Raw genomic sequence first — 72089 nt, 5'->3', positions numbered from 1 at the left:
TGTGGCCCAGTAAGCAATAGTTGGTAGTAGTTTTAATAGATTTTGTTAATGTTTGTTTTAAAAGTACATATTAATTGAAGCGTTTTATAAGATTATATATTTTGAATGAAAGTATAATAAAAATATATATAATTTATCTCTTTTAACATATGCTTTAAAGATACATATTAACAATGTTTATTTTTATTAAACTAATAAAAATTAACTCTAAGTTTGAATTTTATAATTTTATTTTTAAAATATGACTATTTGGAGGGTATATATTTAAGTTTTTTAGTCAATAATTTTTTATTTCGGTCATTGTAAAAAGCTTGTTGACCAGTTGAATTTGTTTTTACAGTGCAATGAAATAGTTAAATTATTTTAACCAATCTAATGGGATTTGCCCAATATCTTAATAAATTTACAAAATATTAATTTAAATATATACAAAATTATAAAATAAGTAATGAATTTTAAATGTTTTAAACAATTTTATTTGAATAATTCAAAAATTTATTGTTTTTGAGTTGTTTGGGATGATCTAAATAAATGTACTTTTTGTCTTTTTACAAAAAGATGTGCAGAAAAGTAAAGAGGTGATGTAATGAAAAAAAGATAAAAAGATAAATTATTTTTGAGTTGCCAAACTTAGCCTAAATTTTTCATATACCATTCTTGTCCATTCCCCGGCCTCCACCTTTTCATCCATGTTAAATGAACAAGGTATGTACCCCTAAAATCATAAGCCAATTGGACTAAAAAATCTAGTGATTGCTTGCTCACAAAGGCAAACATTGTTCCACCCCCACCCCCCTATAAATCCCCACTCTAAATTTCTCCAATCGCACACCATACACACACATTTGAGATTTAAGCCTCCAATTTTTTTTCTTCAAGCTTTTCATCAGTCATGTGGTCCATTGGAGCTAGTTTTGCCGATACCTACGTGCAGAGAAACCAGTATATGGAGAAAGTAAAGAGGTTGGAAGAGGAAAGAGCACGAAGCGTGGGAGAGCGTGGCGGTGTAATTATCGGCAGCTGTAAACATGGAAAGAGTAAGAAAATTCACCCGGCCGGTGGATTTCAGCCGTCGGATCCTGTGGGAAACAAAGGGGAGAAGATGGATTGCAAAGGGTAGTTTTCTGGTGACAATGGCAATGCATAACAGTTGCATGGCTCATGGCATGCCTGGATAAAGTTGTGTATTTTGAGGTTGTGTGCCATGTTTATGAGTGCTGTCAACGAGTGTTTGGATTTTGGTTGGAATGGAATATGATTTAGAAACAGTATTTTTATATGTAAAATTTATAAAGAAATGTTATGATGCACACCTCTCAAAATGTATCCTTTTGGGAAGTGGATTGACTTTTTAATTTTTTGACTTTTTTGATTATTTTAGCCTGGGTTAAAAAGTTTGGTTTGGAAAGGACTTTTTGACTTTTTTGACTTTTTTTATGAGAGAAGAGTGTAATGATTATGGGTTGGATGTGATGTTTTGTTTGTTGTAGCTAAAATAGCCTATTTTGTTTTTTGTGACTAAAATAGCCAAAAAAAAAAGCCTAGAAACCTTCTTCCCAAACGGTACTATAAGTTTGTTTTTTTTTTTTTTGGTAAACAAAAAAAGCGGTGGCTTAAGCTTAGCCAAACCCCAGTCCCGGCATGGCTCCCACAGCGTTAGGACCAATGAGCAAGAACAGGGAAATGCAAGGGCACCACACTAAGAGGCAATGGAGACTTGAACACGGGTTGAAAGCATTTTAGTGCCAAACCCTATTCACTGAACCCACCCCAGGGGCTTATGTATTTTTATTATCTTTATTATTGTTAGTAAAAATTATGCCCACTCCCTATCGACGGGATTTGAACAATAATTTAAACAAATAATTGAACAAACCAATCAAGTGACTGTGTATTTGATTCAAATTATCTTAAAAGTACAAGAGTTTCTTTACAACAAATTACAATCAACAAGAGAAATGAAATAAACAAAGTAAACAAAGATATCAAAATAAAACTATCAAAGTTCACTAAGTTACCAATATACAAGTTACTGACTAAACTACTCCTAAACTGAGAGGAAAATAGTCCTAAAGTCCTAAATACAAGCTAGGTGTTATTGTTTTGGTGATGATCCTCTGTTTGATCTCCCTTGGCCTATAAATAGGCAGTCCCACGGCTTATAAAACTGCCCAGGGCAGTTTTCTTCCACTCATGTACATTGCCACAAAAGGAGATGGAAGTTGAAGTTGATGTCACATGAGCAAGGATCTTCTAGAGTGATTTTTTTTTAAAATTTCCTAGAGTGCTACATTGTATAGTTGAGATTTACTGGCTAGTCACATTAATTTTTCTGATGTGACTTGCCAGTAAATCTCAACCACACAATATAGCACTCTAGGAAAGAGGATCCTTAGTGGATGACACATACCCTATAAAATGCTACAAGCTGTCACATGTTCACAACTTCCTTTAACCACTTGGTGCTTTCCATGTCTGCTGCGCATAATAATAATAATAATAATAATAATGATGATGATGATGTGGCCATAATAGTTCTTTAAAAATGATTTATAATTTAAATTTATAGACCACAATTAATGAGATCCACAATTAATGAGATCAAATTTAGCTATGATCTATAGGACACAATTGATACGTCACAATCAATAAAATTATATTTAGCCACAATCAATAGGTCATAATCAATAGAAAAATATTTATGGTGCAAACAATTATATATTTTTGTGATAAATGGTTTTGGTAGAGTTACAATAATTTTTTTTGTTCAAAAATGAAGTTATGTATTTTGTAATAATATTATACACGAGGTTAGGGATTGTTTGGAGTGTCCTAAATAAGTGCACTTTTTTGTCTTTTTTTTACTAAAAAGTTGAAAAAAATATGGTTGTTTGGGTTAACTTTTTGACTTTTTGTAGAAAAATGTGTATTAAAAAATTGTATAAATTAGTGTGTAGGGAAAAATTAGGATTGAGAGTTGTGCAGCCGTGATTTTTGACTTTTGGTGAATAATGATAACTTTTTAACTTTTTGAGTAACTTTTTAATTTTTTAAATTCTTTTTAACTTGCCAAACTTGACCTAATTCTAACTTTTTGGGCACCCAAAACAAGTTTCTAACATAAGTTCTTTATACATGAAAAAAAAATCCCAAAATAAGTTTGTCATATGCACCATTTTGAACCACTTTGGCGTTACCTGCCTCATAACTATAATGTAAAAACTGAAAAAATCATTGAAACACAAGAACAAAAGACTGGTTCACCCTTTGGGTGTATTTGTTTTGAAAGATTAGAGTGTGGGATTGGACTATTAGTTCTATCGGACTAATAGTTCATTATTTGTTTCAATTTTTTTGCTCCGGACTAATAGTCCCTCTGGACTATTAGTCTCATATTTGTGAGACTATCCTAACCCATGAGGAGATGAGATTATTTCCATGAGATTGATATCTCATGGGATTAGGCTCTGAAATGTCCATTTTATCCCTATGCTATTACTTAGCAAACAACTAGAAAAGGGCAAAATAGTCTTGTGAATATTTATAAATTATTTTTTTAGTGTTGTTAATTTAAAATTATATATTACATAAAAAATTTAAATTATAAATTATAAATTAAATTTAATTAAAAATAATAAATTAAAAATTATGGCCTTATAAATGAAATTTTTTTAGTGTTGTTAAAAAATTAAATTTGCATATTAAATAAAATTATTTTTTTAGTGTTGTTAATTTAAAATTATATATTAAATAAAAAATATAAATTATAAATTAAATTTATTTAAAAATAATAAATTATAAATTATGGTTTTATAAATTAAATTCTTTTAGTGTTGTTGAAAATTTAATTTATATATTACATAAAATTATTTTTTATTGTTGTTAATTTAAAATTATATATTAAATAAAAAATTATAAATTATAAATTATTAATTTAATTTAATTGAAAATAATAAATTAAAAATTATGGCCTTATAAATTAAATTTTTTTAGTGTTGTTAGATTATAAATTATAAATTATAGATTACAAATTTAAAATTATATATTAAATAAAAATTATAAATTACAAGGATAAAATAATTTTTGAACATTTATCCTTATCCAGTCCGTCTAACCAAATATTGGATTCACTAAAATAGTCCAATCCAGACATCCAATCCCATGACTAAACAAATATAAGATACAAATCCAATATAACCATATAGTCTGGAAACAATATATCCAAAACTAACAGTCTAATGAATTACACTCCCCCTTATCCAGTCCATCCAAACAACACACCCTTCGTGGCTTATGTTAGAGAAAATCGATGTGATTCTCTACAAGTAAATCAATCAATGAGAATAAAAACTAATGCGGAAAAATTAAATCAAAGGCAACACAAGAATTTTACGTGGTTCCCTCAATGTGAGGTACGTCCACGGGATCGAAATCCGATTCCACTATCAACCAACTAAGTTCCAAACGATTACAAACGAGACACTAATAGTCTCACAAAATCACCCTTAGGTGAATTTCAAATAATCACAAATAAACAAAGAGGAAAGACCTCACCAAATAGATGAACCAAAATCTTCTGAACCAGAGTTGAAGAAGATCCAAAATAACAAACCAAAATAGAACCGAAAGCCGAACCAAACCAATACACACGTTGCCAAAATTATCCGAGAGCGTACCAACACAAATCAGCCAGCCGCACAGTGCTTCGAATTGTCCTCCTTTTTTGTGAAGTACAAAACAATATATATATATATATATATATATATGTTATTAAATCTTAGGTTTTGTAAACAAATCCTAATTGTATCCAAATTGAATTGGATCTCCACAAATATAATATATAAAAATATATTATACCTAAACCAAGCCAAATTAAAATTCTTTAACAAACCAATTGGGTCCCACACTCCAATAAGGAGGTATATCCCAACAATTCTCCCCCTACCGACTTAGGTGGAGAGATCAACCATACCCGCCAAAGTTCGACACTTTAAATGTTTGTCCCTCGACAAAGTCTTTGTCAACATATCTGAAATATTATCATCTGTGTGAACCTTTTCGAGTTGCAACAATTTCGAATCTAACACATCACGAATCCAATGGTATCTCACATCAATGTGTTTCGATCTCGAATGAAAAGTAGAATTTTTACTCAAGTGAATAGCACTTTGACTATCACAATAAAGCACATACTTTTCTTGCTTTAAACCCAACTCTTGCAAAAATTTCTTCAACCGTAACTCTTCTTTGCAAGCTTCTGTAATAGCAATAAATTCAGCTTCGGTAGTTGAGAGAGCAACACATTTTTGTAATTTAGATTGCCATGCCACAGCTCCCCCTGCAAAAGTCATCAAATACCGAAGTAGATTTCCGAGAATCAACATCACCAGCCATGTCAGAATCTGTGAACCCATCAAGCATCGGCTTACCATCCCCAAAACACAAACACACCTTCGAAGTCCCTCGAAGATACCTTAGAATCCATTTTACCGCTGCCCAATGTTCTTTACCCGGATTAGAGAGAAAACGACTCACCACACCAACGGCGTGAGCAATATCCGGCCTTGTACAAACCATGGCATACATCAAAGAACCAACTGCTGAAGCATAAGGAACTTTCAACATCTCTTCTTTGTCTTTCTCACTTGTAGGACATTGATTCGAACTAAGTTTGAAGTGACCCGCAAGTGGACAACCAACCGGCTTTGCTTTATCCATATTAAACCTCTCAAGAACTTTCTCGATGTAGCTTTCTTGAGACAACCAAATCAGCCCCTCTTTGCGATCACGAACAATTTTCATACCAAGAATTTGCTTTGCCGGTCCCAAATCTTTCATAGCAAAAGACTTGCTCAACTCCAATTTCAACCTGTTTATCATGGTAGAATCTTGACCCACAATTAACATGTCATCAACATAAAGCAAAAGAATAATAAATTTACCATCTGGAAAATTTTTCACAAACACACAATGGTCCAAAGTGGTTTTAAAAAAACCATTATTCATCATGAAAGAGTCAAATTTTTTGTACCATTGCCGCGGGGCTTGCTTGAGACCATACAAACTTTTCTTCAATTTTCAAACAAATTTCTCTTTCCCTTTTTCCACAAAGCCTTCCGGTTGCTCCATGTAAATTTCTTCTTCAAGATCACCATGAAGAAATGCGGTCTTCACATCAAGTTGTTCAACTTCAAGGTTCATACTTGCAGCCATGCCAAGTACAACCCGAATAGAAGACATCTTTACAACCGGTGAGAAAATTTCATCAAAATCAATGCCTTTCTTTTGCCCAAAGCCTTTCACAACAAGACGTGCCTTGTACCTCAGATTTTTGCCATCATTCTTCAATTTAAAGACCCACTTATTTTTCAGAATTTTCCTCCCTTTAGGCAACTTCACTAAATCATAAGTGTGATTTTCAACTAAGGAATTCATCTCCTCTTCTATGGCCTTTTTCCAATCACCTTTCTTTGCATGCTCAATTGCTTCTTGGTAGCTCTCAGGCTCCCCTTGATCAGAAATCAACACAAATTCATTGGGAGGATACTTTCTTGAAGGTTGTCGGTCCCTTGTAGATTTTCTTAACTCAAGTTGTGGTGGCGGTTCTTGAGTTGGATTCTCTTCCTCAATTTCTGGCTCAACTTCATTAGAATTAGCATCATCCTCTACATTTTCAATAGGTGGCTGCACATCTCCCCCGTTTTCATCATCAACTGAAGATGAAGGAGATGAATCCATGTCAATGAGATCACTAGTTTTTGGCACCGGTTGATCACCTTTGCCAAAGTCTTCAATTGTTTGGTCTTCAAGAAACACAACATCACGGCTTCGAATGACTTTCTTGTCGACCGGATCCCACAATCTATACCCAAATTCATCACGCCCATAGCCAAGAAAAATACATTGTCTTGACTTGCTATCAAGCTTGGACCTCTCATCTTTTGGAATGTGAACAAAAGCTCGGCAACCAAACACTCTCAAGTGCTCATAAGATACATCTTTACCGGTCCAAACTCTTTCTGGAACATCACCATTCAATGGATAGGAAGGAGACAAATTGATCACGTCAACCGCTGTCTTCAATGCCTCACCCCAAAAGTATCTTGGCAATTTAGCTTGTGAAAGCAAACACCTTGTTTTTTCCACAATGGTGCGGTTCATTCTCTCGGCAACTCCATTTTGTTGAGGAGTCTTCTTAACTGTCTTTTGGTGCCGAATACCTTGGCTGCGACAATACTCATCAAATGGCCCAATGTATTCACCACCATTGTCTGATCGGATGCACTTCAATTTCTGCCCTGTTTCTCTTTCAACCATGGCCTGAAAATGCTTAAATACTTCTAGAACTTGATCTTTAGATTTTAGTAGAAAAGCCCAAACTTTCCTTGAATAATCATCAATGAAAGTAACAAAATAAAGTGCAACACTATGTGTTCTAACTTTTAAAGGACCACAAACATCAGAATGAATCAACTCCAAAACATTTTCTTTTCTAGAAACAACATTTTTATGAAAAGAAACTCTATGTTGTTTACCCGCCAAACAATGAACACAAGTTTTAAGATGTGTACCTTTCAAACCGGGTAGAAGCTCTTTCTTGAACAATACTTGCAGCCCCTTTTCACTCATATGGCCAAGCCGCTTGTGCCATAATTCAGTAGAAGTATCTTCTTCAAGTGCATTGACAACACCTTTACAAATTTTTCCTTGCATCGAATAAAGTGTATGAGTCTTCTTACACTTAGCCACCACCAAGGAACCCTTTGTGAGCTTCCATATTCCATCACCAAATTTGTTGTTGTAGCCTTCATCATCTAGCTTCCCGGTAGAGATTAAATTGAGGCGAATGTCGGGAACATGCCTCACATCTTTAAGCAACAACTTGCAGCCCAAATTTGTTTCCAAGCAAACATCACCCATGCCAATAATCTTGGACAAACCTTCATTACCCATTCGAACAAAACCATAATCTCCTTCGGTGTAGGTAGTGAAGAAATCAACTCGAGAAGTCACATGAAAAGAAGCACCGGAATCAATCACCCAATTGCTCTCTTGGCCCACAAAATTGATACAATCATCTTCACAAACGACCATGAGATCACCATTGGTAGTAACTGCTGTTGTGTCTTCTTGCTTCTTATCCACACTTTTATCACGCCTTTTCTCTTTATTCTTGAGTTTTCGGCATTCTCGCTTCATGTGCCCTTTCTCATGGTAATAATGGCACTCAATGTCTTTCTTTGAAAAAGAACCATCTTTCGATTTGTCACGGCTTTGATCACGACCATGAGGAGTCTTACTCCTCCCCCTTGTTTTGCTTCGGCCTCTCACAACAAATGCTTCTGAATGAGAGGAACCCGCTGATTTTCTTCTTGTTTCTTCATTCAACAGGCTACTAGTGACTTGGCCCATTGTGACAACTCCATCGGGCGCCGAATTACTGACAGTCACAACCAAAGTCTCCCAACTTTCGGGCAAAGATCTAAGTAGCATCAAAGCCTGCAACTCATCATCAAAAACAATTTTCATAGAAGCAAGTTGGTTAACAATACTCTTTATTTCATTCAGATGTTCCGGAATAGGGCTGCCTTCTTTATATTTTAAATTAACCAACTTACGAAACAGAAAAGCTTTATTTGTGGCTGATTTCCTATCATAAAGGCCCTCTAATTTTTTCCATAAATCATGTGCTGAAGTTTCAGTAGCAACATGATGAAACACACTGTCATCAATCCATTGACGGATAACTCCAACGGCTTTTCGATTAAGCCTATTCCATTCATCATCTTTCATACCCTCGGGTTTGCCATTATCACCCTCAATGGGTCCATATAAATCTTTACAAAATAATAGGTCCTCCATTTTAGTTTTCCAAGTTACCCAATTGCTTCCATTGAAGCTAGACATACGACCCACATTCCCCTCCATTGATTTACACAAATAAATAGATCCAAAATAAACCGTAAGCTCTGATACCAGTTGTTAGAGAAAATCGATGTGATTCTCTACAAGTAAATCAATCAATGAGAATAAAAACTAATGCGGAAAAATTAAATCAAAGGCAACACAAGAATTTTACGTGGTTCCCTCAATGTGAGGTACGTCCACGGGATCGAAATCTGATTCCACTATCAACCAAATAAGTTCCAAACGATTACAAACGAGACACTAATAGTCTCACAAAATCACCCTTAGGTGAATTTCAAATAATCACAAATAAACAAAGAGGAAAGACCTCACCAAATAGATGAACCAAAATCTTCTGAACCAGAGTTGAAGAAGATCCAAAATAACAAACCAAAATAGAACCGAAAGCCGAACCAAACCAATACACACGTTGCCGAAATTATCCGAGAGCGTACCAACACAAATCAGCCAGCCGCACAGTGCTTCGAATTGTCCTCCTTTTTTGTGAAGTACAAAACAATATATATATATATATATATGTTATTAAATCTTAGGTTTTGTAAACAAATCCTAATTGTATCCAAATTGAATTGGATCTCCACAAATATAATATATAAAAATATATTATACCTAAACCAAGCCAAATTAAAATTCTTTAACAAACCAATTGGGTCCCACACTCCAATAAGGAGGTATATCCCAACAGCTTAATACATAGCTGCAATATAGCTAGATAAGTCGATATAAGTACGTAAATACTAGCCGGTTGCCCACACTTTTTTTTTTTTTTTTTTGAACTATGAAAAGCCAAATGCTACACAGAGGCATTAACATACAATAGCTCCTTTATAGGAGGAGGAGTAATTTTCACCCAATCTACAGAAAGCTTCCCACTGAGATAAGAAGAAGCCAACCAATGGGCCACCCTATTAGCCTCTCTAGGAATCCAGGAAAAAGAGTATCTAAGACTGGACTTCAAAGAGTGAATATCGTGTAGCAATGCGAGACAATCCCAGGGGGGATCCAGCTCCGAGACATTGAGATCAATAACCCCCTTACAGTCGCTTTCAACTTGGACATTTGATAGACCAAGAGTTTGAAGAAGACGACAAGCCAAACGAATCGCACGAGCTTCACCTTGCAAAACCGAGGAAGAAAGGGCTGAGACAACAATGCCATCGACTACACGTGGGATATTTCATGAAATAACACATTAAAATAAAAATCAATGAAGAATTTATAAATAAGAAAATGCATCTCTATTGCATTTTTTTGTATTTTATTGTTGGACAATAATAGTTTCGTGATAAACCAAGTCACCTGTTTTATCATGAGTTATTTTATTTTTTTTCAATTTGCGTAGTAAGATGAGTGATCTCAATCATCATCGGCGATTACTCTCATCACTTGTGATTTTCATTGTCATTTCGATTATCGTTGATCACTATAGGTGTGTTTGATAACGTTTACATTTTTAGTTTATATTTATAAAGATTTTATAAACTGGTTTTTGTTTATTTTTAAAAAAACATAAACTACAAACGCATTTAGTAATTGACAAAATATTTTAAAAAATTTAAAAATATAAAAAAGAGTGAAAAATGGCAAGTGGTGGCAAAAGACAATGGTGGAAAGTGGTGACGGTGGGTGGTGGGTGACAGTGACAGGTGGGTGGGTGACGGTGGTGGGTGGTAGCGAGTGGGCGGTGGGGGTGGCAGTAGCGGTGGCGGTGGCGGTGGCGGTAGCAGGTGGTGGGTGGTGGGTGGTGGTGGCAGGTGGGTGGCGGATGGCGGGTGGTGGCGGGTAGGTGGGTAGGTGGCAGGTGGTGGTAGTAGGTGGGTGGGTGGGTGACGGTGGTGGGTGGTGGTGAGTGGGTGGTGGTTGTGGTGGTGGTGGTGGTGGTGGTGGTGGTTGTGGTGGCGGCGGCGGGTAATGGGTGGTAGTGGCAGGTGAGTGGCGGATGGCAGGTGGTGGTAGGTGGTGGCGGGTGGTAATGGTGGTTGGGTGAGTGACAGTGGCGGGTGGTGGGTGGTAGTGGTGGTGGTGGCCGCGGCAGGTGGTAGGTGGTGGTAGCAAGTGGGTGGCGGATGGCGGGTGGTGGCGGGTAGGTGGTGGTGGTAGGTGGATGGTGGCGGGTGGTAGGTAGTAGCGAGTGGGTGGTGGTGAGTAGTGGTGGTAGGTAGGTGGCGGGTGGGTGATGGCGGCAGTGGTGGTGGGTGGCGGGTGGTAGTGGTGACGGGTGGGTGGGTGACAAGTGGCTGGTGGTGGTGGTGGTGGGTGGCTGGTGGTGGCAGGTGATGGATGGTGGTGGCAAGTGGGTGGTGAGTGGTGATGGCAAGTAGGTGGCGGGTGGTGGCGGTAGGCGGTGGATGGTAGTGGCGGGTGGTGGATGGCAGGTGGGTGGTGGTTGGTGGTGGTGGTAGTAATGGCAAGGAGTGGGTGGTGGTGGCGAGCGGGTGGCAGGTGGGTGGTGAATGGTGGTGGCAGGTGGTGGTGGGGGGGTGGTGGTGAAAAATGGTGGCGGGTGGTGGGTGGTGGTGGCGGAAGACGGTGGTGGAAAATAGTGGCGGATGGTGGCTTGTGTTGGGTGGTAAAAAAAAAAAAACTGAAAACTCAAAATAGAAACACATTTTTTGTGTTTTCATTTTTTGGCCAAATTTATAAACTGAGACCACTGATTTATAAATAAAAAATTTTACCAAACAAGTTTTCATTTGAATTTTTAAAATTTTTATAAATATAAATAGAGAACTGAAAATGTAAGTCTTACCAAACAGCACCTATATATATCTCTGTTCCAATGCTATTGTTAATTGCCTCCATCATTGACTTTGACATTAATAAGGTTATTTTACATTATAAGACACTATTAATAAACAGAAACTTTATAACAACCATCAAAAGCATTGTACATGTATAACATTACAAGCCACAATTACCATCTTATCAACATTATCAATCTCCTTAAATATTAATATCAATTGCATTTATCAAAATTTTATTTATTTAGGTTTTTTTTTTTTTTTGGCAATTTCTAAGATAGAATGATGACGTGAAAATTGCCCCATCGTTGACTTATGATTTTCATTATCAATTTGAATCATAATTGTGGGGGCATATTTTTGTGAATGACAACACGTGATCAAGGTGGCACCGAAGTGTCAGCCAAGGTTCCATATGTCTTGGTTATGGCGCCAAGGTTATCTCGGCTAGGCCGAGGTTATCTGCGGAGATACCGAAATCCGAGATGAACGGATAAGGGACAAGAGTCCTAGTATAGAAGAGGACCTTAATCTGGATAAAGATAAGGCTCTTAAGGAGTTTATCTCTATCTGGCTGGGGGTCCAGGATAGGCATTGCCTAAGTCCAAGTGAAGCTAGGCTTCCACAAGGGTTAGGTTAGTGCTGGCTATAAAAGTAAGGCACTCTCGTGAGTCTAAGGTACACTTTTGTATTCTGGCTAGTGAGTTAAACACTAATTACTATCTTTGAGAGATAACTGAGTATTGACTTGATCGTCGGAGTGCCCCCGGGTGTACGAACCACCGCCGGAGTCTTATCTTTCTGTGACAGGTTATTCGGGCAGGATCTATTCTGCCGGTGCTCTCCAGCTGGGTACCTGTTTGGCAGTGTGGTCAGAAATCCACACACACAATTTGGCGCCGTCTGTGGGAAACGTAAGAAGAATAGATGGCCAACAACGGGTAAAAAGAAAGAATTGAGGGTGACATCCCTAGTGGGAATGGTAAAAACGCTGATCCTAACGTAGAGGATGACAACTGCAACGAGGAACCTTGGGATAAGAATCCCGGAGAAAAAGACACCGGCCAAGAGGGAGACATGCTGAAGAAATCATGTCAGGGCGGGTATTACAATGAAAGTGACCTCCAGGTATGGTAAGATAGATGCCTAAGGAGGGACGACGAGATAAAGGGGATAGCAAACAAATTGGCAGACTTACAATCGGTTGTCAATTTCATTATAGAAAACAACATAATACCGCCACCATTCCCATTGGAGGACACGCCGATTCCAGCAGCCAAGAATGATGCCCAGAAACAGGGGCAGAAAGCAATCCCCACAGTCCCTCAGCATGACAGGGGAAAGGAGCATTCACATCGGCCTTCACGGGAGGTCGGGCGAGGAGAATTGATGAGAGGAGAGTCTCAGAAGACACACCGTGCCAAAGAAAACTACACCAAAAAATATCGGCATGTTCAAGGGAAGGAGCTTTGTTTCGACACAACTAATGGAGGGAGGTCAAAGAGGACTCATAACGACACCGGGAGTAGCATACCAAAAAAGCTGAAATCCATTAACAATCGAGCTCCTGGACGGACCAAGGAAGATTTGAGGGATTACCTCTAAAGGAAGCGACAAGATGCCGAGGTAATATCTTCGGTCAAGCCGAGAACACCGTTTTCGGTAGAATTTGACAAGTATGAGGCCCTGAAAAGGTTCCACATGCCGAGATTCCAAATATACGACAGTAAGTCTAATCCCAACTTCCATATCGACTTATACTTGAACTCAATGGCACTGTACACTGGGAACGAGCCGCTGCTCTGCAAGGTGTTCCCCTCATCCTTTGGGAAAATCACATCAGATTGGTTTCACAAGTTGCTGAAAGGAACTGTGAAATACTGGAAAGGCCTGGCCGAAATGTTTGTGGCTAGGTTTGTTACAAACAAACTGCAGTTGTTGAAGGTAGACTCCCTGATGGCTTTGAGAATTGGTGAGGATGAAAGCCTCAGGGCTTATGCCAAGAGGTATTATGAGGTGTTTAACTGAATACCAGGATGCAATCAAGAGGTGGCGGTCGTGTCTTTTAAAAACGGCCTAAACAATGACTGTCTATTTTGAAAATCATTGGCAAAGACACTACCAAAAAGTATAGGGAAACTCATGGCCAGAATCGAAAAATATGCGAGAGTAGAGAAAGACACGCCGGGGACAAATGCGTCAAAGCAAGAGAAGAGGAAGGGCTTGCCGAAGCGAGGCTAAGGTAATACAAACTTTAACAAACAAGAAATGGGACTGAGGGTTGCACAGGCAGTCACCACAGTGTTCTGGATCCCGGTTTACGAAGTCTTGGAAAGAATCAGGAATCAGCCTTACTGTAAAGCACCAGAGAAAATTCCTGGCAAATTTATCGGAAGAAGCCTGGGGAAGCGTTGTGCTTACCACAATGAGGATGGGCATCTGACTCAGGGGTGCAGAGCCCTAAAGGCACATCTAGAAGATCTGGTAGTAGATGAGGCCAAGACAAGGGAAGAGCAAGCAAGGCTGCCCCAGGCACCAGCAGCACCACCTCCACCAGCACCACAACCACAAGTAGACGAACCTCGAGTGATCAATGTGATTCACTCGAAGGTCAATGAGAATGAGGTACATGGGGAGACTCAGAGGGTGAAACACTTACAGCATGTGTGTTAGGTCCGGCAAAAAAGGCCTAGGGCAAACGAGTGCCAGGGACCAATGGTGTCCTTTACTGAAGCCAACCTAGACATGGTGCAGCATCCACACAACAATGCTGTGGTAATATCCCTCAAGGTTGGAGAGTGCCAAGTAAAGCACATTCTGGTTGACCAAGGCAGCTCTTGTGACATCATATGTTACAAGGAGCTCGGCCTTCACCAAGATGGTCTAAAGCAGTCCAACAGTCCAATGGCCGGGCTCAATGAAACGCCGACGTGGCCCCTAGGAGCAATAAGTTTGGAGGTACAGGCAAGAACCAAGAAGATAAGCGAAGAGTTCACAATAATTGACACCCCCTCCCCTTACAATGTTATTTGGGAAGGCCATGGCTGCATGCAATGAGGGTTGTTCCCTCAACACTGCACCAATTGTTGTAGTTCCCAACAGAACATAGAATTGAGGAGGTCATAGAGGATCAGGTAAAGGCAAAGAATTGTTCCATGGTAGCAATGAAATCTACATGCAACATACAAGAAGCAAACACAGTCGAGATTGAAGACAAGGACATGGAGCTCCTGGATAACGTCGGCAAAGAACCAGCCAAGAAGAGTGAGAAAGCCCTGAAGAAGATTCTAGTCCAACAAAGGGACGAAGAGCATTTCTTCTTTCTCGGCTCAGGATTGGCCGATGAGGAGGAAAGGGAGTTAAAAGCCTTCTTGCGAGCAAACATTGAGGTATTTGCCCAGACACCATACGAGATGTCTGGCATTGACCCTGAGGTCACTTGCCATAGACTGCATGTGGACAGGTCGGCTAAACCTGTCATCCAATGAGCAAGGAGGCCAACATTGGTGCATTTCGAAGTAGTAGAAGAGGATGTGGGAAAACTACTGGAGGCCAATGCCATTCGAGAGGTAAACTACCCAACTTGGTTATCAAACACAGTTGTTGTGAAAAAGAAGAATGGAAAGTGGAGGGTCTGCGTGGACTTCACTAGCCTAAATAAGGCTTGTCCCAAAGACAGTTTCCCACTCCCCAAAATCGATCAACTGGTGAATGCCACTTCAGAACATGGAAGGATGAGCTTCCTAGACGCTTATAGGGGGTACCATCAGATATCAATGTACTCCCTGATGAAAAGAAGACTACATTCATCACCCCAAAAGGGTTGTATTCCTACAGAGTGATGCCTTTCGAGTTGAAAAATGTATGAGCAACCTACCAGAGGTTGGTGACCAAGATGTCCAGACATCTAATTGGAAAAACAGTGAAAGTATACATCGATGACATGGTTGTGAAGACCAAGGAACTTGAGGATCACCTGGCCGACTTGAAGGCAATCTTCAACATCTTGAAAACATATCGGCTCCGACTCAATGCTTCAAAATACGCATTTGGAGTTGGGTCTGGTAAATTCTTAGGATACCTGGTTACCAAAAAGGGCATTGAGGCAAGCCCAGATCAAATCAAGACCATCCTGGACTTGAAAAGCCCAACGTTGGCAAAACAAGTGCAGATGTTGACTGGAAGGGCTGCAGTCCTAAATAGGTTTATAAGCAGAAGTTCTGGCAAATGCAAACCATTTTTTAGTTTAGTAAATAAGGCCACAGATTTTTTGTGGACAGAGGAGTGCGAAGTCGCCTTGGCCGACTTAAAAAAATACCTGACCACAGCTCCAGCTCTCTCAAATCCAGTACCTGGAGAGGAGTTGTTCTTATGCTTGGCGGTTTTAGTGCATGTAGTGAGTGCAGTGGTAATCAAAAAAGAGAAGGGAGAACAGAGGGCAGTTTACTATGTGAGTAAAACCCTAGCAAGCACAGATACCAGGTATTTACCCCTGGAGAAATTGACACTGGCCTTGATAATGGCCTCCAAGATGTTGAACCACTATTTCCAAGCCCACAAGATTGTGGTATTGACCGAACACCCCTTGAAATCCCTACTACAGCAAGGAGATCTGACAGGCAAGGTGGCCAGATGGGCAGTGGTATTGGGCTAATACGATTTAGAGTTCAGACCCAGAACAGCAATCAAATACCAAGCTCTGGCCGAGTTCACACCTGGTGCCACACCATATCGGGCTCCGGAGAGCCGCGGTTTAGGGTGTCCAGGTGAACAAGAAAAAACTCAACTGGGGATGAAAAACCCCACAGCAGAATATAAGAAGGGAGAGAAACTCAGGCCCTGCGATATTTACATCAGCGACTCTTTCTGCCTGTTTGTTTATGGGAGTTCAAATCGTTAGGGAGCAAGGGTAGGAGTAGTGCTAGTATTGCTAGATGGGCGAATGGTGGAACAATCTATTCGTTTGGGGTTTAAGGCCTCAAACAACGAATCAGAATATAAAGCACTGATCGTAGGATTGAAGTTGGCAGCAGCAATAGAAGCCGACGAGGTGGTGGTCTTCTGTGACTCCTAACTTATTGTCAACCAGGCAACAGGCGAATACGCTACTCAAGATGAAAGAATGATGGCCTATGTAAAGAGGTTGTCAGACTGGTAGCCTTATTTCAGGATTTTCGACTGCAGCAAGTTAGCCGAGATGACAACATCCATGCCGATGCCTTGGCTAACTTGGCTAGTGCAATGAAATCAGGAGAGGCAAGGACAATAATGGTTGACTATTTATCAGGCGCAAGTGTGGAACCATTGAACACAGAGTATGAAGCAATGTGTGTAGAGATGGGACCAAGTTGGATGGATACAATAGTAGTATTCCTCAGAGAGGGAAAACTGCCAGATGATCACAAAAAAGCATATAAGATCAGACTGAAGTCAGCGAGGTTCAGTCTGACAGAAGAAAGACATCTCTACAAAAGGTCTTTTACTGGTCCCCTTTTGAGATGTGTGCATCATTCACAAGTTGAAGACTTCTTGTATGAAATACACGAAGGAGTATGTAGAAGCCACACTGGAGGTAGGTCACTTGCTTATAGGGCCATTACTCAGTGGTACTGGTAGCCCTACATGTAGAAAGATGCCGAAACTTATGTCAGAAAATGTGAGAAGTGTTAGAGGTTTGCACCATTGATACATCAACCAGCAGTAGATTTAAACCCAGTGTCCAGCCCTTGGCCATTTGCCCAGTGAGGCATGGATCTTGTTGGACAACTACCTCAAGCGACTGGACAAAGGAAGCTTACGATGGTAGCAACTGACTATTTCACAAAGTGGGTAAAAGCTGAACCCCTCACGAAGATTTGGAACATTGATGTGAAGAACTTTATATGGAAGAACATCATCACTAGGTTTGGGATCCCAAGGGCAATAATAGCAGACAATGGCACACAGTTTGACAGTAAGCTAATCAAAAGCTTCTGTGCAAAGTACAAAATCAAAAACTACTACTCCACTCCAAGCTTCCCTCAAAGCAATGGTCAGGCAGAAGCGTCTAACAAAACTATCTTGGATGGGATCAAGAAGAAGTTGGAAGCAACAAAGGAAAAGTGGGTGGAAGAGTTGCCCAATGTACTCTAGGCATATCGGACTACGCCGAGAAGATCAACTGGGGAATACCTAGCAGTTATTCCACTAGAAGTCAACATCCTAGGGATCAAAACCCAAGGAGTAGAGAATGGGACTAATGAGGCATTCCTGGCCCGAGATCTGGACCTATTGGAAAAAATAAGGGAAAGAGCAGCAATTCGGCTAGGGACATACCAGCAACAACTTGCTAGGGCTTACAACAAGAAGGTTAACCCAAGAGAATTCAAAGTTGGGGACCTCGTGCTGAGGAAAGTGGTCGGCAACAAGAAGGATCCCAAAGATGGCGAGCTTGACCCAAATTGGGAGGGACCTTATAGAATTATCTCAGTTGCTGGTAATGGTGCATATCGGCTTGAGCACAATGATGGAAAAGAATTGCCAATACCCTGGAATACTTGCAACTTGAAGTTTTTCTATCATTAGATTTTTTGTTTTTTAAAGTTTTTTGTTACTAGCCGAAGTAATAATAAAATTTTAGCTTGATTTTTAATTTTAAACTTGTGTAATACGACTAACCAGTCCTTTGGCGATGTTTCTAAATGAAACATGACGAATAACTTAGACTTATTATATAGCAGAGTTGAATTATACTTGCATAAAATAGAGTTAAACTAAGTTGGCAATGTTTCTAAGTGAAACATGACGAATAACTTAGACTTATTATGTGACAAAGTTGAATTATACTTGCATATAATAGAGTTGAACTAAGTTGGTAATGTTTCTAAATGAAACATGACGAATAACTTAGACTTATTATATAGCAGAATTGAATTATACTTGCATATAATAGAGTTGAACTAAGTTGGCGATGTTTATAAGGGAAACATGACAAATAACTTAGACTTATTATATAGCAGAGTTGAATTATACTTGCATATAATAGAGTTGAACTAAGTTGGCGATGTTTCTAAATAAAACATGACGAATAACTTAGACTTGTTATATAGCAAAGTTGAATCATACTTGCATATAATAGGTTGAATTAAGTTGGCAATGTTTCTAAGTGAAAGATGACGAATAACTTAGACTTATTATATGGCAGAGTTGAATTATACTTGCATATAATAGAGTTGAACTAAGTTGGCGATGTTTCTAAGTGAAACATGACGAATAACTTACACTCATTATATGGCAGAGTTGAAATTATACTTGCATATAATGGAGTTGAACTAAATTGATTAACCTAGATTTGCCATGTCGGCAGAATCAAACTCAGATTGAAACTAAGTGTATTTCAGTAAGATTAACAGAGAAACCAAGGCTGAGAACCTCGGCTAGTCTTTGTTTGAATCTAAGTTCGGCAACAAGATCATAGGCACATGCTTAATGTGAACATAAATGAAACTTAAGTTCACATTAGGGGGCAGAGAGCTGGAGAATGATGAATAAAGTTTAAAGTGCTTAGGAGTTGGAATTTTATAGAAAAATTTACAAACTAGAGTTGGCTTAACACTTGTTGAAATTTTCAAAAAAATTTACAAGTTAAAGTTAAGCCGAGGTAATATTGCAAGATGTACATACGTACTTGCCGGGATGACCAAGTTGCCCAACTTGGGGAGTATAGAAGACAGAAGTCTTGATAAGTAAAAGTGAAGTGGCAAGTTTAAAACAACACTTGTGAAAATATTTTTACAATGTTTTCAAGTGTTAAGCCAAGGCCGAGATAAACAATTAAGACGTTATGTCCGAGGTATTGTACTCTGAAGAGGTTATATATATAAAGGTATACTTTGAAGACATGCAAAATTATTCTAAGTATGGAATGGTAAACATACATAGAAGAAAAGAAGGCGTACATTCAACACTTGGAAGAAAATATAAGACTTGCATTCAAAAAAGAAACTTGTTCAGATACAAAAAGGCACTTCGGCCTGGCATAAGAGATTACTTGTTCATCTACAAAGACAAAAGGGGCACATCGGCCAAATATAAAGCTAACATTGTTCAAACAAAATATTATAGTTGTCTAAAAGTAAGAAGGAAAAGTACAAAAAGGAGAAAAAACCAAAGTTCATGCATTTTTCACAGTCTGCCCTACCTTGGCAATTGGCGTTGTGTCAGCCTCGGCAGACAACTAGGCAGATTTTTCAGTTTAGACCTCAGCATCGATCTCATGCAGTGTGTCATCTACGATCTTGTTGGCAGTCTCGACCTCGACCCCAGAAGTGGTCTTTTGAACCTCATCCTTCTTATCCTGAGTTAAGTCTAGGACTTGTTCATTTAGAGTTGGGGACTTGGCCCCAGCAGCTTCAGCCTTCTCAAACTTATCGGCCTCGGTATCCCCCTCAAACTCAGCCTTGTCCTCGGATTGGCTTGGAGTAGGAGAAAGTGGTAAAACAAGTCAGCTGGCGTCATACAGTGGTGAATCCTTGGGGATAGCCAACTCCTTCAAGGCAGCCATCCAGCAAAGGGTGTAACCCTTGTTGCATGCCTACTTCACTTGCCTTTTGTACTCGTCGCGTACATCGGCCGCACCCTCCGCGTAGGCCTTTTCGTCGGCTGCCTATCTCGGCCTCCTTAGTGGCCAGAGCTGTTTGAAGCTTTGTTTGGGCCTGGACCTCTTTTTCCTTGGCCTCCTTTGCTACGACCTAAGCAACCTCGGTAACATTTTCTACCGCCTTGGTGCGGTCCTCGGATGTCTTTAAAGAAAGCTCAACAGTCTTGGCCTGATCCAATAGACCTCGGATGCGAGTCTCAGCTTTGTTAAGTGAGTTAAGAAGTTTGGATGCCTCCTTGGTGTTTTTGGTCAGCTCTTTCTTGAAATCATTAGCCTTGACCGCCAGGGAGTGACCCTGCTAGATAGCATGCAAGATTGCAAAAGAAGTTAGTAAAGTATGAAAACTAGAGCTAAAAGTTAAATAAGAAATTACAAGACTTACCAAGATGCAATGTTGCATCATCATTGCATAGTTCTCGTACTCTGAGAGCTTGGTTATCCTGTTGATGTTTGTTAGGAGTAAAACAACGGTGGATATAGCGGCACCGACCTCTAGGCTATCAAGGGCACTATCCCCAGCAAAAAGTGGTCAGTTTCAGACCATAATGAGTGGATTCCAGGGAGCGTTGGCACAAAACCCAGAAGGCTCAAAAGAACCGCTGGATCTCGGCTTCTTTGATTGGGGCTGGTTTGACTCCTCGGCTTCAGCTGGCCTCTTCTCGGCTGACTTCTCTGCTTTGGCCAATTTTAAGATAGGTATTGTATCCTCTGATTCCACCTCAGTGGCGCTGGGCTTGCCCTTGGCCTTTTTAACCCTCTTTACCTTGGGCTTTGGCTGCGCTTGGAAAGGGCTTGAGGAGTGGACTGAAACCACCCTAAGGATGTCGGCTACAAGGTTGTTTGGAATGATCTTCGCATGACCCATCTCTTCGGTGGTGGCGGCAACAGTAACCTTGGTCCCGAAGTAGATTGCTGGCAGTGCAGTTGGTGGGTTTGTCGGATCGTAAGCCGACGCCTCAAAGGATTGGCATTTTTTACTACGAGTTCTACCTGCAGGAGCAACGATGGGAACCCAGTGACAGCGTTGACGCTGGATAGGAGTAATCAATTGTGGAGCAGATGTTGATGGTTGCTCCACAAGACCAGAGGTTGATCCCTGGTCTAGCCTTGATGATGATTTAGCTTGTGGAGTCATAGCAGAAAGGGGAGCCTTACTTTTCTTGGGGACCTCAGGTAGTGCCGATTTGTAGATTGGAATGTAGTTGAGCAGCAAAGGGGCTTTCCGCTGGTCAACCGGCAAGCCCAACAGCTTCTTGAAGTCCTTGCTGGGGTAGAAGGTTTTGTGGAAGTCTTTTGGTGGCTGAGGAAGAACTGCAAGTAAAAAACAGACATTAGAACATGTAAAGGAATAAAGTAATAAAGACTTAAGAACATGTAGAGTAACACTTGGTTCTTACCATTACCCTCTTTGAACACTGTTCGGCTTAAAGGATAGAGGTGGAGGTCGTCATCAAGTGGGAACTCCCAGTTGCCCCGAGATGATGAAATAATCATCTCCAGCACCTTTGTTGGAGTCTAAGAGGTCAACTATGAGTTTGTACTCAGTGGATCTCGGCTTAAGGTAATAGATGTAGCCTTTTTCGGATTTCAGGACACACATGGTGTAGTAGTATTAGATGTCGGCTAGTGTTATCCTAGCGTTCTCTCGACTAGCTAGGGCAATTATACCATTAATGACTCTGTAAGAGTTAATAGCCAGCTACATTGGGTTAAGCTTGTAATAATAAAGGGCTTGGCGAAAAAGGATGTTAAGAGGGAACCTAAGCCCATCCTCTATGAAGGCCACTATAGGGAAAGGCATAGAGTCCCCATCAGGCATGATGAAGTCCTCCTCTCCTGCCAGCCTAAGGTGAACATCGGCTAGGATGGAGAACTTTATCCTAAAGTACTCTACCCTCCATCTGAACATACCCATGGTGTCGGCTTATGAGGATTGAGGCAAAATTTCAGAAAAGAGTGTTTGGTATGGGTTTGAGTACCTCAGCTAAACCTTAGGGAGCACTGGAGTAAAGGCTTCTTAGAATCTAAAGGAGTTTTTGGTTCGATTTTCCCAAGGAACAGAGTTCTAAGATCAAAACCCAAACCTAAATCTACGCAGTCAAAGGCAAGAATCTGGAAATAAAGCATGAAAAACAGAAAAGAACAATGATTCACACTCAAAAAAACCAATAAAAATACAAGAACATTGTACAAAGTGTGTGCAGATGTGCAAAGCCAAGTACAGTGGCAAAATAATAAGAGATTGGACAGAAGTATGTGTATACATATACCTAGAAAGAGATTGGACAGAAACAAAATCGCAAACAAATATGATGAAATTTAAAACACGGACGAAGATTCAAGAACATGAATGGATTCACAATGGCAGCATACAAGCGTAACAAAGTTTGAAGTAAATCAAAAACTGAAAAGAGCGGAAAGAGTGACTTACCAAAGAGAATAACGTCGGTGTGAGGTACGCCGAAGTCAAACGATGGTGGTGCGTGGAGCAGAACGGTGAATGCCTCACCGGAAGGAAAGAATGGAAACAATTGCAGAAAGCTTTGAGAAAACGACAATAGTGGTTTCTTGTTTAGAGAGAGAGAAAACTTGAACTCAGAGGGAAAACGAGGAAGGCAAAAGTGAAGAGACGGAAAGAGAGAGTGTTTTTGTTAAAACACGAAAAGGCGGCAAAATCACAATGAATGTGCCTTGGATGATGTGCCTGTCAAGCAGCACATGTAGAAACGACTAGACCTGATGGCGCGTGTCAGGTACGGATCAATGAGAAAAAGACGAATGGCGAAAACGGTTGAGAAACAGTGCGTGACAGCTCATGCGCAAATAGAACTCTTGGAGTTCTTGATTTAATGGAGCAAGAACCTCGGCTAGAGAGACGATCTCGGTTAAAGAACATGAAGAACTTGGTTCTTGGTTCTTAGGCATTGATAAAACAGACTGTAGTCTTGGTCATATGGAGCTGACGTGTGATGACCTCGGTGATGAAAGATAGAGTAAGTCTTAGCCGACGTGCTATATGGACAAACGATGTAGGTTCCATCACCTCAGGATGCCGAGATAATAGAGCCTAGGGAGCAGTTGTGGGGGCATATTTTTGTGAATGACAACACGTGGTCAAGGTGGCACCGAAGTGTCAGTCAAGGTTCCACATGTCTTGGTTATGGCGCCAAGGTTATCTTGGCTAGGCCGAGGTTATCTGCGGAGATACGGGAATCCGAGATGAACGGATAAAGGGCAAGAGTCTCTCCTAATCTGGATAAAAATAAGGCTCTTAGGGAGTTTATCTCTATTTGGCTAGGGGTCCAGGATAGGCATTGAGCCTAAGTCCAAGTGAAGCTAGGCTTCTACAGGGGGTTAGGTTAGTGCTGGCTATAAAAGTAGGGCACCCTCGTATTCTGGTTAGTGAGTTAAGCACTAATTGCTATCTTTGAGAGATAACTGAGTATTGACTTGATCGTCGAAGTGCCCCCGGGTGGACGAACCACCGCTGGAGTCTTAGCTTTCTGTGACAGGTTGTTCGGGTAGAATCTATTTTGCCGGTGCTCTCCAGCTGGGTACCTGTTTGGCAGTGTGATCAGAAATCAGCACACACAATAATAATCAATGCGCCTTCGTGAAGGGTAGACTAATCTTAGATAATGTCCTGTTAGCACATGAGCTTCTCGAACATATTAAGAAAAAGAAGATATGACAGTCGACTTGTTTTGGTCTGAAGTTAGATATGAGTAAAGCCTATGATAGAGTTAGATGGGAATTTCTTGAGGCGGTCATGGCCAGAATGTGTTTTCCTCCTAAGTGGATCTAGCTGGTCTCCCAATGTGTTACAACTGTGGAGTTTGAGGTGTCTTGATCGATGGCACCTCATCAAAATTTTCTATACCACAAGCGGGAATTAGACAAGGCGACCCTTTGCCACCCTATTTATTTTTATTGGTAATGCAAGTCTTGTCAGAGGGCTTTGAACATTTAGCTAATATTAGACTTTGTTGTGGTATAACTCTTGGTCAGAGGTCTCCTCCAATATCACATTTCCTATTTGCGGACGATTGTTTTATTTTTCAAAATTACAAGATGAAGGAGATTTGGTGTCTTCATTGGTTTTTGAATGCCTTCTATTTCTATTCAGGCTTACGTATTAATTTTCAAAAATCTGAGTTATTTACCCGTCTCAATTTTCTGGGGTCAGATAGGGATTGGCTTATATCCTTGTTTGGATGCCAATTTGGGGTTTTGGCGGCGATCCAAATCGGAGATTTTTAATTCCATATTGAACAAAGTACAATCCAAACTGCAAGGGTGGAAATGTGATTTATTGAATTTTGTGGGACGAGGGATTTTGATTAAACATATTCTATAGTCTATTTTTGTATACTTAATGTCTGTTTTTCGAATGCCCTCATATTTCTTTAGAAAATTTACAGCTATCCTTCGACAATTTCTTCGGGCATATAACTGGGGTTGTGGGTTATTCTGAAAAAAGTGGAAATTTATTTGCTTTCCTAAAGAATGGGGCGAGTTGAGGTTTAGAGATCTTCTGTGTTTCAACCAAGCTTTATTGGCAAAACAGGCCTCGCGAATTTTGTCTCTTCCCACTTTACTATTATCTAGAGTTCTGATGAGTAAATATTGTCCGAGACAATCTTTTCTAGCCACCAAACAATCTCGTTCATCTTCATGGGGCTGGCGTAGCATTCAATGGGGTCGGGAGTTCACTACAAAAAAAATTAAGGTTTTAGAAATTAAAATTTATGGACAAAAAATTATTTTTTAGGGACTAAATATTTTTGTTGCTAAAAGTGTTGTTATTATATTTTTAGCAACGAAAATTGAACATTAGTGATGAATTATTATCCTTTTGGGACCAAATTTTTTGTTTCAAAAAATAAACCATTTTGAGAACAAATTAGTTTGTCCCTAAAAGTCTATTTATTAGTGACATTTTCAAAATTTTGTCACTAAAAGCCATGTTTTTTACTTTTCGGGATGACCTTTTAGTGACTATTCTTACGACGAAAGAAATTGGTCCCTAAATATTTTTTGCAACAAAATTTTCACTTTTAGAGACTAAAACATTTGATCTCTAAAACTCTTTTATGTTGTAGTGGTTATTAAACTCAAGTCTTCAATGGGTGGTAGGGAATGGAAGCCGCATTAATCTATTTAAGGATCAATGGATTCTTGTTGTTTCAAATCACTGGAAAGGCAGGGGATTGACTAGGTTCTTTCCAGACATGCGAGTTGAGCATTATATTGATTGACTAGGTTCTTTCCAGGCACGCAAGTAAAGGAAAGAGACATAGTAATTCAATTCGTGGCAATATTGTGCCCATTTTGGCTGCAAAGGAATTGTATTGAATTTAAGCATACTGCCAAAACCATTGAAAACACAATAGAGGAGGCGAATGAATTATATGCAGCAGTCATTCATAAACAGCACAATAATCCACATGCAACAGATCAACATACTTGTCCTGAACATAATTTGTTTTCTAACCAATATGTTTTGCAGAACAAGGCATCCACTCGAGAGGACTCAAGTAAATGGAGACTAGTGGTGGACGGGTCTTGGAAGTCAGTAGAAGATCAAACGGGACTAGCCTGGGTCTGTTTTTATAAGCACAATCAAGAGGTTGCTCACATGGCATTTGCAGGGCCCCCATTCACTTCTCCATTGCTAACTGAGGCTGCAGCTTGCTTGAAGGCTTTGTGTTGGGCAGTTAATCATAGGATCAGACATCTTATTTTGTAGATTGATTGTCAAGTTTTGCTTAGATTGTTGCAAACTGATGGAAAACCAAATGATTGGCAACTTCAGCCTATTATTTATAAGTATTATAGTGAATGATTTGATTACATTTCCATTGAGAAAATGGAAAGAGATGTAGTCCAACCAGCTCATAAACTGGCAAAAGATGTAACTAAGTGCAATGTTATATAATATATATAGCTATGTGATATTTTTGTAAGATTATAGGATCTATATACTAGAAATCAAAACACTATGAATATAATTAACTACTAAAATATAAACTTAGATACATACCGTTTGATTCCATCATTGTCTTGAGTTTTACTTCCTTGAAAGAATATGGCATTCACAATTGGAAAACATTAGTACCAACTCTTCCCCTCCTACTCCTAATCTTTTTGTTGTCTTTTTAATAGGACTGACAACCCTTGATCTACATATATATAGATATATGTAAATCCTAATAAGGATAGGAGAGGGGACTGGGCCTAAATAAAATAATTACTGGGCCCTCCCATTAAGGAACCCAAGTAACTTAAAACATGTCTTACACCTCCATATCACATATCCACATATAAAATAATAAACATACCAAGATGGACCATGGCCCAAAACTTTATGGATCACAATAATAATTTTGAGCTCATGTCAGTTTATCTGTCTGAATCACTTTCAACCCGTTTTTCACAAACCAAACAAAATATAATCAATGACAGTCTAATTAAGAATAAATTCTTACATTCTCCCACTTAGGCAACATTCACTACAACTTTAAGAAAATATTTTACTTAATAAAATGACTCTGGGGTTAAACAACTTTAGTGGCCACATTAACATGATTCAGAATAAAAACATCTCAGCACAGAATCTCATTCAATGAGAAATATTTATATCGAACTGTAATGGTAATTATGCTATTGAACAACATAACACCTTCTACAATTACAAATACTAACATCTCACCAACATAGATTCCTATATGTGATAAAGTGTAGTGTGGAATTTCAACATAATTGATCCAAAAATTATATAACATGCTAATTCCACATTCAGTCCTCTGTATGGTCTTGACAAAACCCTGCAAGGAATTTTATTCCATTTTACACTTCCAAAAGAAGCCTTTATTTCTCTAAACCGAGGTCTTTCATGCTTTAAACCAAGCATCATACTTTATGGATCCATATACACTTCTAAACCAAAGTGTTAATCTTTATATCTCAAAATTAAAATATAACTGTAAGAGCTCATATAAGAGGTATACATATATGACAATTACCATTTATGTGTACACACACATAACTATAAACAAAATGTGAATAAACACATTAAACTTTATTAATTGAAATATACCATAGATAATATTCATGGGTAAAAAATTTCTTTAACCAAACACATAAAAAACTGTAAAGTACCCATATGCTCAATATATTTAGCAAACTAAAATTTGGCCTAAGCCCTATATTTAGAGGATCAACTAGTATGTATTCTATAACATGTGCTCATAAAAAATATCATCTTTAACAACTCTCTAATTCTGAAGTACTTTAAAATTATGTATTTAACACCATCAGAGTTTTTGTTATTCTTCATAGAGAAAATTAAAACCATATATCATAATATATCTTTTATAGGTTTGGAGATGAAATTAACAATTCCAAGTTCTGAAATAAAATCCTTTAATTACATAACTCAAGTCGAACTCTAAAACATGTTTGTATAGTGAAAAATTATAAGAGATTTTACGAAACTCTTTCATGAAACAAGATCTCATGCAAACATAAAAATTGTAACCAGTAACAGACACTATATCATCTGAGCAACTTCCAAATTCGACATTATACAACCAATAATATTAACATGATTAATTCTTTTATAGACAATCGTATAATCTTTAATTCTCTATAAATATCATGACACTTTATGTCTTTCAACCCAATGGTCAAGGCTTAAATTAAAATAATAATTGTCTAACAAACTAATTGCATATGCACCAAGTTTAATTCAAACTTCATAATTCATTAAACTTCACAACACTAGCATACAAGACATTCCTCGTGAACTTTTTCTCAAAATCATTTTATGAATACTGAATGTTAATTAATCTCGATCATTACGACGAGCAACGTAAAGCTTTCAATTCTGCATATTAAATTCAGTAAAAATGTGATCTAGGTATGCTCTTTGAGATGAGACAAATAATCCTCTAAGTTATTTTTCAAGTATCTCAATGCCAAACACATAAGATACTTTATCAAAATATTTTGTATCAAAAATTTATTAACAACAATATCTTCACACCAAGTATTAATTCGAAATTATTACTAATAAGAAAAACTCCATCGGTATAAAGGATCAAGAAAAATAAATTACTCCCACTGATCTTGAGATATATGCATAAATTAACAGTATTATCTATAAAGCCAAGTAATAATATTTGGTGAACCTTTAAATATCATTACTCATAAATTCGTTTAAAACCATAGATAAATTTGTTTGTCTTACAAATCAAATTTATTTTGTTTGGTGAAGCAATAGATAAAAAAAAAAAAGTCACAATACCACTATAATCATTATAAACCTATATTTATGGCATTGGTAAGAACAATACTCTTTTCAAATCACAACCTCTTACAATAGCTTTGTATTTATTTATTTATCTTTAAAATACACATTAGATTTCAAATTTTTAAAAAAGTATAATATGATCTCATATCCAATTAATAATTTGTATCAATTCATTTACCATATTACAAATCGCCAATATTTTCATCATACGTAACAATCATCTCTTCAATTTCTTGATATTGCTCATTTAGAAAAATAATATGATCACAAGGATCTTGAACTGTATGACAATGTCAAGGAGTTGTACGTGTTATGCATGTTCAAGTTATATCAACAATTGAATAGACACTTCAGGTTCTATCTGCACTCTCACTTTCTCTATATGAGAATGAACAGACCAGTTTATTATCATAGGCACAAGTACACAAAAAGATTTATATATTTGAGCTTTAAACTGTTCATCAATTTAAAAATTTCACATTTTAAAAGCGTAAAAGATTTTTATGTCATAACTAAGATAATAGAACCATTGGCAACTTACAAAAGTAACAACAAATAGCAATAAGTCCCATTTTAGTTTCAAAAGCACAACAAAATTTTTACTTCTGTACAATGCTAAACTCAAAAGTTATTCTAACTAAATTTTATATTAGTTCACAATTCAAAAGTGTTTTAAAAATATTTTTAACTTAGTACCATATGTAAAGTACACACAAGTATACATAGCAATTAAAAATATTTTATCACAAAAACTTGTATAATTTAAACATGTTAACCTACACCTCATCATTTTATTAGAGTCCAATTACAACGCTCAAGTACTCAACTTTCTTCCAAAGTTACAAGCATGATATATTTAAATTGATTTCACAATTTTATAAAAAAAAAATTACTAAGAGGTTATGCACATTAACCAAAATTATCATGTTTACTATAATATCCATCTTCAATTAATAATTTTAAAAACTTTATTAGTGTGTTTTTCAACATAAATGAGATTAGACAAATGCATAACATCAATACTCATTTATGAAATTAATAAAATAATTTCTCCCACACACCTTATGATAAATGAAAATCTATTTCAATTATTTTTATTTTTATTTTATTTATTACCAAAATTAAAAATAATAACAATGCTTATTTTGTTGACATTAAAATTGAATTGTATCTCATGGACGATATAAAAATGACATTCTTTAAAATTAGATCAATACTAGACTCTAACTTAAATAACTTAACCAGAAAATAAAATTTTGATTAACACAAACGTTTTTTTTTTTTAAATAGTTTAAAAAACAAATAAGGAGATTCCAAAGGTGGGAAGAGCGTCATAACTCACAAAAAAACTCTAAAGAATTTTTGTTACTTGAGTTAATAATATACAAAGAGATATGCAGAATATTTTGAAAAGGAAAACATAAAACACTGAAGAGAGATAACGATTTATAAAAGTCGAAGGTATTATATAAAGTATTGTAAAGTATAATTTAGATTTTCTTATAAGAATCACCTAGTGGATTTTTTAAAACTATACTTTCTTAAATAGTTAACATTGAATATAATTTTAATCTTTCACACTATATTGAGGTCTTAATATAAATGATTAAGAAGACACATTCTCGAGTATTTCAATATCTAAATCTGTTAGTCTTAAAGCTAACCCAATATCTTTTAACCGATTCATAATCAAAACTTTAATGAAGTAAATTTGATTTTCATAAAAATATCTCCCTTCATTGCTTTTAATTCAATATAATATCATTCAATTATATATGGACAATAATAATCTCATAATCACAATTAATATTTTCAAATATTTAAAATGTATCACTCTTAAACTGAATATATAGAAAGCATGTTCACAACTCCAACTTTCAATTATACATAAGCAATTAGTATAATCTCACAAGAATATACTGCGAATAAACTTTAGCAATATTCTTAGGTGTGCCAGAATGTATCACTATATAAACACATTTGGGTTGAATATACAGAATACAATCAACATCTTTAAACTTCAATATAATCTTAATTAATTATACATGGGCAATAATTATAATCTCACAACAATAGGCAGCAAATAAACTTTAACAATATTGTCAGATGTTTTAGAATGTACCATCATATAAATACCTTTTGGCTAAATATATAAGACACATTCTAACACCTATAAACAAGTCAACTAGTGAGAATGATTTATCAAGAAATTATCTCCTTTGGGTAGATAAATTCTTTCAAAAATAATAAAATTTCCCTTACTAGTAGCTCACACTACCTCTAAAATGAATACACTCGATTAACCCCCTTTGGGTATATAATTGAGTGATATAATATTAGAAGAGCTTCCCAGAATCCTTATTGGTAAATCAATTTAAATCTCAATAAGTTAACCACTTCAGCAGTATCACCCATATTGATTCAAAAAACTTCTAACTGGGACTACAAAAATAAATATTTGTCCACCTTTAAAACTTTATCTATTTATTAACAATAATGCAATCTGTAACCCATCAAAGCATATATAATATCATATTACGAATCACTACTAAACAGTTACTCAAAAATAATATCTCACAGCCAACCAAAATTCGCATATGAATTTACAAAAATTACACCAAAGTGATATACATGATATAGAACTCTTAAACAATCTTAATGTTTATGTAAAAGTCATAAAAACGAATATGTTTCATATGTTTTGCAAATATTTGATTAGGTAAGATTTGAAATATATATATATATATATATCAATATAGATTCAATATACACACGTCCATATTTTACAATTGTCATAAAACTACCAGATCCAAATTACTATTTTTTATTTTATAAAATACAATTGAAAGCAAACTATCAATACTCAAACAGTATGTATTTGTTACATTGAAAAAGTTTTCTAGAAATTACTAAAGCACGATTTTGAGATGCAAAAGCAACCTTCAGTAAAAGAAATATTAATTTATTCCTTATCATTATATAAAATAATTTTACTGAAATAATTTGTCATGATTTTGATTCTAGTATAAACTTGATCTGATACCACATGTAAGATTATAAGATCTATATAGTAGAAATTAAAACACTATGAATATAATTAACTACTAAAATATAAACTTAGAGACATACAGTTTGATTCCATCATTGTCTTGAGTTTTACTTCCTTGAAAGAATATGGCATTCACAATTGAAAAACCTTAGCACCAACTCTTCCCCTCCTTCTCCTAATCTTTTTATTGTCTTTTCAATGGAAAAGACAATCCTTTGATCTACATATATATAGATATATGTAAACCCTACTAAGGATAAGAGAGGAGACTGAACATAAATAAAATAATTACTGGGCGCTCCCATTAAGGAACCCAAGTAACTTAAAACATGTCTTACACCTCCATATCACATATCTACATATAAAATAATAAACATACCAAGATAGACCATGGCCCAAAACTTTATGGATCAGAATAATAATTTTGAACTCATGCCAGTTAATCTCTCTGAATCACTTTCAATCCGTTTTTCACATACCAAACAAAATATAGTCAATGACTGCCTAATTAAAAATAAATTCTTATAGTTTTGTCCACAAAAAATAATAATTATTATTATTATTATTGAATTATGGGCAAATTACATATACCTCCCTTGAGGTTTGACTAAATTACAAATACCCCCTGAGGTTTCGGAAATTACAGATACCCCCCTGAGGTTTATATTTTCATAACAAATTGCCCCCTGAGGTTTATATTTTCATAACAATTTGCTCCCTAATTTGTTATGTAAATAGTACCTTCAGGGGGGTATCTGTAATTTTGCTAAACCTCGAGGGGTATATGTAATTTACCCTTGAATTATTCCAAACCTTGAATTTTTTATTTATTTTTAATTTAATTCATTTATCTATTTTCTTTAAATAAAATTGACAAAATAATAGATATTTTAATTATTAAATTCAATAAAAATAAATATTTTATGTATTATAACATTTTATAATAAATATCACCCCAAGTCCTAACTCTACTCGCAAAATAATCCGTAATATTTTGTAAGTGCACATCTCATATTCCTATGTCACAGAGTAAAAGAAGTAACACATATCACAAACACTCAACTTTCATCAAAAGAAGTCAAATTAAATAAATAAAAAATCATCATAAATTGTATCAAACATATATAGATATACAAGAAAATTTTCTGTCAAAGAACAAATTCATCATTAATTCTTTTTATTTAAATTTAGTGATATCAATTATTTATGTCGATCATCTCGATCATTATTTGATCATTTTCATTATCACTATCAATTGTTACTGTTGATCGCCTTCATCATATGCCATGTTTCATATTTTGATAGCGTAAAATATTAAATCAATATATATTGGCATATGAGATGATAATCATAACATTAATTTTTTTATTTTTTTTTACTAATGATATAATGATCACATTTATTTATCATGTTTTGTTTACTATTTCATGTGTTACAAATTTCATTGGTTTAATGAATCACATCAATCATATCAATTATCAATTATCAACTACAAAAACACTTGATAGACAAAAGATGATAAATAAAAATATATTTAAATAATGATATAATGACTATAGTTATCGTTGATGTTTTATTTACCCTCTCGTGTTACAAAATTTCGTTAGTTGAATGAATTATATATCATCTTTTATTTACCCACTTGTGTTATAAAATTTGATTGATTCAATGAGTTACATAATTCATATCAATTATCAAATCTATTATAAATACATAAGATGGTAAATAAAATGTGACAAATAAATATGATTATTTTGGAATTGTGTTGTGTAAGTGTGCTGTGAAAAAGGCTACAAGAGAATGGGGCGGGGTGTGATGTCGGTTGCCAAAACCTGTGAAGGCAATAATAAACCTTGGCATGTCTTTCCTTGGGGTAGAAAGTAAAAAAAGCTAAAAGAATGGTTAAATTCTAATAACAAAAGGAGAGCAGATAGGAGAAAATAAAACATAACCCTCGCCGTTTTCATTATAGGTAATAGAAATAGATGTATGTCTTTGCTCCAACATTAACAGATAAACAGAGTTCTAACCATAACTCAAAAGACTTCAGTCTCAAACTTCAAAGATATGCCCATGGAGAAAAGCTCTTGACACAGCAACTTCGCTCCGTAGGGCACATTCACCCTGACAATGTCTTCCACAGACTCGCAAAACCGGCAATAGGGTCCCCTAATCTTGCGGCCGCCAGGCACGGGCCGCTGAATAACATTCGCGATGTTTTTGCATTTCCGGCAGATGTGCATTTGGGAGGAGTCGCTGAGAGTGAAGAGTCGTTCATGGAGATTGGCTGCTGCACCATGGGCTATAAGGCAGTCACGCTCCATCTCGCCAAATTTGATCCCTCCGAAGCGCTTCCTGTCTGCCACGGGCTGTCTGGTGAGCGGATGCACTGGTCCAGTGTTGCGAAATTTCACTTTGTCTTCGGACATATGGGTCAGACGCTGGTAGCATGTTGGGCCCATAAATACAAGAGAGTGAATCATCTCACCTGTTCGGCCGTTGTACACTCTCTCATTCCCCCATCTTGAAAATCCAGCCCTGCCATGGATATGCAGCAAGTATAATGATGAGTATCAAGGAGTATATCCATATTTATATGACAAAGTGAGTGATACTATCACTCTATTTCAGCGGAAACATTTTCCTATGTTTGGTTGCAACATTGGAACTAAAGTGCAGGTGATTGTATTATTTGTGGTGTTAGTGGTTGTTGTGGTGGTGGTGGTGGTGGTGGTGGTGGTGAAGGTGGCAGGCTGGCAGCAGTGAAGTGATGGTGGTAGTCTGGTGGCATCAGGAAGAGTTTAATTCGGAAAACATTTTCTAGCTTTTAAAAGTGAAATATTTTCTTATTTTCCGTTGACCACGAAAAACATTTTCCATTGACTTTTGTTTTTAGTCAGACCAAACATCAAAAAATACAACAAAAAAAAAAAGTTTTCCAGAAAATATACAGAGCACATACGAAATTGTAGGCCAATAGGCATTGCAACAAGCACGACACAATGTAAAAAGATGCCTTTGCTATGGCATTGTTACCTATGAAGCTGATCCGTTATGTCATCAACAGAAACAGTGGAAAACGGGGTGGCATATCGTAGCGAGCCACCACATGCAATACCCTTTCCCAAGGCAGCCTCTAGCAATTGACCAGGAGTCTGACGTGAAGGAAATGCATGAGGGTTTATGACAATGTCGGGGACAATCCCTTGAATTGTGAAAGGGAAATTCTCTTGAGATTCCAAAAAGCCCAAAACACCTTTCTGCCCATGCATGCTAGAAAACTTGTCACCAAGACATGGCATTCGAACCTGCAAGAAACAAACAGTCAAGAATTCAATTGTTAATCAGGAATTGAAATATTTATGGTAAACGACTGTTGTAGAAAGAAAAGGTAAAACCTGAACACTGAACATATCGAGCACAACACTGAACGGATCGGGCACACCACTTTCATTAACATATATGCATACCAAAATTCAATCACAACTATAAAGTGAAATTACCTGTCTCAAAGATACTACAGCAAAGTTTTTTCCATCATCATTAGCAGATAGCACAACTTTCTGAACCATGCCCCTTTCAGTGTGCTTCAATTTTATACTGTGATCTACCCCTGATTCAGCACATTTGCCAATGACAATATCACCACTCTGGAGATTTGCTCCAATGAATGGAAAACCATCATCATCAAGGCTGTCAACACGTCCAATTTTGCTCTGCATCTTTCCAAAGTTAACAGTGTCCTCATACTTGGGCTTCTTCCCTAATGCTTCCTTATTATCGACCTCAGCTTTGTAGCTTCTTATGTGTTCTGATCGAAACATGCCACGCTCTAACGAAGACCGATTCATTACCAAGGAATCCTCTTGGTTGTACCCCAAGTGAACATTAACTGCCACAATAGCACATTGGCCATTGAAGTACTCGGGCCTTGGCACTATTCCATTATGACCGAGAGGATATCCTGGTTTTCCAAGAGAATCAGAAAGCATTGTCCGGAAAAGTGGCCTTTGAGGGTAGTACAGCTGATGAGTATTGGTATCTACTCTGATATTCGGGTTTGTTGTGGAAAACCCAATAGCCTGTTGAGAGTGCTTCTCAGACTGGTAGAGGACCCTCCTTGCATGGTCATGATTTGCAAAAGGGATAATTGCACAGCTTAAACCTAATAAAAAAGACATGTCAAGTTCACAGTGTGTGTATTTGACAGGTGACTGGCCCTCGGATTCCATCAAGAGGTATTTAATTCCCCAAGCGGTTCGGCAGTCTTCTTCTTCTTCAGTTCCAATAAGTTCAATTATTCCATTATCCAGGAGAGTTTGAAAGCTGTAATTTCCCCCTTTCAGAGCTTTAACCTTCCGTAAGTTATCAACAACTAGAAGAGGACGTAAAATCCTTCCAGGATCAGAAAATATCCGCACTTCTCTGTGCTTCTCATCTCTTTTGATTTCAACCTACAAGAGAAATGATACTCGAGAGCTTTAGACGACACAAATACGATCATACTACACACACACAGCAATGAACAGCAAAACAAATCAGTCTGCTTTAGAACCCAAGAGAAGTGAACACATATAACTTTTAAGGGAAAGTAATCGAAACATGTTCCAGGACTAATACTACCGCAATTCCTGAGCGTGGAACCTTCACTAATTTAATCATAGAGAGATACTCAGAACTTTCAGTAGAGTAGTAGTGACAATATTACATAAACAACTAGACGAGTAGGACATCTAAGATCTCATCAAATGAACTTTCGAGTTTAGCTTGTAGCTTGTACTAAAGAGACTCATATAGGTAGCATAAGCACATTTTGCAAGTATAATTTAACATTCATGCATTTACAATACAGTCCTACTAATCTATCCCTCCCTTGAAAGCACGAAATTATACGGACAATGGAATATTAACAGTTTTACACCCAAATCATTTTTTTAACCCAGATTTTCCAATCCAATCCATCTGCCACAGTACAGCTAGCAAACCGAATTCAAGATATAATTGAATATGAAAGTTCTAGACAGTAAATAGAAAGAGGTGTGAACCTGGAGTGGCACTTCCTTCCTGCGTCGCATAGCCCTTAACTGTGCAACAAACCAACTAGAATCTTCACATACTCCAACCCAATCCCCATCCACCAAAACTTTGTACTTTCCAGAAAGCAAAGTTGAGGTATCATCTACCAGTCTCTCCATCCCACAATCAAGCAATTGGTCAAGAAAAGGTTCCTCAACATTTGTGCTGACGAGTCCTGTGATGGCCAGATTTTTTACAAGCCCACAATTTTCACCATCTGGGGTAGACAGAAAGCAAATCTTTCCCCAGTGTGATGGGTGTCTGCATCCAGAACAATTGTAAGCATAAGATTACCATTGTTGCCAGACATCTCTCAACCAACATCCAAATGACTTGACCTCCACAAGAATTAAGATATGTGTAGAGAGCATAAATAAATGTTATAACTTCAACAATCTGATGCAACAAATACAGAACACAAGTCTTTATTCTGACAATTCTTGTAAAAATTAAATAAATAAACAAAACAGAAAAAACAAAAACAAAATGCTGCTAGAAACATTAAAATCATCTGGCCCGTGTCGGATGTATAGGAAAGCATCAGATTTACCTTTTCCAAAACAACCAAATTCATCAATGTTCAAGGTGAACGAATTAATCTTGGAGAGAAAATACAAGGAATAAAAATTCCAATTATATGCATCCTTGTGTTTGTGTACATCAATAGCCATATTTATTTGGTAGCGAAGATTTTCACATGCATTGTCAGTGTAGTAGAAGAGGTATCCATTACTTGGCATACAAAAAACGCAGCAATAAAGAGGAGCTTGCCTAATGTGCCAGCGACATTCATATGTTAAAGAGCAAGTCACAAAAGTTGCAGAAGACACTTCACTAAATTGTATATGAATATCACAATTATAGATTATTTACACCGTGTATCCAACAACTTGTTAATAATTTTTGAAAACAAATATCAAGCCACCTTTTTAATGCTCATGCTACTAGAAACACAACTTCAACTTTCAGCCACACAGCTTTATATTTGTAATAACATTACATCTGGAATGATTTGAAAAATAAAATAAAGCTATCAACTTCTCATGCATGCACACAAATTCTTTAATCAGCATGGGGAGGAAGAGAGTACATGGAAGTATCAATAATAAAGAACAAAATGGATAAAAAGCTGAACTGCATCAGATACAGTAACTTCAGCCAATAGCCAATACCAGACTAGAAAAAGTTCTTGAGCCTGAAGCCACTCTCAGAGTTGGTTTGCACTATCTCATGTACCAGTTTTCACCCAAGAAATTATCAACCTTTTAGATTATCGAGACACCAGCTATATACAAACACTATCCTAGAAGGGACCATGCTGTTAATCAATCACCCACCAAGATTCCAGCAACTAGATTTTACAGAAGTAATAGAGAAAAGGAGAACACTTTTAAGAAAAATTGTGATGCTGGCATCATCAACAGCCTAGCAACAAGACATAATTCAGATATAATACAATCCACGCATAACAGTGTAGTGACATCACTAATTTACCAAACAACATAATAAGGTGGAAGTAACAGCCTTTAGGGTGGTCAAAATATGAGATTAAAAGAAGAACCAAAATAAGTTCAAATTACTTACGGGTATCTGGCATCTCCAACCTTCCCAGTGTATTGAACCTGCTGACGTGTTTTCCTCATATCAGATATAGCCTGCAATGGATTCGTTCGCCTAAGCATTGCAACTACACCAGAGATCCTTTCCATCCTCTTGTAAGGATGTGTCCATGCTCCGGTTGTAAACGCCCTACAAAGACCATTGGTGATGATTGATGCATCCAGATAGTGTTCAATCGGATGCAGCTGACGATCTCCATAAAGATCTCTCTGCAGAGCCTTCACCATTCGCTTCTCAGCATGTTTAATGTGGACTCTCAGTTCTCGTTCAAGTAGCTCACCTGCCAGTTCCAACCTCTTGTTTCTAAAATCATCCCTGTTATCAACTTTTCTGCGGCCAGTATAGGCCTGCAACAGACAGTTGACCATATATCCAAGAAAACGAGCCTTTCGCCTGAAGCCACTAAGATTGGGGAACAAATAATTGCTGAAGAACTCTTCAATAGATTCTCCAGGTGGAAAATTGCTACGTTTTAGATCTGCCTCCACATGACTAAGAGCTTTCCCTCCTCTACGAAAGCCAGCACACTTGTCGGCATCATGAATTGATGCAACAAGTATATTGACAATTCTGGAATCTTCAGTATGACAGTCAATCAAATTAACCACTTCCCTGTCGGATGATACACCGAGGGCAAAAAACAAAATCCAGATTGGAAACTCTGTTCCAGAGAAATACACTGAAAGGACTTTTTCTCCGCCACTAATCTCTTTATCTTCAGAAGCATCCACTAGTTTTATAAACACTCTTTTCCTTCTTAAAACATGACGGTATGAAACAGCCCAAGTTGGATTATTAGACACCCAAAGCCTTTTCAGGCAGATTTGCTCCTGTGCAATGAATGTCTGCAATAAACATCGCAAAAAGATTACCACTAAATCATACACAGGAAAACGAAATCTTAACAATCATATCTTCATGATGAACAACCTATATTCCAAAACTTAAGAAGAATGTTTACTCTCTTCTTTGTTTCAGGTTGGGGGTTGGGGAAAGTTTGAAAAATCCTCCAGCTTCAACAACATTGCCAGGTGTTTTTTCATAATTTGCTAGACATGGGGCTATAGAAATCACCAATGGGTTTTCTTGTGTGGCAGATAATTTTATTTAAATTTATTTGAAGCCCTAGTTGGTCTAGAATATTTCTATTATCAAAAATTCTTAGTTTCCAAATTGGAGTCCTAGTCCTTACAGAAATAAGAGAACCAAGAGACTTGTAGCCTACAAATATGTAATGTCTTTGATTTGATCAAGTTAATTTTGTGTTGCGATTGTGTCGGGTTTCCTGGTTCTTGCAATTTATGACAATTTGTGTTGTAGTGGTTCGATGCTTCCTAAGTCTTAAAGAAATAGACCATACAGAGTGGAATGAAAACACAATCTGAGTAAGACCCTTGTCCACCTAATGTACCAAAAAATGTAACCAATTCATAGAGCTTTTATTAAAAGAGTGTCCCATTAGCTGCTCTGCAGTTCAAAATCAGTATGGGACAGGAGAAAGGAGGGGAAGGTGCTTCCTGTGTTACTGTTGTCAGAATTATAAGTTGCATTCCACAAAGTGAAATTGTGAAATTTGAAGTTATCATATCGTTTTAAAGGTCTCATTCCTGAATTTCTTTTTTCTTTTGTTGATCAGCAGCACTCCTGAATTTTCCAAACAAGAAGGAATGCAGATTAACTATAGAGAATAGCATAGTCCATCCACATACAAGCAAAAATCTTCTTGACTCAATAAATCTTTGAATCCTAACCGTACCATCAAAATATTCTAGAACAACTGAGCAATAAATTGTAATTATTATAAGTAACACATTGGAAGGAAAGATACAAGTTTCTCACCTTCTCAGCACCCTTGACTAGGAAATAGCCTCCATGGTCAAAGTCACAGTCGCTTTTTTCAACCCCATTCATCCAGCACAAATCAGACTTGAGCATTACAGGGATCCGGCCCACAAGGACATCCCTGTTATCGTCACTTAACATTTCCTTATCTAGATATTGTTCTTTGCCAGTTTTAAATTTGTCACTTCTAACGAGCTTTGGAGAATATACCTGAAAGATTACACAAACACCATAATATTTTAGATAATAATAAATACAAGTATAGAAACAAGGGTTTTGCCAACAGCCCCTTGGGACACGAGAAAGACAAAAAGGGAAAGAACACTATCAGTGCTAATACTAGCATAGGTTGCATGACTTTGTAGCATGCAACCTTAGGTAGAACCTTAGCCACTACCATTGGAAGCACATGAACAAGTCGGTTACCTTAGAAGCTTCTTGAAATGCTATCATATCACAAAACTTCATCGGCATAGAAGAAGTGCCATGAAATTGCTTTATCAGCATAGGAAAACTTTGGGCAAGACAAGGACCAAAAACCATGAAGTTTGATTTCTAGAGATTGGAGAACTGTATGAAGTTTGTGATGTTTTTGTTGTATTTTTTTCCACTTTTTTTGGACTTCTTGTACCCTAATATTTCTTTTGTATATATTCTTTTCTTTCTCATTTTAATAAAAATCTTATTTATTGTTGATCATAAAAAGAAGACCATGAAGAACCATCATCATAACAATGGCCAAAATAAAAGATATGTGGACTATGGGTTGTTTAGATACCAAAATGATATGAATAAAAGTTTCCAAGCCAAGTCCACTCGCGGCGGGATTACAAAGCAAATCAAAATGCTAGGTCAAAAAAAGCCTATCATAGATGGCAAGCCAAATCTAGGTTCCAAAGGTGGAATCAAATGAGGCAAAACTACAATGTTAACGGCTCTCAAAGTATCAAATGAACAAATTTAAAAGGGTCAATATTCTAGCCTAGAATGCATACAGTGTCCTTAAGCCTTAGAAGAGCATGAATAGTAAAATTTGTACATAAGGGCCATTGATACAAAAGAAAAATAAACATGCCAAAATAAATGAATTGATTGAACAAATCTAAGTAGTATATCGACACGTCCCTTTGATGTGATAACCGTGAGGTAATTTGGTTTAAATTTGTGAAAAGTGTGCATATACTTATAAAACTATTAAAATCAACAAGAAAACAAATTATCTTCACATGCCTCGCATAACCTAAGGAGAATAAGAAATACAAACTTTTGAGGTCGATAAAGAAATATTCACTACTCTTGCGAAAAGTGGACCGCCTAAAATGCAATGCTCATAAAGTGATTTCTGGAGAGAGCTTGGCCTCTCAACATAGAATTTTGGTACTAGATTTATATTTTAGAGAGTAATACCAAGCTAGGAAGGATGATGGGCAGGACGAGATGGTAGGACCTAAAAGGAGATAAATTAGAAATATTTAAGAATAGAATGGATAAGGAAGGTACTTAGGAATTGGAAGATGATGCTAACACTATGTGGAACTCGATGGCCAATTGTATGAGGAGAATCTCAAGAGAAGTGATTGGAGAGTCGAAAGGAATGGAACCCAACTCTAGGGAAACTTGGTGGTGGTGGAGGGAAGAGGTTCAAGCGGTAGTTAAGGCAAAAAAAGAGTGCTTTAAAAAGTGGCAGAACGATATAATTGAGGAAAACCTTAAGAACTATAGATTGGCTAATAAGGAGGTCAAGAAAGTAGTGAGAAATGCTAAGTTGAAAACTTATGATGACCTATACACTAGACTAGATAGTGAAGAGGAAGACAAAAGGGTATACAAACTTGCTAGGATACGGAAGAGAAAAACAAGAGATTTTAATCAAGTTAAGTGCATCAAGAGTGAGGATTCTAAGGTATTGGTGAAGGATGAAGAGATTAAGGAAAGATGGAAGAATTATTTTGAGAAACTATTAAATGAGGAACATAGAGGTATGGCAATAGGGGAAGAAATAGCCAGTAATACGATAAACCAAGACTATAGGTTCTATCACAAGATTAGGAACTTTGAAGTGGAGATTGCACTTAAGAAGATGATATTAAATAAGACTTTAGAACCTGATGATATCCCTATTAAAGCTTGGAAGTGTTTGGATAAAAAGAGGATTGCTTGGTTAGGTTGTTTAGCAAAATTTTGTTGACTAGGAACATTCCAGATGAGTGAAGGAAGAGTATTTTAGTGCCAATCTATAAGAATAAAGGAGATGTCCAGAATTGCAACAACTATAAAGGAATCAAGCTAATGTGCTATATAATGAAATTGTGGGAGAGGGTGATGGAACGCCGATTACGAGATATAACAAAGGTATCAGAGAATCAATTTGGATTAATGCATGGTAGGTCAACAATAAAAGCGATCTATCTTTTGAGGAGAGTAATAGAAAATTATAGAGAAAATAAAAGAGACATTCATATGGTGTTTATTGACCTTGAGAAAGCATATGATAAAGTGTCCCGGGATATAATATGGTGGGTGTTAGAGAAGAAAGGGGTGACAAACGATTACATTGATGTGATTAGGGACATGTATGACGGGGTGGTGACCACTATTAGATCGCCTGCTAGAGAGACAAATGAAGTTCCTATCACTGTAGCGTTACACCAAGGATCTACCTTAAATCCTTATCTTTTTGCTTTAGTTATGGATGAGTTGACGAGAAATATTTAGGATGACGTGCCATGGTGTATGTTTTTTGCAGACGATATCGTGCTAGTGGATGAGACTAAAGAAGGAATTAACACAAAATTGGAGATTTGGAGAAAAACTCTTGAACCTAAAGATTTTCGGATAAGCAGAACTAAGACAGAGTACATGAAGTGTAAATTTAGTAAAAGTAACAATGAAAGTAGAGGAGAAATGAAGATTGAGAACCAAAAACTGTCTAAGAGTGAACATTTTCGTTATTTAGGGTCGATTATCGCAACAACGGGGGAGATTGATGCGGATGTGATCCATAGAATTAAGACGAGATGGTGTAAGTGGAGAAGTGCGTCTAGGGTACGCCTCGTTTGGGAACAGGCTAATTTAGTAACTTTTTGGCTATTTGGCTAAAAAGGTAGGTAAAAAAAACTTGTATGTTTGGGATGACTTTTTGGCTAATTACGAAAAGATATGCAAAAAGTAGAGAGAAAAGAGAATCTTTGACTTTTTGGTATGAGTTGTTGGCTTTTTGGCTAATTTAGTAACTTTTTGGCTAATTGGCTAAAATAACCTCTTGCCAAACGAGGCCTGAGAGATAAACAAATACCCACTAGACTAAAAGGTAAGTTGTATAGAACGGCTATTAAACCAGCGATGTTGTATAGAACGGAGTGTTAGACAACCAAGAAATAACATGTAGATAAGATGAGTGTGGCTGAGATGAGTGTGGCTGAGATGAGTATGCTAAGATGGATGTGTGGCAAGAATAAACAAGACATAATTAGGAATGAGTATATTTGGGAATAGGAAGGAGTAGCACCGATAGAAGATAAGTTGAGAGAGAATCAATTGAGATGGCGTGGTCATATTCAACGGAGAACAACAGAGGCAGTAATGAAGAAATGCAATATTGTTACGGTAGATGGGAGGGTTAGAGGATGGGGTAAGCCTAGATTAACGTTGGCTAGCGTTATAAATAAAGATATGGATCTACTTAATCTGACTAATGAAATGGCCTTTGATAGGGCCGCGTGGAGAAGAAGAATTCATGTAGCCGACCCCATTTGAAGGGACTTAAGGCTTGGTTTGGTTTGATTTGATTTGGTTTGGTTTACTACTCTGGCGAAAGAGGAGCCAGCAGAATAAAAGTCCTACACTATACATGAGCATTACAATTATCATCTACGCAATTCATCCGTAGAATCAAAACTAGTGATATCGTTCATGAGGGATGAAAAGAAAAGGAGAGAGATTTTATAGACAAAGTTTGATGATAGAGCTAAGCAATTAAAGAGACATTCAATAATTTATCACTCTGTCAACACAATTTGAATTTTTCTCAAAGAAGTAAAAACACTCCAAAGACTCCTAGGCATAGGGAAGAAGTCTAAATACATGACAAGCCTTGGATACATCGAAGTGTAAATAGTAGTTCTTGACCAAAAAAATGTAAATAGTAGTTATAGTGGTAGAACTACATCTCAAAAGTCAAAGCCCATTGAGCAAGATAGAATGGTTCATCAATTAATTACATCTGTTGTTTAGGGTTTTAGATGTACCTCATTTTTCAAAAGTACTAGATAAATTACCACAAGTATGCCAAAAAAGATGAGGACATAAAATATAAAACCAATAAAAAAAGACAATATGAAGGTACAACCAGTTAGATTTAATAATCATCCATGTCTGAATATTTAATTACCATGTACCACAAAATCACAATTAAACAAAAACCACAAATGATGAATAGGCACCTCGGGAAAAATTAACAGCAGAATTTTTATAAATTTTATGAGCTCCAAAAAAAGTTAGTGTTGCCAATGTAAGAAACCTTAAGTTTCCAAGATATACTAACAATTCAAAATAAGTATTCTCAGCAATAATTCCCTAGTAAACTGAGTGACTTTTAAGGGCAAATCCCTTGGGCACAAAGGCAATTACTAACATTAGTAGATCACTTGCCTGTATTAGTAATGACATTTGATATTTTCGGCATCAATTTACTAATTTGAATATAATAAAGATACCAAATATACTATTAAAAATCAATAACTAAAATTTTGATATGCTATAACAAAATCAAATTGCATAATAGAATATTAGCAATTTAGGGTTCAACAACTCGCGTATGACCCGTGGAAAACTTCATTTACAGTTGGCAAAGTCACACAACTATCTCAATTACCAGACACTGCAAACTTCTAAACAAAATCGTTGCAAGTAGAAATTGAAAATAGTAATAAAACCCAGTCACATTATTCACCTGAACGTGAATTTGAACTTTCATTCGGGACGAATATGTCATATTCTGAAGGCGAGCATGTCTGGGCAACAAATCCATGAACTCTTTACCACTATCAGCTGAAAACTTCTCACCTGTCCAAAACTGTGGACGCTCAAGGGTGACCTTCCCAAACTTTACTGAAGCATGTTTCCATTCATTTTCCCCCTTCTTGGATGGATCGTACCCAGGCTCCACTGTAATCTCACCAATGGAATCAAACACATTCTGGACTCCATTTTTTATGAAATCATTGTAAGAGTTGATTTGGTGACTGATCAGTCCATATTGCTCAAAAAATGACACTGATGCCTTCTTACAAAAATTCTTCAGAAAAATTTCCCCCAAATCTTGTATTGCTGTTGGATCCATGAAATCATCATCATCTAAACCCATGTGCGCGTCTCCATTTGCTGACTTCTCACCCTTACTACTTGTTCCTACTAGGTTTTCGAAAAAGTCATCTAAGTCCATAATATCATCCTCCACATTCAATTTCATATCATCCTTACTACTTGCTCCCCGATCGTCCATATCATCTGATTGCCCCAATTTAGATTCAATATCTGTAAATACAACAAAATTACACTGTAAACCATAAAACATGATCAAACAATAAGCCGAAACCCAAACTCAATCCATGGCTTGGATGGTGCAGCTCAGTTACAATTTCAAAAGTATTTTTCTAGCTTAATTGAAAAAAGTATCTTGTAAATTTTTCTTTCAAACCTAATTCAAAAAAATATTTTAAGAAATAAAAAATAAGCTCTTACAAAAGCAAAAAAATGCCTCAAATCATAGATATATGACCTAAGAGCATCCACAGTGGGCTGCCAAAGGAGCTGCTGTCATTGCCAGATTTTGGCAAGAGTTGGCAAAACAGGTCTCCAGTTTTTTTGGGTAAGTAGGCATGCTATGTTGGCTGCCTTATAGCAATGCCAAAGCTTGTGCCAAATTTGGCACAAGCTTTGGCAATGCCAAATTTGCCAGATCATCATCCCCAATTGCTTTCCTTCCTTCCCTCCTTCCCTTCCTCCCTCCCTCCCTCATCCTTTCCCAACAAAACTCCCTCAAATAGAAAATAATTTTTTTAACAAAATTCACCCCCAAAAAACAAACAGACTGAAAACAACAACAACAATAATCAAGCAAATTCAAACAGATTTCAAGCAATCGCAAACAAATTTCAATCAATCTCAAGCAATTTGAAGCAAATTTTAAGCAATTCTTCATCATCAGTAAGACGATTTCAAAAAAATAAATACTTAGATTGCAAGATGCATGATAGATTTCAGACGATGACGATTTCAAAAAAATAAATACTTAGATTGCAAGATGCATGATGGATTTCAGACGATTTCAACAATCTCATGATTGTCTTGTTCATCTTCTTTGTCTTCTTCATCCGCCTCCTCTTAGAATTTGTGTGTGGTTTAGGGATTTTGGCTTCATCTGCTTTGTCTTAGGGTTTGTTTGTGCTTCGTCTTCATTTTTTCCAACAGAAAGACGATTTGAAGGAGTCGAGGGTTTCAGGTTTCTCAAATGGATTGAAGATAGAGATCAAAAGGGTTTAGGGTTTAGAGAGAAATCAAACAGAGGGAGGAGAGAGGCAGGGACGATCAGTAGATATAGAGATGGAGGGGTCTGCACGAGAGATAGAGAGGAAGCGTCACTCTTGCATTTCTAGCATGCAAATGTTGTTCTTAGATGTGACTCTCCATTTCTTGCTCTGGCATTTAATTTTTCCTTTTATTTTTTTGAGAAAAAGTTAAAACGCAATTATATTAAAATAAAATAAACATCGTACACGAAAAAGAACAACGAGGTTCCAAAGGACCAAACAAGAAACCTAACACAAACTACAAACAACAAAATACAAAAGCCGCCAAAAAAATCAGCCGTAATTCAGGAAAGCTCTGCCATTTTTTAATCCTGCTTAAATCCTAAAAACCCTAAACTCCACCCAGAACCATTTACATGCAATGAATTTAAGAGCGTCTCTAACGCTATGTTTGGTTAGGGGATTTGAGAAGGGATTTCAAAAGTGAAAGAGAAAAGGTAAGTGAATGTAGAATAAAATATATATACATTGCACCTAATTTCACATATTTTTTTCCTTTTCATTTCCAAATCTCCCTCCAAATCCCCCAACCAAACCCAGCATAATTTTTTTTTTTTTTTTTTTTTGGCTGCTAAAAATATAAACTTTGTCTACATTTTTTAAGGGGACAAAAACAATACCTCTCGGAAATTCGAAATGTAGTGATTTATGTACACCCAATACACGCCTCAACTTAAAAACAGACCCCAAATATATATAAAATTGGGCATTATATGCTTAAGTTAAATGATTCAACATAAAGCTGCAGTCCAAGTTAAGCAAACCCATGAAACTTTCAACCCAAAAAAAAACACTAATGTCTTTATAACTCAACAAAAATTACTAAAATTGTAAGCCAAAAAGAGAGAGAGAAAATGAGAAAGAAAGAATCACAGTGAGCTTTTCACATACAGAAATTTTGACATTTTAGTGAGAGAATGTGAAATATATTGTGTGTATATATACGAAGAGAGAGAAACTTACGTTGAATCAAAGCTCCTTCTCACTAAAACGCTGTGGGTATGTAGGGTTTTGTACAGCGGTGTCGCCGGAAGAAGACGAGAATCCAGAGGACTAATTTCGACGGCTGAAATTCAAATGCCCAAACAGATTCCGCACCCTTAAATATTGAAATGAATTATTATTTTAATGATAATTATAGAGATAAATCATAATTTATCTCCTGTGATTTGCCACAAAAACACGAAGGGTGTGTTTGATTTGTATTTGTAAAAGTAATTTTTAAGATAAAAAGTATGAAAATTTGTTTGATTTGTCTTTTTTCAGAACTGATTTTGGAAAATTGTTTTAGTGAGAGAGTTTTAAAAAAAGTGATTGATTTGATGCGTATGAGATATAGTGATTTTGGAAAATAGGTAACCAAATAAAATTTTAAGATTTTTTTTAGAAAAATTTGTTTGGTTTGATTACTCTTGAAAATTTGTTTATAGAGAATTTTTCCTAAAAAATTTTCTGAAAAACAAACTAAACAAAGCCGAAGTGTCCTATAATTTCATTTTTAACACTTAAATCCCTTATATTTCATATTATAGTGCAATATCTGACAAACATAATAGAAGTTGTAAAAAGTCATAAACGCCCCTAGATATTTTACATCCCTCAGTCGTTTCGTTTAGTTGACTAATACTAGTATTCGCATCTCTATCTTCTCTCTCTCTCTCTCTCTCTCTCTCTCTCTCTTCTCCGTCACCATGGTTGATTGGATTGAACTAAGATTTCATCATCGATTTCACCATCATATTGCGAACACCATTACTAGTTTAGGTATGTGTTGTTTATCCTAATTTATTTGGATTGTTAAATGTTGATTTTCCCTAATTTTGATTCATAACTGAGTGTGTGTTGACTTCGATCTATAAAATTTGTAATGTTTTATGCGTGTTATGCCCGTATTGCTTTAATTTTTGGGGATTGTGGTTAAAGTGGAGCGAGGTGGGATTTTTTTATTCACATATTTGTTTTTGTGTACTTTAGTTTTCTGTATTCATGCCTTTTATTACTTTATTTTTTTAGTATGTTGGTTAATGTCGGGTGAGGTGGTGCGGCGTATAGAGGTTCATAAACAGCAGGTATTTTTTTATGATGTTAACTTTGGATTTTTTTATGATGTTGACGTTTTAGATGGGGTATTCTTTTTATAGTTGTATTCATATATTCCATTTATGTATTCTATTTATGTTTAGAGATTTTGTAATTTTTCATGCATGCCATGCCTATATTGGTGTAATGTTTTTAAATTTTAGTGAACGTGGGGTATAGTTTGTTGTGGCCCCAGTGGGATATGAATTAAATATTAAGGAATTGAATTAATAATCAAATATGAATTAAATAGTGTGGTCCAAGGATTATGATTATTGTTATGTGGTCCCAATGAGCTTGAGTTTTGTAATATAATATTGTTAAGTTTTGTTGTTTTCTATAGTAAGGTAAAAAAAATTGATTTTTGAGAACAACTATAATGGGTACTTCAGTAAGCCTCCTAATATTGGTTATAAATAAGAAAAAGTATATATATATGATGTTGATCCTAACAAACTATCTTTCATTGAGATTCTTACCATCTTGAGGGAAATAAAATATATAGTTATAGTACTTTTGTTTTATGGTATAGGAAACCTGGAAAAACTTTGGATGATGGGTTGACAATAATTGAAGAAGATGTTGATGTATATACCATGATATGTAATTATAAGGGTTTAAATGTGATTCCATTATTTATGGAGAAGGGTCAGGAACCATTACAAGTGATAAGTCCAAAAGGGAAACATTTGGTACCCCCAAGAGTACCAGTTACTGCTAAGCAGGCACTGAATTGGCATGAGATGGAAAATAGAAGTGAAGAAGAGATGGATTGTGGAGATAGAGTGCAAGATGTAGGTGATGAGGAAACGCATAATGGAGATGGGGATAAAGGAGCAGCAGATGAAGATGTCAGAGATGAGGAAAGGGATAATAGTGCTTGGGATGAAGAAAATAGTGATGATCCTGATTACATTAATAATGGGAATGATGATAGTGGTTCAAAAGATAAAGACTATGAACGTGATGAACTTGGCTGGTTGAATGAGGGTTTAGAGGGGCCAAAAGATGATGATATTTTCTCACCAAGGGAGACTGCAAAGAAAAGAAAGAGGCAACCTCCTTCATGTGATCAAGGGACAGATGAAGGGTGGTATTCTGATCCTGAGGATGAAGATTTACATAGTGTACATAACTCATTAGATGAGGAATATGAAGATAAATATCCTAAGTTCATTGAAGAAATAGATATGAAGAAACCACAACTCAAACTTAGAATGAAGTTTGCCACCCCTCAAATTTTTAGAAAGACAATGAAAGAGTGGAATATCCAACATGGTTATGACATAAAGTACATACAGAATGACAACTCTAGGATTACTGTAGTGTGCAAGCATGGATGTGGATGGAGATTGCATGCTTCTCCCATGCAAGGTGAGAGAACTTTTCAAATAAAATCATTCCAGCCAAAGCATGCATGTGAAAGGTCATATAATAATCACTTTGTGAACTCAACTTACTTGGCACACAAGTATATGGACAAATTAAGGGATGACCCTAACATCAAAGTTGGGCCTATGCAGAAGACGGTTTGAAGAGAGTTAATGGTTGATTTTAGTAGGCCTCAATTGTATAGGGCTAAAAAGAAAGCAAGAGAAGTTATTGAAGGGGATCAAAGGGTCCAATATGCAAAGGTGTATGATTATTGTGAAATAGTGAGGCTACATAATCCTAACAATGTAATGCAAGTAGTGGTGGATAGGCCCAATAAAGGCATGCTTAAGTCTAACTTAGGATTACCTCCAGTTTTCCAGAGGTTATATGTTGGGTTTGCAGCCCTTATAATAGGATTTGTTGAAGGATGCAGGCCCATTATAGGATTGGATGGGTGTCATTTAAAACGAATCTATGGTGGACAATTATTATGTGCACTTGAAAGGGATGGGAACAACAACTATTTTTCAATTTCATGGGCAGCTGTTTTGGCAGAAAGTAAAGATTCTTGGGTGTGGTTTTTAAGGCAACTCATGGATGATATTGGTAGTGCTAATGACATGGAATGGGTCTTCATTTCTAACGAATATAAGGGATTAGTACCTACATTTGAGAAGGTAATGCCAAATGTGGAACATAGGTTTTGTATAAGGCATATTTACTCAAATTTTAGAGCAAAGTTCAAAGGGATTAAATTAAGAGACCTATTGTGGAAGGCAGCTGCATCTGGGATTGTGAGGGAATTTGAATTTCATATGAACAAGTTGAAGGAAATGGATCCAGAAGAGAAAGCATACAAGTGGCTAAGGAAGATAGATCCTGCTTTATGGACTAGGTCCTATTTTAGCCCAAGAAGTAGGTATGATACATTGGTGAACAACATGTGTGAGTCATTCAATAACAACATCTTGGAAGCCATGGACAAACCCATAATCAGCATGCTTGAATGGATTAGAAGGAGGGTAATGCATAGGATTCAAATCAAGAAGGAAGGGATTGAAAAATACACTGGTGAAATTTGTCCCAACATTGTCAAAGATTTGGAAGCACTAAAGGTGCAAGCTAAGAATTATTTTGCAACCTATTGTAGTAATAGAAAATTTGAAGTAGATTGGGGTGATACCACACGTATTGTTGATTTGGAGGAAAAGAAATGCAGTTGTAGGGTCCTGTCCATCCCAAGTCCAAGCTTTTTAAGCAAAAAAAAAGTAACCAGCAGCAACCACCTTCAGCAGCAACATCAACATCAACATCAACATCAACATCAACATCAACAGCAACAGCAACAGAAACAACAACAGCAACAGCTTCGGCAACAGCAACAGCATCTCAAGTAACCTGAACCTCCAATTTTATTTTATTTTGCAATACATTCTACAAAAATTACTTAATACAGATATAAACCATTGCAGCCCAGAAGGAAGGTCCCTAGTAAGAAGGCCAACACATCCTCATCTCAAGTAAGATATGTCCACTTTGCATGCTTGTTACATCATTACAGCCCAGTTCTATTGTTGATTTGCATACTTGTTACATCATTGCAACCCACTAGAGTTGGCCAAACATTTGAAGAATTTCCAAGTATGAGAGGCAACACGTTAGCATCTCAGGTAAGCTCTCTCTTCTTTGGGTGCCATTTGGTTTTTGACATGGTTGACAACATATAATTGCTTACTTGGACCATTATCATTGCAGCCCACTAAAGTTCAATACAGTTCTCCAAAATTTGATAACTTATCATCTCAGGTATACTTAAATTTTATTTGCAAGTTCATATGCTTTTTACATAACTCATAACATTTGATTGCATACTTGTTAAATCATTATAACCCAAGATTACTGAAGTTGGCCAAAATTCTCCACATTTCCCAGCTTAGATGGGCAACACATCTTCATCTCAGGTTAACTCTATCTCTCTCTTCTATGTAACTTTATTTGCTTTTATAGTTTTCCACAAAATATAATTGGATACTTGTGTGTGTTACAACCCACTAGTTATGGTAGAGAAAATAGTGAACCAGTTGGAGGTGGTAAGGTTATGTCCAGATCTGCATAGGGAGGTAACTTCATAACAAGAGGTAGAGGAGTAGGTGGATCTGCAAAAACTACAACTCAGAGGCAAACTGACAATGGAAAAGGCAAAGCATGATGGACTAGGCATTTGTTTTTGTGTTTTGAGTCAGCTTTTGTTATGTTTTGAGTATTTTTCAACTTGTTAAATCATTAAGTGGGTTATACCAATTTGTTTTTGAATTTGAAACTGGCTAGTAAACAATAGTATCTTAGTTTATTATGTTTTGAGAAGTCCAGTGAATTGAATTATGGCTTGTATTAAAGTACTGTGTGTTGAATTATACAATTCTGAGTTGATATTTACACATTGTTTGTGTTGTTTGTCCATAGGTTTATTTGTTTAAATAGTATTGTCTACCTTATTGTTTGTTATTTGTGTACCTTATTGTTTGTTTTGTGTACCTTTATTAATACGCATGTTTACTTGTTGAAATTGTTTTGTATTAAGAAAATTAAGCATGTTTCAAATAAGGGAACAATGGGAACCAACATGTTTCTATTCTTTAATGTTCTTGGAAGATGTATTCAACAATTTTATTGCATTTCTTTGGTTCATCAGATACTTACATATCATGACCCAAAATATTCTTTCATTACAATTGCTTCACAGACCATTGTACACCTTCATTTTCGACCTTTACTATATTTTTCATCTCTCAAACTCTATGGCCCAATAACAACCCATTTTTCTTCTCTCTAGCTAGCTTCACCCATAAAATTGTTATGATAAAGAAAAAAATCCATGTCCTAAACAAAGCTTTGCAAAACGTTTTCTCCCTTCTACGACTTCTTGCTAGTTCATTCTCCAACCTGTTCATCTTTGCAACCATCTTTGGCAACACCTCCTTCCCATGTTGGCACATAGGTGGATCAACCCATTTAAAGTAGCCACAAATTGCATCAACTTATAACAAAAAAATATGAATCCACAAATTCCTTTTCAAACAAAATTCAATCTTTTTTTCCAAAATAAAAAAACAAAAAATTAGTTTTGCTTACCCCATATTTCGCACAACCATAAAACCTTCTACCCATATTTCCAGATGTCATTGAAGTCTTCACAGGGGATCTCTCTCCACAATAACATAGTCTTGGAGCATTTGTCCTTGACTGTCCACTTTCGGAAGCAAATGAAGAAGCCATTCAACAATAATCTTCAAAATCTTCAACTTTGGGAAAATCTGGGCAGCTTTTGAAAATTTTGGGTAAATTTTAGTTTACGGTTCTATGTTGTTTGGGTCTTGATTTGTGTATATATATGGCAATAAGGGTGTTTTGGTCATTTGCCATATGTTTTTGGGCAGGAAACACCACTCTCACCATTTCTGCTCCTGCAACACACACATTGTTTAAACAAACAGTTCCGTCGAATATTGCACTATGGTATGAAGTATAGAGAGTTTAAGTGTTACGAATGAAACTATAGGGGGACTCTGTATTTTTTAGGCAAACCACAGGGGGTTAAATTATAATTTACCCTAATTATATCTTAGGCCATCTCTAACAGTTCATCGGATCCATCATCAAACTCAAATTTTACTCAAATTTGATGAATTATTTAGCAAATTGTTGGAGATGTCCTTAATTAAAATGACATAATGGACATCCATTAACACCAGAATGTTATATAAAAATATTCTCTGTACACATCTTTTAAAAAGAAAAAAATCTCAATATACACATTTTGAGTAAAAAAAATTAAACCCTAATTTTTTTTATTGTTCTCACTTTGCTTGCTACACACTCTACACTCCTCTATTACTTGCAAAACAATATTCTCATAACAACTCTCATATTGCTTTAATCTCAAGATTTATACTCTATTAGTGATGAAAATGTTTAGTTTTTTCGCGCAAAACTCTTTTTTTTTTTTCTTTTTTTCCTTTCACGGTTTTCAGTTAGACAACTAGTGCCGAATTATTTCATTATATTCAAACATCAATTGCCGAAAGTTTTTTTTTTTTTCAGAACAAATTTATGAACTAATCACTTTTATTTGGAAGTTAAGTTTCGAATTAAATGTATAATTTCAGAAAACCAGTGCCGAAATCCCCTAACCGAAAAACATTAAAAAAAAATGAGAGTTTTATAGTAGTGGAGTGCATAGAGATCTGAAAATGATAAATGCAATAACAAAATGGAAAAATGTATCATCTTCAACAATATTTTGAAAAGTTTTCAATGAAATTTTTAATGGAGGTTCAATAAAGTCTTCATTGGAGATCTTCAATGGAGGACGTTGTTTTCACTTCACTTCACACTATGATCTTGAATGGTCTTCACGTAGGTCTACAGTAGGTCTACAAATCTGGAAGCAAAGTCACTCAATATGTGTGTAGAAAGGAGGGTTAGGTGGTGTGTGAACAATGATTATGAGTGAAGAGTATAATTGTAACTTTTAGTGTGTGGGTTGAGAAAATTAATTAATAATCAAATCAATAAGTGTGTGTGCTGAGAAAAAATGTGCACTAAAGTAATTAAGTGTGTGAAAATAGAATTTTTCCAAACAGACCCTTATGGACAGTAGCTTTCTATATTGAGAGGATTCTAGAAAGTCAAAAATGCCCTTGAGATGAGAACTCATGAGATTTTTTTAAAAAAAAAATAAATAAATAAAGTTATAGATTTTGATATAAAAAATAATATTTTAATTTATTTGTTAATTATATGAATAAAAAATTAATATTATTATTTTTATATTGGAATTATCTTCTTTTTTCTTTTTTTTTAGTGAAATGTATAATTTATTTATTCATCAATATGTCTTCATATTATTTGTATTATTTTTAATCTATTCAACCTTATTAAAAAAAATCGGTGTAATCAAGTTGTTTTGACTGTGGCTTATTTTTTGATTTTTTTTGTTTATTATTAAGACATGCAAAAAATGAGAGAGATTATGGGATAGAAATAAATCAACAAGCAGTTTTTTTTTTTTTTTTGTCCTCAAAGAGGCATTATATTTTCTTTAAATCTCAATAGAGGTCAATGTAATTTACCCAATACAATAAGGGAAAAATTAGTGAAATATCTTTCCAACTTTTGGTAATATGAGAGGTCTAATATATTTTTTTCTTATTAATTAAGGTCCATTTGTGACGAATTTCTCTGTAACGAGCTGAAATTTCTTTGCAAAGATAAATTTCTTTGTCTTAAAATTTCTCTATATTGAAATTTCTTTGTGAAAATGTTGACAAACCCCAACTACTATAAAAATATTACATGTCATTTATCTTATAAAATTTTAATATCAAAGACTTTAAACTAAAAATCCTACAATAAGTCTTATAAATTTGATATAATTTTATTAAATTTTTTAAAATTTTAATTCACATAACACTTAATCATTTTTATAAGTAATTCATTAGTCAAATTGATGAAAAAATGTTATCATTTATTTATATTAAAATGTTATATTTATATTTTGATACCATATACATCTGTTATAGTCTTTTAACATCGCATATTCTCTAAGTTCGCGTCACACTTTGTACAAAGTGTAACGGTGGCGATTGGTTGCGTACTTCGTCTTCTAGCTTCACTATTCCGATTAGGTTAAGTATATTATTGGGTTGATCTATATTTTATTATTGATAAGATGTATTCTAATGAATACAATTTTATTTCGCAATGTACAGAACACAACTACACATATAAAGGAAGAACATACGAGTAACTATGATGGATATGGAAGGAGAATAATCATCTATGATCATGGAATAGGGATATGAAAGGACACTGCTTATGGAATAGATTTGATTCTAATTGATTGTTGCTGAATATAGAGGATCAGCCATTGATTGTCGTTAATACTTCCCCTCAAGATGAAACAATGAGGGATATGATGCCCAGCTTGGACATCAGAAAGCGAAATTGTTCGACACCCAAGGCCTTAATGAAAATGTTGACTAATTGGTCTACAGATGCAATGTGATGAAGCTGAAGAATACCTTGCTAGACCAATGTGTTTGGAGCGCTCATGAAATACTAGGTTGCAGGCGTTATTCAAAGCTGCTTGATTGTCACAATAGAGGGCGATTGGTGATGATAAAGGGACCGCTAAATCACGTAAGAGAGTATGAAGCCACAATAATTTGCAAGTGGTCGAAGTCATGGTCCGATATTTGATTTCGGTAGAAGACCGTGAGACTACACTCTGCTTTTTTGTGCTCCAAAAGACGAGGCTGCTACCAAGAGTAAGGAAATAACCCATAGTCGAGCGACGAGTCATGGGACAACTAGCCCAATCCGAATCGGTGTATCTAATGAGTATGAGATCCGAACTGGCAGAGAAGAGTAAGCCATGAGAGACGGAGCCCTTGAGGTTGCGAAGTATACGATTAACAGCATCAAAGTGAGGAATGCGTGGAGTATGCATGAACGGGCTGAGCAGATTGACGGCGAAAGTGATGTCTAGCCGAGAAATGGTGAGTGTATCAAGCGACCAATAAGCCGGCAGTAGGAATTGGGATCCGAGAAGGGATCACTTGAATCAACCAAGAGTTTACGATATTGTTCCATCGAGGATGAGGCTGGACGACAGCCTAATTAGCCTGTATCTGCAAGGATGTCAAGAACATATTTTCGCTAATTAATAAAAATATCGGTGGCGAAGCGAGCTACTTTGATGCCCAAAAAATACTTGAGTTTTCCAAGATTTTTTAACTGAAATTTACTCTATAAGAATTCCTGCAAGCGATCACTACGAGAAATATAGGCTACCCCGGCGCTTATATAACAACGTTTTTAAAAACGCTGCAGAAAAGGTGGTGCTTCTTTCAAAAAAAAAGTCATGTCACCCCGTAGGAAGAGGAAGGCCTGTTGCGTTTTTCTATATATCGGATAAAAAAAATATTTTATAAAATTCCTCTCTCATAAAAAGAACCGTGAGTGAGAGATGAGGGTTTTTACTTTTTAGTGAGAGAAAGTTTGCAAGAATGGCGTCTAGGGTTTGGATCTGCTGATTTTTCTTCGATTTCTCAGTAATCATTTTATTTAGGCTTTGGATCTATGTGTTCTTCAATTTCCCTCTAATTGATTTGCGATTTGCCTTTGAAAGCGAGGAGTTATAGACGAATCGAAACTATTGGTTCGATTTCTACACTTCACCGTAAGTATTAAATTGAGTTTGTTTTGATCTCACTTTGTCGTGTTTCTTGATCGATTTCTGTCATGCTAATCTATTAAAATCTGTATGTATCAATTTCTTGTTCTTTCTTGGGGTTTATATGATTAGAAACCTGATCTCGAGAACTCAAAGCTTGTTAGGGTTTTCGCTAATTTCTCTTAGAAATACAGGGATCTGATCTCAAAACTTGTATTTCGTGCTCTATTTGCGTCGAATCGATCTCGGTGTTCCCATGGTTCAAGAAGAAGAAGCCTCTTAGAACTAACAGGTTTGATCTCGAAACCTGTGTTCCGATGGTTCGAGAATGAGAGGTCTCTCTCTCTCTCTCTCTCTCATAGTTTGCATATTTGATTTGATATAATCGACCAAATTTTTCTGATAGTTCTTCTTCTAGCTGGAATTATTGCTTCTCAATATTTTTTCGATTTGCTATTGTAGCAGGGACTTTCCAGAATTTTATTTTTTATTTTTTATTTATTTTCAATGAGATTGGTCCCTCCAGACCTGATCTGTTCTTCCAAAAAGAGTCAAATCCACTCAAGCACCACTTCCTCTTCTTCTTCTACTATTTATTTATTTATTTATTATTATTTTTGTGATAGTTGTTTTATGCTATTATTTTTCTCTCACTCTGGTTTTCTCTTTTCTTCTTGGATATTCATTAGTGTAAACAATTTTTTTTTTCTTCTTTTGCAGATCGATGTGGTACTTTAACTGGTTTTAGTAATGAGGTACTTATTTGGGTTGCAATTCCAAGTTGTTTCCTTATTCATTGTGTGGAAAACATTGAATGTGCTGGATGATTTCTAGTCTCTCTGATTCATTCTCTTCTCTATTCTTTATGATTTCAATGCAATATACAGTGCAGACATATTCACAACTATATATTAATGGGTTTTGAGGTTTTCTCATCTAATCATCTGATGGAGGGTTTGATTGAGTCATATTCTCGTGGGAATTTCATAATTTTTATTGGGTTTTGGGATTTGAGTTCCTTCCCTTTTTACTTTCCCTCCATCCAAACAGAGTCTTACTATCCAATAGGTCAATTTGAACACGCATTTATTTATTCTAACATAATTTTCTCATCACATTTCTTTCTTTTCTAGGCCTTTGTTTTTGATTTTCAACCTCAAGATCCTGAAAACATATATGTAGCACTTGCAGCTCTATCTGGCAGAAAAATACCAGGTATGCCCCTTGATGTTTTTAAATTTTTTGTTTCGTTTTTCGTTTTGGTATTGATTTTTTATTTATTTATATATATATTCATTTTAGTTGCTAACGTTTAATTATGGTTCTCAATTTTGCATAAATTGAACTGTAGATGCTAAATGATAATCAAGTCTCTCAACTTTGAACCATGTATAATGCAAAAACTATAATTCATGAATGAACTTTTTTTTCTTATGCTAAATCATAAAACTAGCAAAATTTCATTGCATTGCAAGCGATTACAGAAAGAAAAACAAGAGTAGTTACTAAACGCAAGTGTGTATCTTTTGCACTCAAACGCAAACGATTATTAAATGATGGTTCAATGAGGGAATGAACAAATATCTTGCAATGGTAGTTTAGGTAAGTAATTTAAGCCCAAAACATAATTAGTGGTAGTGTATGTAGATGCTTTAAGCCCAAATCACCATCATCTTTGCGTTATTGCAATAATAGTTTTGCAGAGAATCCTATTCCCTAAGATTTGCTTAGCCCTTCACAAAGGCTCCTTGAACCGAGGAAATTGTTTTTCCCAAAATTGTCCTTAAATCTTTTTGAAAGCACTTATTCCAAAGTCTTATACAGAGGTGTGACCAAACTGATTTGTCTGAAATCGCTAATCTTCAATGAGTCTTCTTTCTTAGGAATCAAACATATAAAAGATGCATTGGCACACAGATTAACTACTTCTTTCTCATAGAATTCAGTAGACACTTAGCAAATCCTTTTTCACTACATCCCAATAATCCTAAAAAACAGCCATGGAGAAACCGCAGGTCCAACAGCTTTATCTCTCTCACAATAAAAAACTGCTTCTTTAATTTCCATCTCATCAAAAGGTCAAGCCGACACTGATCAAGCCGACACTGATGACAACGACACCAAGTTGATCAAGCCGACACTGATGACAACGACGATAATAAACCAGAGCATCCTGGTGAAGTGTCAAAATACGAAAGAAATCTGGAACTTCTTAACATCATGACACACTCCATTTTTTTGAGTTTTCTGTTAGGAGCGCTCTCTCTCTCTCTCTCATGTGTATTGTGTAGAATATATGTACAGAAATTTCATGAAATAGTTAATGGCTTGTTGTGTTGAAGGCTCCATTCTTTTTAATGGCTATAACCTTTTTATTGGATGTGTAGCTTCAGGACAATTCAATCTGTATAGGACACTCGAGGATGATTAGTGCTCTTGGTTCATGGGATATACATTTTTGAGTTGTGGCTCTAATTTTGTAATGTTGAATATTTCAGGTCCTAGTAGCTTTGACATCTTTGAAGGCCATTCAAAAGCTACCATGCTTCTCATATTTAACAATGCAACACAAGGAATCCTATCCTCATTTTTCTTCAAATATGCAGGTTTGATTACTTTCCTTAGTAGTTTGAGGTCTTCTTTCTATACCTCTTGAATCTGATGGGTAGTTCATGGATAACGTCTATATAAGTAGTTCCCCATGCTCATTTTTGTGGTAAATTAAGAATTTTAGAGGGGCATATTTACTCAGCAATTATGCTGGTATGACTTTGATGTTGAAGTGCAAAATCCTCAAGAGCTGTGAACTCGGCTGTGGCGTTGGCATCCTTCCCTTGTGATTATCCTTGTCGAGAGCGAGTTCAAGCATTACCTTCTCAAACAAATCATGGTTTTTATTGCATTTTTTAGACAAAATACTGGGGGTAATCAATTTTTTTGGGGGTAATCATATTATGCAACATAATTTGTGCCAGTTAAGCTGTGAATGCACTATTAAATATTTGGGTGTTTATGCTGTGAATGCACCATACTTAAGCTGTTGTAATTTTTAATCCAAGCACTATTGCCTTGCTATAAAGCCCTTGCTCTCAGGATGGAAATGGGGTGATGGCTGCCTTCCAAATGATGGTAGGCATTTCTCTAGTTGATACTGGTTAGTTATTTTCGTCTATGATTTGTAGTGTTTCAACTTATAACTTTCGAAAACAGCTAAAAAATAATTGAGATTATGCTGACAACCTTCAGAGGAATATGAAATTCTCTTAGGCATAGGTTATATCGTGTATTTCTGTTTGCAGAAACACATGCATGCATCTGCACATTGTTTGTTTTTGTTTTGATTGGCTCAATTACTTGCAAGAATATGTTGAGTGGAAAATTTTTATGGTTCTTGTGCTGTGCATTTTCTTTGTTTGTCAAATATTGTTTTCCGTTTTCAAGACATCCATTTGAATGTTAGTTTGGAAGTGGGACACTAAATTTTGTCGTATCAGTTTACAGTAACTTGTTGCTCATGTGTGATTCAGCGGCCTTTGTGGTAGTCAACATCCTTGTTCATTGGATTGATCAAATAACAATTTTAACTTAGATTTCATCTGCATCACACATTGTGCAATATTGCTTCTTCAATTAGTAGATTTATATGTCTATTATATTAGAAAAAAAATTATAAGTGCTTATCATGCCAACCTTTTGCACGTATTTACTGCAGAATATTCTTTAATATGTAAAATTTCTTAGTACAAAAGCCATATATAAGCTTCATGGACAGCATAACAATGGGATTTGGAATTGGCCTATCTGGTCGTGGTCGCTACCAGCTTATCACTGAGGTCTGGTTGCCTTTTCTAGCACACACATATATATATATATATATATATATATATTTAGATAAAAAACACTATTTAAGTTATTAATTTTTACTTGTTTGAGTTGCTTTCAGAGGTCTGTGCTTGCTATGCCAGAAAATGGGATTGGCTTGTTTCCAGATGTGGGCTTTTGCATATATAGCAGCACGAACTCCAGGAAGAGGATCAGTTGGTATGCTTTCTGTTATTTAAAAAGTTCAGATGTGGGCTTTTGCATATAACGGCGTTTTCTAAACGTCGCATTTGTTATTTATACAATATGATTTACAATATGATATACAATATGATTTACAATATGATATACAATATGATTTGAATTAGTGTGTTGAAAAATTGGCATTGCCAATGAAGGAAACTCAATTCGCATTATCCTAGAGGTAATATTGTGTATTCTCTTGACTTAAGGTATTTTTTATTATTATTATTTTCTGCTTTTGCGTGTCTGTGATATGAAATGTGGGAGTTTTTCAGGAACGTTTGGAAGCCGCAAATGCTCTAAAGAAGCAAATGTTGGCAGAGGTACAACTTGATAAAGGTTTGCATGTCTGTAATTATTTTTTCTCCTTCCTATATCTTCCTGTATCTGGTGTTGATCCTTTTTCAGTTCTTCAGTATAGTAAATCTGTTTGTAATTATTTTTACAGGTGATTTACTCTGATGAGGATCGAAAGTTCGACAAAGATATTACTGTTGGTCTAATTTGCAGTGAACTACTAAACCTTGCTGAGTACAATGTTCATATGGCTAAGTTGCTTGATGGAGGAAGGAATAGTATGTATAAGTAATATTGCTCTACACGAGTAATCCTTGAAGTAACATAACTAACTAGTTGGCATATAATGTGCAGAGGCTGCGACTGAGTTTGCCATTTCCCTTATTCCAACATTGTTGATCAATGATTCAAAAGTCATTTCCAAACTTCATAATTTCGTTGATGCGTTGGCTAAGATTTGTGACTATTCATTTTGTTTGATATGGTGGCTAAATCAGATTGTGCCTGGTTCTGATTGAGATCTTACCTATAGCTTGCGGCAAGGCTTGGATCTCCAGAGTCATTACAACAGCTGGTTGAGGTTGCCAGGAATCCTGCTCCCAATCCTGCTACTCTTTTTGCTGTTTTTTTGCTGTTTTATCTGGTAGTCATATTGTTGAACTTGCATTTTCAGGGGGGCAATGTTGGTCATCTGCATAAACTACTGGGTATAGAGTCAAGTTCACAGGTTTGTTAATATGTTGATTATAATTTTTTTTTCTCTTCTCCTTTTTCAAATGGTGCCTAGACATTATCAAGAAGCTATCATTTTGAGTGGGATGCTATATATTCTTTTAATCTTTTTGAATTTTTTTGCATATCTTTGTTAAGCATTTGATTTTTCTAGATCTTTACATGAGCGCACATATGCAATCATACTATACTTCAAAGCTGTTACTTGGATCAATTCAATCTCTTACTTTATGTTCAAAGTAATCTAAGCACAGAGCAGCAGTTAAAAGAGTTTTATGTGGTTTGATGTCACTTGTGGAAGATTGTGAGATTTGATTGGAGAATGGTTGGTTCCTTCATGATGACAGAGTAACTATTTTGCCGATTGCTCTGTTAGTTTTCATGATATGATAATTAGAGTTTGCTATTATATTCTTAGCCTAATTACAATTAAACGTAATGTTATATTTTCTTTTAGAATATAGTATATTGTAATATCCACCAGATTGTCATATTCTATATTTTTTTTCAACTAGACAATGCTCCAAATACTATACTCCAAATATTTTTGACGACAGGTTTTGAGAACGATGGACGAAACAAAATTTCATACTTGTTTTACTGAAAGGGAAAAAATTATGGAGGAAAGTGGAAACCCAATTAGAATTACTATTTGGTTATATTAAAATGAAGAAATTGTTTTTGAATTAATTATATCAATTTGGGGATATTCTTGCTTGATACAACAGTTTCAAAAACCTCATCCATCTACCTATTTTGTCCCTTTTGAATAGAATTACCACCATTAAGCCTAATTGGACTCACAAAAGATGATTTTAAACTGTGTTTGGGTCTTGAATTTGTGGAAAGGAGTGGACTGGTTAAATTTAGCATACTTTGTGCAGAAGGGAAGATTTTGAATTCTTGCTACTCTGGGAGCTGTAACTATCTTATCTTTTGCATTCTCAGACTTCTCCTGGGGAAACTTGCCTCGCTCAACTAACTATTTGACTAAATTTCTATGCTTCATATATGTAATCGTATTCAGTTAAATTGTCCATTCTTACAAGTGTTTTCTAAATAAAAGACAAGTTATGGGTGTGTTATTATGTTCCATTCATGTCAAGAAAAGATGATTTACCATATACTTCATTGCTGCAGGCATTTCTTGAGCATGGAATACCAGACAGTCCTGAGATGGTTGTTGAACTAATGCAGAAGGTAATTTCTAGACAGGCAATCATTTTGTTCATGTAATGATAAAACTATTTTGTATTCTAACCAAGGATGTTCAATGGTCGTTACATTTAAATTAGTTCATAAATTGACATCTTTATATTTATGTTTAGGAAAAAAACGAAGAAATAGTTTATTTTTGTAATCGTTTTGATTATGTATGTTTATCTAAGGTCTCTAGGTTATATTTTCAAATTGGAAAAATAATATTAATAATATTGTAGACCTTAGCTTATAAAATATTCATATACATGAGTGTACAAATTTTTTTGATTGCATATACATTAGTATGTATATATATTTAAATTACATATACATTCATCCATAAATTTAGAGTGAAAATTTCAGTTTGCCCCCATGGTTCAACTCAAGCTTCATGAACTTTAATGGCCAACAATAAAACCAATGCACAGAGTGCTACACTAGCATATGGTTAGCTCATAGATTGGTTGTCCAAATCTAGAACTTTTTTTATGCTTATATATGTCTTTTCTCAATTATTTTGCTGGATTTTTTTATCAATTGAGTGGTTGGGTTAGTGGGACATTGGTTAAAGTTTGGATTTGTGATAAATTTTTGGTCTGCTATATATGGTATCTATATTTATAATGTAATAGACAGAGAATAATTCTTTAGGTTGTGTTGATAATCATATTTGGATAAAGAAACATATCTGTGTAGGGATTGACCGGATTGACCGGATTGACCGAAGCCTATGGTGCCCACCCATCAATGTCAAACCAACCGTAGTTGGGGTTCTTTGTGATAATACTTGTTTCAAACCTGCTTCAAACCTAACCCTAAGTTAGCTTAAAACTTGCTTTAAACCTGCGTGTGGTGCATCACACTATGATGATTGGTAATAGCAATAGTAATGACTAGCAATGTAGGCTCTACTTTATTGATCTCTCAATTACATCCAAATTTCAATTACATTCTCTTATTGAATAAGAGTTTGTCTCACGTTTACTTCTTTGATGTTATGTGTTGAAATCCTATTTACCCATTAAGAAATATTGAAGTTTAATGATTTAACTTTGTAGTATATTAATTTAAAAATTAAATGGAAATGAAGTTTGGTGTGTTTAATTATGCTTTTAACCCTGTGAAATCAACTTTACAGGTTAAATTGGCTTCCCTTAAGAAGTTGTCTCTCAATGCAAAATGGATACTTTGACCAAGATATGGCCTGGCAAACTTCAAGAACTAAGAGAGACGAGAGTTTAATATTCTGCACCCTTATTTTTGTGCTTTTACAGATTCTTAACATGAAATTCTGTTTGTTTTTAATGGAACAAGTGATATTTGAAAAATTGTTGTCCTAATTTTTTTTGTGGACCGCAAGCTGGTGGTTCTCCATGAAAACAATATCGGTTATTGTGTAATGCATTGGCATGAAATTTTGTTTATTGCATTGTCTCACAGCTAGAATTTACTTAGCATCATATTTATGTATGTTCTCTTGAAACAAATACATTTGATTCTTTTTTTTTTCTTTTTTGTATTTGTGTTTGTAGTTGAAGGCTTGTTTTCCTTTTGCTACTGTTCTTATCAAAGTGTTTTTGAGGGCTTATGCATCACAGAATTAGCACAATTTTTTTTTTTAAAAAAAAAAAGAAAAATGAAGCTATAACGGCGTTTTTTAAACGCCACTATAGTGATATTTTTAAAATGAAAAAAAGCTACTACGACGTTTTTAAAACGTCGTTAAATGTCGGCGTGACGTCATGTTACTGTTATGTAATACATTTGGCGGCGTTTTTAAAAACGCCGCCTATTCTCATATAATGACGCTTTTAAAGCGCCATAAAGATACAGCGACGGCCGCATCTTCGACGTTTGATGCTAAACGCCACGAAAAGAATTAGCGGCGTTTTTAATAGTTATAGCGGCGTTTTTTAAACGTCTCTAAAAGCCTAATTTCCAGCAGTGGATGGATGGAGGCTAAATCATCGCCTGTAACAAGCAAATCATCAACATAAACTAGAACAACAAAAATAGTAGAACCAATTTGCCGAGTACACTGCTGGAAAAATGACTTTTAGCGGCGTTTTAAAAACGCCGCTATATATATGAAAAACGCCGCTAATTCCTTTAGTGACGCTTATCACCAAACGTCGAGGACGCGGCCGTCGCTATAAGTTTATGACGCTTTAAAAACGTCGTAAAATTAGTATAGACGGCGTTTTTAAAAACGCCGCTAAATGCAATAAATAATGATAAAATGACGTCATCCAATATTTAGCGACGTTTTTAAAACGCCGTGATAAATTTTTTTATTTTAAAAAAATGTCCATTGGCACTATAGTGGCGTTTTGAAAAAACGCCGTTATAGCTCTTTTTAAAAAAAAAAATTGTTCTGAATCTGTTATATTTAACTAAAAAACATACCTGTAATAAAGTTGAAAAATAACAATAATATGAATAAAATTTTACAACTACTTCAATATATTGACTAAATAAACATTACATGATTGTGTCTGAACCAAAATCAAACAACAAACACAATCAAAAAATAAAAAGAAAAAATAGGTTAAGTCATTTGCTTGCACATGCAGATGCAATGGAATAGTCAAGCATATTACACATCATTACACTGCAGAATAGGGATTCGTATTCAATTAATCATAATAGGTTCATATACAACAAAGACAATTTTGAGCAGAATACATTCCCAAATCCCAGTCAACACAAAGGAATGCAGAGAGCCTGGTGAACAGTGGCGCTGACACCTTCTCCAACTTCTTCATATAATTTGTAATTTTCTACATTGAAGGAAATTTGTTCTCTGACACCTGTTCCATGGTTTCCTTTTATACCACAACATTAATACCCTCTTTTCTCCATATGTAACTCATTTAGAGTGTTATGTGGTTTCTCATTTGTCAACATTACTAAATAAGTAATTCCATAAATTACTCTAGAATGACTTTAATAATTTTCCTTTATCGATAGGTATGCCATTCTCAATGGTGCCAGGAATTGCTGCAAAAAACATTGTCACTAAAGATAAGACAATTTGCAAAACTAAGGGTAAATGTGATTCATGATTGCAACCACACAATAGATCTGATCTATTTCATGATTGCAACCACACAATAGATGCTAAAAAAATTCATAACAATGCCTGAGGTGGCTTATGAAAATTTTCATAACAATGCCCGCAGTGGCTTAGAAATACAACATATCAAATATCAAATCAAACCTGATCGAAGGCCAAGCATTGAAGCACGAATTTTTCCATGGAGTCCAGTTCCAAATCCAACGCAGCATCATAATCCTTCACCTTTATCATAAAATGAAATTTAGTAAACCAAAGCAAAGAAGAATTGAGCATGATGCCCAGTAGTTTAAATGGGAAAATCAAGAAAAAGAATCCCTAATACCGCTTCTCTATATTCTCCAATAGCATGGAAGGAAGAAGCTCTTAAATATAAACACTCAATGTTTGAGCTTTCAAGCTTAACCCAACGGACAAATCCTTGATGGCATTCCTGCAACTACTGGGCATATCCAACTTAAGGATTAGAGTTAGCTGAGCTAAGCTGTTCCAATGGTTTAGTATAGATTTCAGACAAAAAAAAATAGCATTTGAATTATTCATCAATTTCAGACTAAGATTTCTACCTGACATATAAGTCTTCATTCTCATCAATAAACCATCTCTAGTAATACCTGAAACCATTGTTGATCAGTTAGTGGACTATATCTGAAACTGTTAATGATGGAAGAGGAGGTGGAACATTCAAGAACCTGCATTGTTTATCAATCTATCAATTGTTCCCCATGCATCAACCGCCTGTAGATGCGACAATTATGAAGCAAACTAAAAAATATCACCATATTAAACTAAATATATATTATAATATTAATTTTATTATCATCTTCTTTTATTCTTATTTGTTTAAATTGCATACCGCTAGTAAATCTAAATAGGATCAGTCAGTTTAATCAGCTTATGTAGTTTGAATTTCATAAAATGACAATGCATGACTTTGTTAAAACAATAAGGCAACAAGCCAGATAAAATTCTATACATGCCTACATAGAGAAAAGATAACACCAGTTAGACACACATGTTCAATGGGAAAGTTAGAATATTACCAAGTTTAGGTGATGAACATGTGTTAAAACCATTGTATTTATGATCTTTAATTTCATTTGGATATTGCCATTGTGTTTTGTTCCTTCTAATTCACCAATAAATCACTCAAAAAAGCAGGAACAATACAACGAATAGACAAACAAACATACATGCAAAATATCAGTCAATTGGAGAACATTAGCTAGCCTTTTCAAGACAACCACATATGCAGTTTAACCAAGTTGGAAGTGACAAGTTGATGCATGCATTCGTACTATACCCTTATCACAAGATAGATACGCTGAAAAAAATAATCAGGGAAAAACAGCAGCACATTGTGGACCATGTTTTCTCCTAAAGCATAAAGAGGATAATATTTTTAAACTAATACAGCATAAACCAGATAACCAAACAACACACCAAGAAGATTTTGGGAGGACTAGAATTTAGAATAATGAGAATCATAAAAGCAAAAAAAATGCATGTGAAAGGTCAAAAAAAATCTAATAAAATATCCATACCTTTTAAACATCCCACCTTTGGCTGCCTTTGGATACTTGAAAGGGCAGCTTTGAAGTTCTCTAGTGATAGGAACCTAGAATCCAAATCCATATGACTAACAGCAGAGAACCTAGTGTCATGGACCACCAATACTCATAAATAAGGTTTAGGATGAAATTAATTACAGCAGTACACCTTCAAACTAGAATCATATGCTTCCAGGACAGAAAAACTTACAGAAAAGTCAAAAGATGGTTGTATGTGGAATCAGAATTTGATAATGTATCAATAATTCGTTTGAATCTCTCCTCGGCCAATACATTCTGATAGATGTTAAGGAGTTCTTACCGCATGCCCCACAGCATTAAGATTCAGGAACAATAGATATTATCATCAATGCTCTAAAAACTGCCCCGGGAATACATAAACAAATAATTTCTCTAGTGATAGCAAATGCACTCAGCACACAGATTCAAAAAGCAATTGTAGAGGATGCACAGATACAGCACACAGATTCAAAGGGTGACCTAAAGATATATAAGACATTTCATCCAACTTGAACATTAGGTCCATGTGGCGGCCTTTATTTATTTATCATCTTACTCACCCAAATGATGATTATATAGAGAATTGCAATAACACATGATACATTCGATTGTTACCAGCTACAATGCTTTCATCCAAACAAAGATGCATAGTAGATCTCAAACAACACAAAAAGAAAAGAAAAACAAATAAAAGTTGAACAGAGGATAGGGAAGAAATGATATTGACCTTACCTGTTGCTTACGGTGAACATCTCCTCATCTTGGTTCATGATAACATGGTCTAAAGGACAATACTTCTCGCCATTTTCCTGATCATGAAGTACAGCATGCCTGTGACTAAAAGTTCCTCTCTCAACATCCTGACCACTCAGCCTAACATGATTTCCTTCTCCGAGCAATGTAGCAAAAGCAAGTGCTTCGGCAAGTGCCCAGTCAGTGCCCTCCCCTGTTTCAATCATCCATGCGCATTCTGAAATAATCTTCTTGACTGCTCTATAAGGATTAAAATTATCCGGAAGGGCCGTGATTGCTTTGCCAACATTCTTCAAAATCTCTGGCTTGACTCTGCTGAACAGAATAAAATTTTGAGCCAAAAAAATAAGAGTTACAGAGGAAGTGAAAACAGACAAACACAGACAGCATACCCAGTGTTTCGGACTGATGAAATCTGTTCTGGAGACTTGAATCCCAACCAATAAGCAGAAAGCCAGTCCTTTCTTTTAGGGACATAATCTTTACTGGCCAAGAATTCTTCATTAAGTATTGAATTGACCTTTTTATGAATCTTATCTATGTCTTCCTTCGTCAACTCACCAGATTCTAAAAGTTTTTTTTCATAAATCTCGAGTGCTGAGTAGTGATTCCGGATGACCTATCAGCACCCATTCTATCACAAACATAAAAAAAAAAAAAAAATTACTCACTAAATCTCTCCTCGGCCAATACATTCTGATAGATGTCAAGGAGTTCTTACCGCATGCCCCACAGCATTAAGATTCAGGAACAATAGATATTATCATCAAAGCTCTAAAAACTGCCCCGGGAATACATAAACAAATAATTTCTCTAGTGATAGTAAACAGGAGAACACCAAAACAGTAGCCACCAACACAAAGAACACCAAAACAGCAGCCACAAAACCAGCACTCCACATCTTCTCATGAAAATCCCAACTGCAATTCCCAACTCTGAATCCCCAACCACCAAACTTGACCTTTCTTCAACCCCCACCAAAGAATTATACATGACCAAAGTTTCCAAACAAATAGGCAGAAAAGAAGGGAATGATTCAGACTCCACAGCAGACTCCGCAGCAGTACACTCCACAGCAGGCTAGAAGGGAAATCACCAAACTCCAAACAAGCAGCTTACTCCAAACAAGAGAAATCACCAAACACCAAACCAGACATACCAGAACAAAACTAGCAGTAGAAACAAACCCAGAACAAAACCAGAAAATCAGCAACAGAGTAGAGTTACATAATATCAGCAGCAGAACAAAACCAGCGTGCAAATTATTAAGCCTAAGCTTGTGGTGCATGGGAAACTAGTTAGTTCTTGACTGGACTTCAGCCACTCAAACTGTAAGGGCATAAAAAGGCCCATTACAAACTGAGGTAAGGTTTAGATGAAGGATACTGGATATATGTGAAGACAAATGTGTCATATTATGACATGTGACTTTATCTATTCGAACCGACCTGATTGAGACACAAGGGCTTAGTTGGTTTGGTCTAGTTTATTTAGTCATGGAGCTCCAAACTCTATTAGCAAACAATATTAGTCATGGAGCTCCAAATTGAGTTTATTACATCTACAGCCTCCTCAATTATGCAGCAAGCCCACAATCCACATACAATACATCTACTTCTTGAGATAAGCTTTTAAAGGTTTTTTGGGGCATCTTGTAACACAGCAGGAAAACTCTTCGAGTAATTCCAATTGATTAACCACTCATGACAATGTACATTGAACCACTTTGCAACTTGGAATGTGCATATAGAAAAGAAAAATGTGGAGAGAGAATTTTACATGTCACAGGGATAAATTTCTGGCATGTCTTCACTACAAAGTTGTCGGATAGATCAGAGTCCTCTTCTTCACCAGCAAACAGCTATGATAAGATGAAGAAAAGTTAAGTCTCATGAACTAAGTTGCAAAATCCATACCTCATCAAGCATTAAAAAAAATAATAATAATAATTTGTCAGTCAAGGATGTGGACAATAAAGCCATCATTTAATGACAACATCAGACATGAAATATCAAAACTTGTTCAAGTCTTCCTGTTTACCTTCACTAATTTAGTATTTATAGCAAAGAGTCTATGCATTTCATTAGGCAAAAAAAAAATTGGGAAGCAAGCACGAATATCATCTTGTAGAGTGGGAGAACGTGCCTTTCCTAGTCCACACAAGAGGGTCAGGAGTTTGGAATCCTGAATTATTCAAACTTGAAAATGGCTGTCAAGATTTAACTTAAACAGGGATGACTTTAAAGGAGAGTGGTCGAAGAAATACAGGGGTTACAGTGGCTTAAGGGGGTCATTGGACAACTTTGGAAATTGTGAGGACATAGTTTCCTTTTGATGTACTATGTCCTGTGTTTAACCGCTGAGGGATTTAATGATCAAAGGCAAATAGGGAGAGGAATTTTTGTTGTATTTTTTTATTTTATTTTTATTTTTTGGCTGAAACAAATGATCTGTTCTTTTGAAACCATGAAAATTAGGTATCAATAATTATATCAAATAGCACTGCAATTCACACACAATAATAATAATAATAATTCATGAAAACACAAATTCAATAGCAAATGCAAAACACAAAAACAAAAACAACCAAAATACAAGCATTTTTAGGAAACTGAGAGTGCATACCTTTGTGATTTGATTACAGAGAGAGAGAGAGAGAGAGAGAGAGAGAGAGAGAGATATTGAATTGATCTGGTTGAGTTTGTATACATACATCTCTTCTGCCTTATGACCAATATAAGATTTTAACTGCGACCATGACCTTTCAGCAGCATATCCAGGTTGCAGGAGTGAAAGATTATCTGTGCATGTAGAGACCTCTTGTATTTGTGGGTTCCGTTTAGAGGGCATATGAATAGGATAGTTCGGGTCATTCTGTGCGTCATGAAGGTGCTCTTTCTGTTCTAC

The 72089-nt window shown here is 36.0% G+C and overlaps 3 protein-coding genes across 9 annotated transcripts; 2 read left to right on the top strand and 1 right to left on the bottom strand.

The window, feature by feature from the left end:
• Positions 1-33611: 33611 nt before the first annotated feature.
• LOC114304737 (DNA-directed RNA polymerases IV and V subunit 2) lies at positions 33612-47907 on the bottom strand. Its single transcript, XM_028249889.2, has 8 exons — positions 47762-47907; positions 45160-45743; positions 40206-40418; positions 38331-39211; positions 36716-37007; positions 35174-36124; positions 34707-34978; positions 33612-34208 (listed from the first exon to the last, which is right to left on the bottom strand). Exons 2-8 carry the CDS (start codon positions 45709-45711, stop codon positions 33707-33709), a joined length of 3663 nt encoding a protein of 1220 aa, XP_028105690.2. The 5' UTR covers positions 45712-45743; positions 47762-47907; the 3' UTR covers positions 33612-33706.
• Positions 47908-50421: 2514 nt separating this feature from the next.
• LOC145820987 (uncharacterized) lies at positions 50422-53580 on the top strand. The gene is made up of 3 exons (XM_082917623.1): positions 50422-51366; positions 52007-52057; positions 53428-53580. The coding sequence occupies exons 1-3, from the start codon at positions 50422-50424 to the stop codon at positions 53578-53580; spliced, it is 1149 nt and encodes a 382-aa protein (XP_082773749.1).
• A 3588-nt stretch (positions 53581-57168) lies between these two features.
• On the top strand, positions 57169-65206 carry LOC145799815 (CMP-sialic acid transporter 3-like). Of its 7 annotated transcripts, none has more exons than XR_014341331.1 (9): positions 57177-57494; positions 57683-57823; positions 58209-58243; positions 58622-58703; positions 59987-60094; positions 60272-60617; positions 62524-62577; positions 63723-63782; positions 64921-65206. XR_014341331.1 is itself a non-coding variant. In XM_082889455.1 (7 exons), exons 2-6 carry the CDS (start codon positions 57817-57819, stop codon positions 63731-63733), a joined length of 243 nt encoding a protein of 80 aa, XP_082745581.1. In that variant the 5' UTR covers positions 57178-57494; positions 57683-57816; the 3' UTR covers positions 63734-63782; positions 64921-65206. The 7 variants fall into 7 exon arrangements, 1 of the variants encoding a protein (XP_082745581.1); XR_014341333.1 differs by having other exon boundaries at positions 60272-60642; XR_014341330.1 differs by lacking the exon at positions 60272-60617 and having other exon boundaries at positions 57169-57494; positions 57675-57823.
• Positions 65207-72089: the final 6883 nt, after the last annotated feature.

This window comes from Camellia sinensis, chromosome 1 (assembly GCF_055761805.1).
Source record: "Camellia sinensis isolate YWXY chromosome 1, ASM5576180v1, whole genome shotgun sequence".
NCBI classification, from domain to species: domain Eukaryota; kingdom Viridiplantae; phylum Streptophyta; class Magnoliopsida; order Ericales; family Theaceae; genus Camellia; species Camellia sinensis.
This window is presented reverse-complemented; position numbering and strand designations above follow the sequence as displayed.

Coding starts and splice junctions, on each gene's coding strand:
- LOC114304737 (XM_028249889.2), bottom strand. CDS start 45,711: ATGGACGATCGGGGAGCAAGTAGTAAGGATGATATGAAATTGAATGTG. Junction 37,008..38,330: donor GTTGGAGATGCCAGATACCC/GTAAGTAATTTG, acceptor TTCTGGATGCAG/ACACCCATCACACTGGGGAA. Junction 34,979..35,173: donor CTGTAGTATCTTTGAGACAG/GTAATTTCACTT, acceptor TGTTTCTTGCAG/GTTCGAATGCCATGTCTTGG.
- LOC145820987 (XM_082917623.1), top strand. CDS start 50,422: ATGGTTGATTTTAGTAGGCCTCAATTGTATAGGGCTAAAAAGAAAGCA. Junction 51,367..52,006: donor AAGATTTGGAAGCACTAAAG/GTGCAAGCTAAG, acceptor TTATCATTGCAG/CCCACTAAAGTTCAATACAG. Junction 52,058..53,427: donor TTGATAACTTATCATCTCAG/GTATACTTAAAT, acceptor CCATATTTCCAG/ATGTCATTGAAGTCTTCACA.
- LOC145799815 (XM_082889455.1), top strand. Junction 58,244..58,621: donor TAACTGGTTTTAGTAATGAG/GTACTTATTTGG, acceptor TTTCTTTTCTAG/GCCTTTGTTTTTGATTTTCA. Junction 58,704..59,986: donor ATCTGGCAGAAAAATACCAG/GTATGCCCCTTG, acceptor TGAATATTTCAG/GTCCTAGTAGCTTTGACATC.